General features: G+C 36.3%; 2 protein-coding genes and 2 long non-coding RNA genes across 4 annotated transcripts; 1 reads left to right on the top strand and 3 right to left on the bottom strand.

Moving 5' to 3' along the window:
- Window positions 1-25,916: 25,916 nt before the first annotated feature.
- Window positions 25,917-28,440, bottom strand: LOC115920754. The gene is made up of 2 exons (XR_004062520.1): window positions 28,337-28,440; window positions 25,917-28,072 (listed from the first exon to the last, which is right to left on the bottom strand). It is a non-coding gene; the product is annotated as an uncharacterized LOC115920754 (long non-coding RNA).
- Window positions 28,441-32,513: 4,073 nt separating this feature from the next.
- Window positions 32,514-40,351, bottom strand: LOC105444900. The gene is made up of 5 exons (XM_011679732.2): window positions 40,234-40,351; window positions 36,880-36,970; window positions 35,281-35,337; window positions 34,195-34,305; window positions 32,514-32,901 (listed from the first exon to the last, which is right to left on the bottom strand). Exons 2-5 carry the CDS (start codon window positions 36,968-36,970, stop codon window positions 32,846-32,848), a joined length of 315 nt encoding a protein of 104 aa, XP_011678034.1. The 5' UTR covers window positions 40,234-40,351; the 3' UTR covers window positions 32,514-32,845.
- A 5,470-nt stretch (window positions 40,352-45,821) lies between these two features.
- LOC115920554 lies at window positions 45,822-46,492 on the top strand. The gene is made up of 2 exons (XR_004062392.1): window positions 45,822-46,176; window positions 46,379-46,492. It is a non-coding gene; the product is annotated as an uncharacterized LOC115920554 (long non-coding RNA).
- Window positions 46,493-46,932: 440 nt separating this feature from the next.
- Window positions 46,933-71,422, bottom strand: LOC100894064 (degenerin mec-4). Its single transcript, XM_030976457.1, has 11 exons — window positions 69,893-71,422; window positions 58,565-58,740; window positions 57,901-58,004; window positions 56,997-57,160; window positions 56,556-56,660; window positions 54,763-54,868; window positions 54,029-54,101; window positions 53,149-53,206; window positions 52,475-52,557; window positions 51,759-51,834; window positions 46,933-48,788 (listed from the first exon to the last, which is right to left on the bottom strand). Exons 1-11 carry the CDS (start codon window positions 70,421-70,423, stop codon window positions 48,552-48,554), a joined length of 1,713 nt encoding a protein of 570 aa, XP_030832317.1. The 5' UTR covers window positions 70,424-71,422; the 3' UTR covers window positions 46,933-48,551.
- Window positions 71,423-72,089: the final 667 nt, after the last annotated feature.

The following is a 72,089-nucleotide window of genomic DNA, read 5'->3' as shown; positions in this document are numbered from 1 at the left end:
GAGAGAATACAGAAATTTAGAAAAAGATAATAAATAAATATTTTAATTTCTCATTAATGAAGAGAACCAATATTGACTACAGCTTAAATAGTAGAGAACCATTCTGTTCATTACATCAAAGAGAGGCGACAAATTTATTTTTTTCTTCGCAAGAAGGGCAGGGGATTTTTTTTTAATACCTAAGGGTTTGAAGGTTTTACATTGAATTAGGTACAGGGAAATTCAACCCTAAGAGCAATTAAATCCTAAGAGCAAACAACTATATATAAACATGCTAATAGAAAGCAGAAAAATCAGAGATTGGTGAAAGTTTGAACAAAATCGGACAAATATAAGAAAGTGAATGAATTTGCGAAAGTTATAATCACTAAACGTATGGGCACCCCAAATTGGCTAAATCTGTAATTTAGCTATGGCGAAATGCCTGACAACTTTCCTAATTGTTTCAACACACGAAACAATGACTAAAATGTCAATTTCTCAAAATAAATGTATATGATTTGGGAGTGTTTTTTTTTTCTTTCTAGAGAACCTTTAATGTTATGCTTTCCAGGATATATTTGGAGTAGTGACTCACGGGAGAAGACGCTAAGGAGAAGGAAAACAAAAGTTATGGTATTTTTTAACACGACAAGCGGGAGAATTATCCTCGACTACGTCACAATCTAGTAACCAAAACTCACATGGATATAATGATCTCATAATTCAAAAATTCATAATTCTATTATTAATGTTCAGATTCATTTCAAACTTTCTCATTACGGATTTCCTTATTATTCTTATATTTCATACAAATAAAGTTATTACAAGGGTTGGGTTGACCTTTAAAGGGACTCGGTAACATTGTTCAGACGAGAGAAAATGGTGCTAAGGAAGTGACTTCAATGCTAGATGTACAATTAAAGATAATCTGAAAATATGAGTGAAAACGGGCCATTATTAATGATATAAATTGGGAAAACTGACCGGATCGATTCCTTAATTCTCCCAACTGTATTATTACAATTCAATTACATTTTAGGTGAATGTAAATGGTCACAAAGCAATGAATGGGCCCTATATACTAATCCAGACATTTAAGTGTTGACAGATTTTTAAAAGTCTGTCTTGGGAGAATGTATTGTTAGAGAGTGTCGCACAGTGACGCTTTATAGAAAACCATAAATATCTTTGTGGTTTGAGATTTGTTCTGGATTTTTTTTGCATGTTAGAGGGTTAGTACAAGAAGGAATATTATAAGTAACACTGCTAAGGAAGTGACTTCAATGCTAGATGTACAATTAAAGATAATCTGAAAATATGAGTGAAAACGGGCCATTATTAATGATATAAATTGGGAAAACTGACCGGATCGATTCCTTAATTCTCCCAACTGTATTATTACAATTCAATTACATTTTAGGTGAATGTAAATGGTCACAAAGCAATGAATGGGCCCTATATACTAATCCAGACATTTAAGTGTTGACAGATTTTTAAAAGTCTGTCTTGGGAGAATGTATTGTTAGAGAGTGTCGCACAGTGACGCTTTATAGAAAACCATAAATGTCTTTGTGGTTTGAGATTTGTTCTGGATTTTTTTTGCATGTTAGAGGGTTAGTACATGAAGGAATATTATAAGTAACATTTCATTAAAAAATTACGCAGTTTTTTCATCAACCTTCAACAATGTTACCGAGTCACTTAAGAGTAATTTTTTTTAAATATAAATGATGACATGGTAGATAATATATTATCAAGGCTCTTTTTTTTAATTACCGACACGGTGTCCTGCAACCACAAATAACTTCCCGGTTGATATACCTCGCTGTAGCATTCCTCACGCAATCGTCTGAGGGAGAGAGAGAGAGAGAGAGGATATGATGATGGAGGTGATGATACAAAAATAAAAGGAGGAAGGAACCGTGAGGAATGGAGAGTGGAGATCGAGAGAAGGAGAACTGGAGAGGGGAGAAAGATGCGGAAAAGGGAGAGACGGAGAGAGAGAAAGAAGAGAAGATAGTACAAATTATGGAATCAATTTCATCCGCAACGGATTCGTCAAGCATTACCCCATTCCATTGTCGTTAAAGCCAGCCATCCCTTAACATCCTAAAAATAATTATATAAAATGAAGAAGAACAAAAAAGACATTTCCAACGCTGTTGGTGTACACACAATGAGTTGTGTGAAATTGTTTCAAAATGTTTCGAAAGTACTAATGTAAACATAATCTTTAAAAATTCTACGTCAAAATTTATGGCTTTAAAAATTTTTTACCTTCATTTAAGTCAAAGTCACACGTCTCTATTGTTTCATTGTATCTATAGCGGGCATCAGCACAGTTGCATTCCTGTTTTATATACTTAAAAAGACAATTCTTTTCACACGCCTGTTGGGAGAGAAGTAAAGGATATATTTAAATCAGTTCCAAAACGAGGATTTTCTCGACGATTGCATCAGTATGTATAGTAAACATGAAAAAACAAACACGTTTCATTAACAAAGATATTGACCAAAAATGTTTTTAAAATAGGTTTTCCTAAAAATTGGGGGCTGGATAGAAAATAATTTATTTATGAGTACCATGAGATATTCAAACACGTTCTCTTTTTTTCTCTCGAAACAATGAACATTACACCCCTTTACTAATGGCTAATTTATCTAAATCTTTCTTAATATAGGATTTCCCTGCCAAATTAGCGAGTTTGTCATTCAAATTAATTTGTCTTGCGTTCAAATTCGACGGTTTTAGTGCAGTCAGTTTTATCTCGGGTTTATATTCCCTTTTCTAGTTTTCAAATCTATGGAATTTTCGTTAGAATCTACGTATGTTTCATTCAAATTAATGAACAATGAGCTTCTTTCGCTATTTGGTCATTCGATTTGGCGCAACACGATTTTCGGACAACGCGATGGTGTACTTCTAGCATTCTAATTCATTTGTAGCATTCAAATTAGCACTTTGTGCACTTAAATTGATGGTCAATAATCAATATAGATTTCTCGTTTATTACACACTTTTTATAGCTCATTCTTTTTCTTTCAAGATTGTTTTTTCATGTGTATTTCACCATATATCATTTTCTTGCATTTATACACTTCTACTTATTAGATTTATCTGATATTCATCAGCATTTAAGTTTGATTGTTAAGAAGAAAAAAACGACTTGCATCTACGGACCTGATGGTCTCAGTATATTTGTAAATGTTCATGTAAGGAAGTTGTTTGTCTTATGTTTCATCATAAATTAATCATAATTTCATCATAATTTCATTATGGAAGAAGGGTACAATATTGTGACTGGGGTAGGGACTAGAGTCAACAATTTGAACATGATTCATTATTTAGCCATGTCTTTAGCCATCGATCTGTTGGCGGGCAAGTAAGCTATGAAACTCTTTAAAAAAACAGAGGGGTGTGCTGGGTATAAGAGACGATATGAATTACTTTTGTAAAATTCCGAGTCTGTAGTAAAAAGGGGCGATTGAGGGTACCCCCACCTTTCCCGGGTATATGAACATGTCCGTGCAGAAATGCCATATCCCTTGATTTCGCCCCTTCTCTACTTTATGTCTGACTACACCTATCTGCATTGTCCTGAAAATAAATAAATGGAATAACAGCTTAGACCCTAATGGCAAATCATGCATTTTAACTGCATTATTTAAATACTGTAAAAGTTTGTTGCAATTCTTCCCCCTAACATTCCTAACTTGAATAAAAATATTACGAATACGAATGACAGGTGTTAATTTGAATGATAAAAATTACGCTTCGACAAGTGAATATTAATTTGAATGCTAGTTGAGCAGTTTCTAAATTGAATGACAGATCTATGAAACCCTTCGACCAAAATCCTAAATTAAATACAAAAACTGGAAAATTGAATGATAATTGGCATGGCAAAGCCGATCTGCGCTAACTTAAAAGCAAAGTAAATGAATTCGAATGACAAACACGCGAATTTGGCCGGGAAATCCTATATTTGTCCGGTTTGTCTTACTGCCTTGTAAATTCATCACCTTTCAAATAAATTCATTATAGTTTACAAAACAGATCCAGATACGCAATAAAGATATTTTAATATGCCCAAAGGATTTTCGTTTCATATAGTTTCAATTGTTTTAAACAAAAAAATTAAACTAGCTTCAAATAGTTAACAGTTTATTTCAATAAAATATCTTGGAAAAATTTATTACAATTGAATCTGTCATGTATTTTCCTGAATTTATTATGATGTTTGAATTGAAAGTCATGAGATTCTTATTAATAAGAACAGAAACGATAGAAACAAATTAGAGAAAGGTTGTGCAATATCCGATTAAAAAATAGGAAAGTTGTGAATTTTTAAAGGTGTCATCATTGAAACACACAATTGGCAACAATGTGACGTATCTTGCGAGGTCCTCTCCCATGTGCTATGTACAGTCATGTCATAAACTTAATTTTTTTCTTAGTTATCGATGACGGAAAAGATTTGTTTCATAGAGGGGGTTGTATAGAAATATATTTGCAATGATGTTTAGGGTGCATGTATGATTAAACGTTTTCTTTAGTCAAAATAAACCATTCTGATTTTACTTTGAGAACAGGGCAAATGGGAGAGAACCTCACAAGAATCTACTTGCCAATTTGTGTTCGATTGATCGCAACTTCAAAATGTCATAACTTTATTATCTTTAATCGAATTTTGCTCAAACTTTCACTGACCTGTTCCTCTAACTTTTCTGCTTCTATTGACACCGAATTAATATCAGGGTGGACTACCCCTTTCAGTGGTATGAGACAAAAACATATTCTTCATTAAGAAATACCCCCCCCCCCCCAAAAAAAAAAAAAAAAAAAAAATGACCGTTCTTGTAGATAGACATGATGAGCACCTACTGTAGCATAAAACAGTAATTTTCCGAGTAAAAACTATGAAAACATTACCACTACATCGAATAGAGTTACAAGAGTGTTTGAATAAACTAAAGTGCTTATTTGTCTGTTTGTTTACTCGCTGCTTTTGTTCTGAAGGAAGTCGCTAAACATATATTTTTTTGTTTGTTTGTGATCCCAGATAGCACGTGAAAAAAATATACACCTCCTTTAAAGTAATTTGAAGAAAACTGAGACATCATTTGAAATGAATCATTAAACCTGAAATAAAGAGCGAATTTGAGAAACGAGAAATTATAATTCTATCCATTTTTGTGTTTGCATGCTCACCAGTACTGAGTAGATAGTATGGGGAAACCTTTCCTGGAATATGTTGTCGTTTGGAAAATCGTTTGTACAGGTAGTATATGGATAGTCTAGCTGGTGCACTGCAACCTGTGTGGAAGGAAAGGATTGATAAGAAGAATGTATTTAATTTTTATTTTTAAATTTTCAATATTATGTTTAAAAAGTACGCTATTCTTCGTATGATCGGCGCTAACAAAATTGAAAAGATTGGGAATATATTTAGTCTCATATTGCTCCGGCTGTCTCATGGACGTATATAGCAGACGACATGCGGCGGATTAGACGACACTTGGTAGTGAATTTGTATGTGATATTGCTTTGCTAAATATAAAATACAAGAACATTTTCCATATCTTTAAAGTATCATTGATATTTGATAATTAAACAGTTATTAAAATAAACCTACCAAACTACATAATACAATGAATTACTTGACTTAAAGTAGGGGAGTTTGATGTGGTGCACAATTGCACCCCTCTGTATATAATCGAATAGTCCATGGCGATCATGAATATTCATGTTTTTGCTTACCTCTGCAAAATGTTTGCCTTCTTTCAATGGAAAAATTACGGTGGGGGGGGGGGGGTGGATGAAATGGACATAATGAACTGATCAGAACTAACCTATTATAATTCATGCTTCTTATCCTTCGTGTGCTTGACCTAAAACCTTACAATCGCTTGGCAAACTGAGTCCGACTTGTTTCACATATGCTATATAGGCAATGGCGAGCTTGCAACCTATTTTGATCAAATTACGGTGGGTGAACTTTCAAAAGTCAATGGGACATGAGGGTTCCAATGAAAGAGCTAGTGAAAACGTACGTCGGGGTGGATGTGCTTTTCGTTTAAACAAAAAATTAATTTTTAACGATTTTTGGGGGGTAAAATTCCATAGGCTAACATGTGTGTGTGTGTGTGTGTATGGTTTTTACAGACGTGTATCAATCAGATATGATTATTTACGTCTGGGACCGACCTTTAAACGTCACCATCCGAAAGACGTGACTCAGTTTCGAACCTGCGTCCTCGGCTGAATCAGTTTGTAACTTCCACTTTAGAGCTGGATTACAGGCGCACGCCACTGTTAGGCTGCTGACTCTGACGATAGGGGGCGTTGTCAAATGAGACTAAACGGAGCTATATGTTTGTGATGTTAGTCTCTTAAAGCCCCACTGCACTATGTACAGCTAATTGCGCTCTCTATACAGCCAACAATGCCTAAGAGATACCCTTTGACCCCCCCCCCCCCATGATGCCCTTTTTCTTACATTAAAAAACATTTCAAAAAAAAAAAAGGAAGCGGACGGGGACGCTAAACATATATATATATATATATTTTGTAATGGCCTTACACGATCGTAAAATTTATTTTATTTATTTATTTTTACGGGGTAGCTCATTCAACATCAGTGGTCTCCCATGGGACCCCTTCTTTTCACGCCCCTTTTCCTTCTCTCTCTCTGCCCTTACTTTTTCCCTTTTTTGTTGTTGTTGACCATATAATTGGGGACACATGCCACCGTGCCCCCGCCTCAGTCCTAACCACTACTTCGGCGTTGACATTGATTTAGGAATTTAGGTACCGGAAACATAATAGTTCACAATATTTATGATAGAAAAACTAGAGCATGTTCTACTCCGATTTCATAAAAATCTGCCTAGCAATAGCATCGGCTCATTACGTAGAATAAATTGAATAGTGAGAAGATATTCGGAGAGAAGGAGGTTAGGGAAAGAGCAAGAGATAGAGAGAGAGGGAGAGAGAAGGAGAGAGAGAGGGGAGAGAGGGAGAGAGAGAGAGAGAGAGAGAGAGAGGGGCTGGGGGGGGGAGGGTGGGAGTGAGGAGGGAGTGAGGGGGAAATTTAACTCATTGAAAGTTCAGTATAGATTAAATCCCTGAAAGTCATAATGAAAATCGTTCCTATTAAACTAAAACCCCAATGTTCATGATTATTTAAGTCACATTAAATGAACAATTAGGAAGTCTCTGAAAATTGGTCATTAACTGTAATAATGGTAAGAATGGATCACGTGTGCGTGCATTAACTTACATTGTAGTGCATTACGACGATAACAACCGTCAATTTCTCGACTTCATATACTCGTATTGTAAATCCATCGTATAAAACAAATAATACATGTTTTAGCTCGTGCATTAGTGATAATGCACTACACTAACTTCATTAAGTCACCATGAGACGGACAATAGACTCGACAAGCCTGGTCCATTATTCTTCACTTGCGTGCAGTGTATGTTCACTAATTTACTCGCAAACATGTATTGTTTACTCAAATGACTGGTAACTAAGCAACATCAAGTCATCAGATATGAAATGGATGAGTATCCATGACGTACCATGTCACTGTTTGATGACAGACAGCGCACCTATCAAACAAACCCATAATTAAATCAAAACATCAAATGAGACAGATAAGGTGTAGTATTAAAAAAAAAACATGATAGATATTTAATAAAGATCATTATCTTGGCTGGGTAGGGATATAGAGAGGAGAAAAGGAGGAGGAGGAGACGTGATTGAGTGTGTGAGAGAGAGAGAGATAGAGAGAGAGAGAGAGAGAGAGAGGTGGGAGGGGAGGAAGACGGGGTGAGGTAAAGGAAAATTCTTAATTAACTACCTATTGCCAAGTAAAGGGGAAATGAAAGAGAAATAATTATGGGGAGGAGCAAATATATACCTGACTGCCTTTTCCGTAGACCTACAGCGATTTCAATTGATTTTGGAAAGGGGTTGGGGAGGGGTTTACACCGGCCCCTCCCTTTTCTGCTTACACCTCTGTAATGATGTTACAACTACTTAACACGACAATGTAGATGGCTGACTAGTAGTTCTCTTGTAGTAAATACGCTATCGTCATTGTGTAATCATAATTTTAAACGATAACATTGCATGTTTTGACTGTTCCTTTTTTAAATCGCAAGAGACGGCATTTCCTCACCTTGGTCAATCCGATTGACGTTTGTCGGCCTGGGGCCAGGGTGGAGCCCGAATCTTCAGGGAATGGCATCTCATTCGGATCATGGATGATAATTCGTATTCCAGCGGAGGATTGGAGGGTCGAGATGTACTCTTCCTGGTCTATGAAAAGCTCTATTGCAAGACCTGCAGAAGAGAGAGAGAGAGAAAATGAGCGTAATGATGTGATGTATTTATGAAATCACTTAATTGTGACGCAACGCTGTAACATGCCCAAACAAGGCGTGTAGAGCTGGAGAGAGAGAGAGAAAGAGAGGGAGGGGAGAGATGAGAGAGAGAGAGAGAGAGAGACAGAGAGAGAGAGACAGAGAGAGGCGAATACATTTTAGTTTTTGTTTTTTAATTGAAAAAAAAGAAAGCATTTTATTGTACTGATCTTACTTGCTTCCGCAAAATGACACATACAACAATTTCTATGTTCAGTCGGGGGGGGGGGGGTCGGGGGCAGGGAGGGATAAGAGGGTGTACTTTTCTTTCCTTCTTCAGTATATATTATATGTAAAATAAAAACACCAACAACAATTGACACTTTTTGATCGTTAATAACTCAAAGTCATAACTCGTATCAGACTAAGTTTTCACAGGGTAAGGGTGGAAGTTTTCGAATCTATTTAGGCTAAGTTTGACGACATTCTTTTATTTGTGAATGCCATCTTTAAAATAATGTTCTGAATATTTTATTACATAGTCACCTTAACAAAAAAAAATCAAGGCTACAGAATATGCGTGTTTCCATTATTAATTCAGAACACAATGGAAGTTGAAATTCCCGTCAGAGTATCTCTTTTAGCCCAGAGTAATGAATCAGAAATCATACTGGATAGCAAAAAAGGATGGCAGGTGTACAGGCCAAGATGTGCTAACGTGTCGACACATCATTGTTAATGTAACGTTCAGTGCATTCGCCAATTTAAAGACGCCATAGTCTCTTTAAAACAAAACGAAAATTATAGATTTTAATGTATTGTAATATTACATTTAAAATGTAATAAATCTCAACCTTGACACTATCTCCCACACTCCGCACTGTTATAATAAACAAACAAACAAACAAATCCAACATCGACAACAACAGAGTAGCAGCAAGATAGAGGCGGGGGAAAGGCAGATGAATTAACTTCTAGTGGATTTGAACAAACGAATATTAGCAATTCATTCACCCGTTTCAATATCTGCAAAACAATCATGTTCAGTACGTCAGACTTCATAAAGTGCAAACAAGTGCGATGGATGGTGCATCAAGGGATTCACTTGAAATATAAACTGTCTGTCAAAATTTGAGAAACACGTCCAATATGTAATTGAGCCACCGGTCAAAATTTTGCTTAGTTATTTGATTTTAAGTTATGGATATAGCGACATCTCTACAATGCTAACAGGCTGTGACACCTCTCTTCAATAATGGACTGATAGAAAAAGGAGAGTAAAAATAAATAAGGTTCATATTACATTTTCATTTTCTTTTGTTTCCGTATTGAAACAATGATATTTGGTCATAGATTGGCTCTTTTCAATGCGTTTTCATCCAAATTAAAGACGAAACGGATTCACTCGAATTAGAAACTGTCTGTTAAAACTTTGGAAACACGTTTAATATGTAATTGAGCCGTCATTCATAGATTTGCTTAGTTCTTTGATTTTTAAATGATGGATATAGCGACATCTCTACAATGCTAAGAGGCTGCGACACTTTTCTTCAATGGTGGACTGATATATTTTTTTAAAAAGAGAGTTAAAATAAATAAGGTTTATATTACATTTTCATTTTCTTTTGTTTTCGTATATTGGGACGATTTCGGTGATAAATTGGCTCTTTTCAATGTGTTTCCATCTAAGAGACGAAACGGATGGTCTCACATTATCATTGCAACCCTGACAGTCGGTGGCAAAGCTCCAGGGGGCACGGGGCATTTACCTCAGCATTGAAAGCCCCCAAGTAAATACAAAAAAGACGAATAAGAAAATGACAGGAATCCGTCTCTCACACCCTAACTCTAGCCATAACAAGTGCCCCTCATCCATGTTGACAGTGCCCCCCTCAATGGCTAAATATACGCTACACCACTGCCGGTGGTTAATGTATACATCAGGGCCCCGTTTCACAAAACTTGTCATCAGTGACAAATGACAGTTTTTGTTACAAGCTACTGAAATCCTTGCTTCTGATTGGTTATCAGCAGATTTGTCACTGATTTTTGTCATTTGCCATTGAAAAAAGGCTTTGTGAAACACCCTCCAGTACATGAAAGGTAGGGATTCATAAGAGATGTTCTTTATATCCTAAAATCAATGAAACGAGGTGATGCTTCTTCAAGCCACATCACGGGCGCCACTTAAAATGCAATCAATCGTTATACAATGTCAATCAAAAAAGAAAAAAGTAGCCGCATTTTGGGTAGCTTTTTATGAAATGTATATTACCTCTGTGACTTTGAAATCAATTTCATGTCGAGGAGTTACTAGTAGTATGTCTGCCGACACTTTACTTTAAAAAAACTAATGTGTTTTTTAAGCGAAGTGTCTCCTTTGTAGCCTTTAGCCAAATAAGTGCCTAAAAGTATTTAACTGAATTTGTCATATCAACAAATAGTTGATGAACTTATAGTACAATATTCTAAATGCCATGAATTTGCTTCATCCTTCGGTAGAGTAGTGAAAAAGAAAATCAAAAGTAGAAATTACAAATCTTTCCAGTCTGTCTGTCTGTGTCCGTCGGTCTTTCTTTTGGCTTGTCTCTCGGTCTTTCTCTCACTCTCTCTCTCTCTCTCTCTTTCTCTTTTTAACGATTTAATGTACTTAACGGATAAAGATAAGGTAAGATAAGATAATATATTATAAGGTAAGATGATGTTATTAGATAAAATGAAATAAGGTAAGATAAGATAAAATATGGTAATATTAGATTAAATGAGGTAAAATAATATTAAAAAGATATAAAGTTAAAATAAGATAAGATAAGATAAAATAAGGTAACATTAGATGAGATAAGATAAGATAAGGTAATATGAGGTATTCAAAGATAAGATAAAAGTGTTTTCCCCACCATTCCTCTCCCTCCCTCTCTTTCACCTCCGATACCACTCTCGATCTACACTCCCCTATCTACTTCTTGTATCTCTCTTCCATTTAACTTAATTCCTCTCAAGTAATTTCCCTTGTAACATTTCCATCTTCTTCGTCAACCAACATCACAACAAATCATGCCAACACTCGCTCTCAGGAAAAGGGCACTTACCATATATTGGACCTATTTCAGTTGACCTTAATGGTACCTTGGTGTACCCGGAATTGAAGGTGTAGCAGCTTCCATACAAGTAGTTGAAGAACCACGTAAAATTTCTGGAAAATACATTGGAAATATTGCTCAAAATGCGTATTTTTTATGTCATCGAGTTACACTCCAGGGAGGTAATTATCTACAAGGAAGTTTACATCTCATTGATGACTTTGCCTGAAATTAAAGTAATATGTGGAGAGTTGTTATACGCTGAGCGGGGGGGGGGGGGGGGGGGGGGTAGTTGACAAGCATGCCAAATTTCTGGTAAAAATAGAATGGAAGCAGTGCCCGAAATGCGTATATGTTGTGTCATCAGTTATTTTGGACAGCCTTTGTTCTTCATTTTGAGGAAAAGTAATCGTAAAAAGAAACATTACTACCAAGAAGGAATTTGCCTTGATGTATATATATCACTATTTTTCATCATAGTTTTGTTTATGAGTCAAGAAAGTTAATGGAACTATCAACCAGCTTTTAAATCAAATCAAATTGTACGTAATTTGATTATTATCTCCGACAGCGTTTACAAAACGCACTGCGGAATCCTAGATATTAAAAAGAGGTAAAACTTACTCCTTTACCACAGCGATTGGTATTTTGCCTTGAACTTCACAATGCATTCTTATTCTATGGGGGGGGGGGTCGGTTGGGGGCACCGCATAGGTCAATTCACAAAATGCAACCTCTAACGTTTCTTACTGACTACTTACTATGGACTAGATACTTCTTAATTGTCTGAACAACAATATCTACGGGAAAGGGGCACTTTCCATCACGGCCTTTTATCCCGTGTACCTGCGTTTAGTTGTTAATCTGGCAGATTAACCTCCTAATTCAGTCCCTTATTATTCACCCATGAAGATCAAAACGTCATCTCATTGAAATGCGCGAATATCTGGCACCAGTATTGTAAGTAGAGAGTAATGATCTGACAAAATATTACGGAGTTCCAGCCTCAATAACGCCTCATGGTGCGCAGTTGATTTAAAGGCCACTCTAACCAAAACGGGCTAAAAAAAAAGAAAAGAAGATAATCCCAGTACGCTTTTGGCAATTTCGTAATTCCTAATGTAAGATCCTTAGTTGTAGGACAAATCGAACATGCCCGCAATGACGTCAAATGCGTCATCAAGGCCACGTGACCGTATTACCTTTTTTCGAGGGGCGTAGACCAGCAAGCGTGAGAACTGTGAAAATGGATGGTTATTATCATCTTTTGGTCAATTTAGAGATTTTCCGAAAAATCAGAGGCTGGAATATTAATATGGAGAGGTGTATTCATGGTTTGAAAGGCTATGTTAGTTTGGTTTGAGTGGCCCTTTAATATATCAATGAACACGTGTTGATATGACTATAAGAACTATAAAAACATGATGAATGAAATAGAAGGAATTTTTGCTAAGAGCACATACAATAAAGGCTCATCTGCATCAAACGGCATCTCAAGATAAGTACAATACTCCAGATTACATTACCTATAAATTATATGGACAGAATGTGAAGCAGCACTTACGGGTTATTCAAGTTAGAAGACAACTATGCGCTTTCTTTATATACATCCAGAACATGTTTGGCTGCTAAAGCCGAAGGCTATGGCATGGCTAATTACAACCTTTTTGTCAATTACAAGGTAAAAAGAGTCGGATCTTATGGGTTAATTAATGGAGTGAGTCTGTCGAGACAGCTAGGCTCCGGACTAATTGTTGTTTCTAGTTACGCCATTTAATCCTATTTTGTTTAAAAATTCAGCGGCAAAAAAATCTAGAGATATCTCAGGGGCATATCTACAAAGGGGAAACGTTTCAAAATTTACTTTCTTTTCCGAGGAAGGTCCTTAACTGAGCAGCGAATGCTTGCGAACGTTGCGAATTTGGATTCGCCAACTTTTCTGACGAATGTTGGCGAAAATCAGCGACATTAAGTGACGTTTAGCGACAATTAGCAACATTTGAGCGAATGTCTCCGAAAGTGTTTGCGAAAGGCAGTTGGCGACTATTAGCGACTGTAAACAAATGTTAGCGACAACTTTTGCGAAGATTACCAACTATTTGCCAATCCTTTGCCACTATTTGTGAACGTTTGAGACCAGCCTTTTGCTAACTACTGGTACTCAATGGGTCGATTTTATAAAGGAACCATATGGTAACGTGGTCGCTAGCTTTGGCGAAACACAGAGAACTGACGAAAACAAAGAGCAAAACCGTTTAACAACCGTTTGCAAAGGCTTACGACTGTTTTGCAAACGCTAACGACTGTTTTGCAAACGCCTGCAACTGTTTGCGGAAAAATAAATTCGCAAAGAAATTTTGAACATGTTCAAAATTTCTTTGCGACAAGAAAAACTGTTTACAACAAAGAAAACTGTTTGCGATCTTTCTTGCAACCTTTTACAACATTTTACAAACTCTGGCGAAACCCCAAATTCGCTACGTTCGCAAGCATTCGCCGCTTAGTGAGATATAGGGCCTATCTCACTTAATGTCGCTGATTTTCGCCAACATTCGTCAGAAGAGTTGGCGAATCCAAATTCGCAACGTTCGCAAGCATTCGCTGCTCAGTGAGATAGGCCCTAGATTTTGTCTTATCTATAAGCTCTCTCCGTGACTGGGGGTTCTTTTAATCCTTTTTTTTTCAATAGGGAGAGAACAAGATTGCACAAGTGCATTTAAAATTGATTACAATTACGAAAATGGTCTATTATATATTTACTAGTACTCAATAGGTATAACCTTCTCATAAAGATAATTACTTACGCTGGAGCACACGGTAGACCATGGAACGAACAACTGAGTAACATATCACCGAGATCATGCCCGATGTCAAACCGTTGTTCGTAAGACATGTTGCCAACGACCTGGATTGCCGATATGAGGATCTCAGTTGGAGCATCGAGCGATGAAAATTCGAGGTTCTCCCAGTCTCCATACTGGAAAAAATTATGGAATAAATAAAGTTTCCAATTTAGTCACGCGCTGTCAAAAATTGTTGGGTAACGATTATTAAACATGACGAGAACTATGTGTCCGATCATTTTTTACCCGGATTATTTTGGCTGAATTCATAACTTAATCTGCTTTATTTGATATGGTAAACATTTCTTTAAGGCCCACAAATTGCATTTAATTCATCTCACATATATAAAGCACGATCGCAAAAGTTTCGAGAAAAAAAATAATGGGGAGTTTCAATGCCCTACCGTATTTTCCATATCGTGATATTCAGATGGAACAACAGTAGGTCAATGTAATGTTCACAAAATTAATGTTCATAGGTGATTGCCCTCTGCTAATTTTTCGATAGGTTTTCGCAATTGTGTTATTAATTAGTCTTGTGTTGGGCATTTTTTTACTTAACATTATTTACAATATGTCTGTTATTTTTTAAATTCGTTCTATCCAGGGTTGGGTGGTAAATACCGGTGGCGGTAATTACCGGCGGTAAATACCGGTAAATGTCGTCCGGTAAATAAGATGGGCGTCCGGTAAATATGTAAAAAACGGGAAATATGATTTCAATTATCTTTTTATTAATGATTTTACTTGTTTTTAGCCTCAACAACTGAAAATATTGTTCTGAAATAATTAGCAGCACAACACTCATAGTAGAAACACACAAACAGATTTATAAAAATCCACACTGCATACATGTACACACCCAAACACACGCACATGTAAAACACACATACACAAATTCAAATTCATTTCTCCAGGGGTTAAACTTTATACATGTTTTTGTAGCACATGGCATTTTGTTCATATGCTAATTATATTAAATGGTAATTAGCAACTGACTTAATGAAGTACATCATATCTAGATTAGGTGTATATTTGGGATCTCTTTCCTGTATTTTTTCCAGCATTTCATAATAACAAACACAGACACCCACACACACAAATAGTACACACCAGAGCAACCATACTCACCCCCATTGTTATTATGAACAAAATTGGACAATCCCTATTAATAAGTCAGTGGAAAAATATATTTCCCGGTATTTTCCGGTAAAAAGCGGTAAATACCGGTAAACACCGCGTATTTCCCGGCGTCCGGGAAATAGCCTTCGAAGCGGGAAATATGCCAACCCTGGCTCTATCACCGTTAAAAACAAAATGAGTTTTGCTTTGTTGTTGTTTTTGTTGTTGTTGTCAATTGGGCACCAACTATTCGATCTTGGGAAACTACTGATTGCAATCTGATAAATTACAGACACGCAAAAACACACACACACACACACACGCACACTCATACACCCACATCCCGCCACACTCACCCACACATAGAAAGACTAATCTTCGGAATACAGACACGAAATAAATTGTTATTTAATGACAATGAGTTATTACAAAAAAAGAACGGATAGTAAACCCACAAAAGAAGAATAATGTGTTATTATCCATGGTAGATAATATATAATTGAAGGAACCAGCAACGAGTGGTAGATTTATGGGCGGGTTCGGGGCACAACGGCCAATGCCTCCTTTGAACACATAATTGTGCATTCCTCGACTATACTACATTAAATATGCCCTCAGTTCTATTTTTATGCCCAATTTAAAATGTGAGATGCAAACATGCACCTGAAAACGTGATTTTGTTTACTTTATAAGTCTTTTTTTTTCTTCTCGCAAACGTTTGCCTCCCCCTTCACAAATTCCTGTATCAGCCCCGGCATGCGACTGTAACAATTCTTTGTAAGAGAATATTGAACACGATAGCAACTACTTTCGAACAATCAACCTAATGAATAGCCTGTACGTCACCTATTAATATGTGAAAACACCGCAATGACCTATTTCGCAATCCGAACATGGTTCTATGAGACATATAATAAGGTATTCAAATTGCTTTTTTGAGTTTTTAGCTGAAATCGTATTTTGGCAATTAAATTAGCGATAAAGAATAAAGGAAATTTTTAGAAAAATATAGTTGAAAAAGTCACAAATTGAGGGAGGAACATAAAACTAATAACTTATCAATCATTAATGTATAAACACTTACACGGTATGAAAATGAATATTGATTCCATTAGGAAGAAACTAAGGGCGTAAATCCAAGATGGATGGGGTATTCATTGCCCCCCCCCCCCATCCCCACCCCACTATTTAAAGAAGTTGATTGTCTGTACAAAATCACCCACACTTATCAAGGAAACAATAATTCAAACATAAATCGGTTGTTGAAAATGATGACAATTATTATAAGTAATTATTATCAAAGTAGTGAAAAAATCTCTTTCAAATGCTTCAAAATTGCCCCCCAAAATATTATTTACACATACATGGAAAACAAAAAGTGAAAAAGGTCACAATTATTAAATTCTCCTTTACCAGAACCTAACAAATTTCCCTTTAAGCGTGTAGTCTGCAGGTCCTAGTTCCATTCATTCGTAAAACTTTCATTTCAAGCTGTTAAATCGTTGCCTTGAAGCTGAACACAGTTATGACAATGATCCCATGCCTTCTCATTAACATTTTTTGTTTAATCTTCGCCGAATGGATAGGACGGTTCCAAAATTACATCACACAGCGATGAGGAGAAATCCCCAATGATTCCGGTTTAATGTGGTTTTATATTTTGTTCAGATGTTAATCATTTTATTCTGCTAACTACAACCCCTAAAACAAACACACACGCGCGCACGCACGCACACACACAAACACACACACAAACCTTTCTTGGTGTCTGATCAGAATATTGCTGATAGCCTCTTATTAGCATTATGATAGAAAGGGAAATGTACATTTGTATGTTAGATGTATGAACAGAGAATCAATCTAAATCCCAAAATAATTTGTAGAGAAATGAAAAGTCTACAATTTTTTTTCTTCTCCAATACCAATGCGTTCGTTGACGATTTCCAATACAGTGTATGAACATAAACTCAGGTAAAAGTTGCCAAATATATTTATGGAAATGGGATATGGGCTTAAGAAAAATTTAAATGAAAACAAAAATTGCTACATTCCATTTATAACGTATGAACACAAGCTAAAGGTGAATCGCAATACAGAGGAATTTGGATAACGAAAAAATCGCAACGGGGAAAAAACCAATGCGTTCGGTGACAAATTCCATTTACGGTGTATGGTCCCAAGTTCAAACTAAAAATGCGAAATAGAGATTATAATTACTGAAATTTGGAGGTTAGGGTTATTGATACGAATCAAATACATTTAACAAACCAATGCATTTGTGTTGACGAATTCCATATATAGGAACACAAGCTTACGCTTTTAATTTAAGTTGCAAAAAAAGACTAGTTGAGAAAATGATGTTAAGAAAAAATAAGAAAACAAGAACGTACCAGCGCGTTCGTTGACGAATTCCATTTCGACATCGGGTCGTTCTCTAATCCCAAGATCTCGGTGAGCTCGAGGGAGGCATTGACGACACTCGACTGCCGAAACGGATTCATGTTGCACAGCGTAACGGCTGGGAAGTTGATCGAGGGTTCGAAAAGGACCTCCACATTGACATTAAAGTCGAAGCTGTAGTATTTTCTGATAAGATTCCCGCTGAGTCCGATGAAACAGCAGAGAGCTACCACGAAGAGAAACGACCAGGCAACGCGCCTTGGGGTGGACTCCGCACGGACGATGTTGGGGATACCGTGGGCTGCGGTGTTCTCTAGCATCGGTTTGACCATGGCGTACACCTCGCTCTTGGGTGGTCTTCCGTCCATGGTTGAGTTCGTTGTCGTGTGTCGCACGGAAGTGGCATTCATTCGCTCGTCATAAGCCATTTAATAGTCGCCGCCCGCGTCGTTCCCGAAGGTCCGCTCAAACATAAACTCTCATCAGTTACAGTCGCTGTCCGGTTGATTTGTTGAAGCTGCGTTTCATTTAGATAGTATAAAAAATATCATGTTTGAAACCGAGTCACGTTACTTTCTCGAACGGTCCCCAGATGTAAATCGTAATTGTTCCATATTTTATTTTAAAAAAAAACAGAATTGCTTCGTGGGAGTCTTTTACTCTAAGGCAGTAATGAACTAATGAAATCATTTTTTTTTTGTAATTCACGCTACAAACTTTGTTCATCTTTTAAATTCGGAATATGAAAGGACCCTTTCGTTGATGGAACTCAGCTTAGCTATGTAGCTTAGCTTAGCTAATGAGTTACAAAACTAACTGAAGAGCAGAAAGTCATAGCTTAATCCTGTGTGTCCTGGAATTAATGGTCGATTGACTAATGGTTTCAATTGGCTTGTTTTGTAAATAATTCGCCTCCTCCCCCGCCTGCCTTATCACCCATTCATGAATTAAACCACATTTGGAAGGACCATTTTAATTGGTAGAACTTAGCTACTTATTTATGTATGTTAATTTATGAATAGGGTGATAAAGGCTTTGACTTTATATTTTGACAGCCGATAACGTATCTACCTGTAATGTTTTCTCATGACAAGGGAAAACTGGTTTTGATAATGGTTTCAATTGGTTTTAATACTGGTTATAATTCATTTGCAAGGCACGTATTACCATAAAGGGATTCGCCCGTCGGTTTCCAAGAAATTTCTTTGTTTATGCACATTTAAAAGAAATAAACTGAAACGCTAAGTTTTTTTTCCAAATTAGGTTTGACATTTGAATTGGAGTTTTCCGTCTGGCTGGAAAATTGATTTTCCCTGTTTAAGTAGGCTATTTTATGTGGGGATTTCCATGTGTTTTACTTTATAAATGAAACTTGACTTGCGATTTCTAGAAACAAAGTAATTCTTTGCTTAGAGACAGTTTGTTGTACATCAAATTGAAGTTTAGAAAAGTAAATTTGAGAGGCACCAGTGAGATGTGTCAGATCACACTTTTTGCTTGCTATATTTTCTCTTTAAAAAAAGAGAGTGAATTTTCACTCTATTTTCACTTTCTTGGGAGTGACGTCCGTGATCACTTGTGTAGGAGTGAAAATCGATTGATTTTAGAGTGCTCTCTAAGAAGAAAAGAGTGAATGTTCACTCTATTTTCACTACATTTTCACTCTCCAGAGGAGTGACGTCCGTGATCACTCGATTTTTTTTAGAGAGTAATGCTTAGTAAATATGACTGTGTTTTGAAAGTATTAAATGTCATGTGTACTTGCTAAGCTTACGGATGGGGAGTGGGGACAAGAGAGGGAAGGAGAGATGGCGTGAGAAAGATAGAGAGCGAGCTAAAGATGGAGAAAGAGAAAGGGGACAGAGAGAGAAAGAAAGAGAGAGAGAGAGAGAGAGAGAGGGGGGAGGGGAAGAAAGAGAAGGAGAAGAAGAAACAATTTAAAAACTACGAATCCCCCAAGGAAAACGTCAAAATCTACGCCACCGATAAGAACATTGGCAACTCCGATTTTATTGCATCTGGCATGCTATTAAACTACACGAACACGTGGCGTAAAATTCCTACCCTGGAGTTTTACGATGTTACATGACATATTTAGAATATGAAGGTATTTGAAGAGCCATGCTTTTCAGGGAACATGTCTTCAAGATTCAAGATTCAAGATTCAAGATTCAAGATTATTTTATTGGTCCATGCATGCAAACATTACATAGAAATTTTGCTTCCAATGGCTTTTTTGACAGTGAAAATACAAATGATAGAAAATACAATATAACATTTAACAATAGAAAACTATGTACATAAATATGGATAACTGTTTATAGTGTGCATATGCCCCACAATTTCCTATTGCCTAGATTTAACATGCGTCATAAATTAAAATGTCTCCTAATATAATATAGTATTTCTCGTCACCACCCCCCCCCCTCCCCCATCCACTAGCTCCCGATCCACAGATGGTTTGGATTTGCAGAAAAATAACAGTAATAAATACATTTACATTCAGATTTCATAATTATAAATGCGTGATATAATTACGCAACACTTCTACAGTAAAATGAACTCTTAACGATTGAAAAAATTAAGTTAACAATTTACCGGCACAGTCGTATGAATAAATAACATGCGTCATAAATTAAAATGTTTCATAATATGATATTTCATTTCCCGTCAGCTCCCCCCCCCCCCCCATCCGCTAGCTCCCGATCCACAGTCTCCAGCTATCCGTTTAACTGCACTTCAATATCAGCTATTGAAGTGCAATCAAACGGACAGCTTTCAAAATCAACAATAGCAATTATCTGATGTTCTTCCACACTTGCATAATAAGAATGATAACGCTCACAAATTATTTTTCACCTCTCCCCAGAACTCAACCTTCTCTTTAATGTGAGGTTTGGGAATCATCAAAATGAAATTGAATTTGACACAGTCTTGCTTAAGGTCACATGCTGTGCAAACACAAATGTGTGCATGGGACTACACACACAAACGGTAAGAATATTTGGATAACATTATTATTTCAGCTATTTCTTGTCATGTTTCGAACACGAGGGTGTTTGAAGAGCATATTTTTTAAAGCTATGGTACATTTCTTGTATCATTCTCTTCCTCACTGACATAAAACTGAACAATAAAAAAGCTTATACATTTTTTATTATCTATACCTCTCCTCTACTTTTGTTACCAATTTGGCTCAATTAATCGCATACAAGTTAGAAAAACCACTTAGTGAGTTTTTAAGGAAACCTGACAAAGGATAAGAAAGTCAAACCATTAAAAGTTTACATTAATCAAACTTAAAATTCTGTTTTCACCGAATAAACTTTTTTTTAATAGTTTTTTTTTAATACTATATTCGCACCTTCAATATTTGATTGGATTCATATTCGTACAAATCCCTCTAAAATGGTGACCTATTCATAAATGATTAACGGATGAAAATCAAATCGAAATTTAATTAAATTTTTAAAATGAGAAATAAATGTCTGAATCTCCTCAAGGTGGAGCGCAGAGCTGCCCATTCTCGTTTGATCAAGTATTACTTTCAAATTAGTGTTGCTCACTACCCCCCCCCCCCTGCTTATTCACCGGCTGGCTGTTTCGCCGCTAAAAATATTTTCTCACGAATTGGGCCCCCTCTTTGGCCCCCTGCCCAATTCAATTCAATTCAATCAAGGTTATTTAAGACATGAATGGCAGTCATAGACTGAATCGTACATGCTTTCACAGTGCAAGTAAAATACAATGCAAGTATAGAATAACAACAAGAGATCAGGAAAGTGAAATTAAATATAATGTGTACAAGCATAATTTAAAATTGCATAGGTAGTAAAATATATACGGAATTAAAAATGACTGATATTGCCCCACTGTTAAAAATAACATAACATTGCACATTTCTTAAGGCAATTATGAGCTTTGATTTGCATAGTGAAAGTTTAACATACGTGTGAGATTGGGAAGAGCACTGTTCTGGAATCGCTTAGTTTTACAAGAAAACCCTTGATACTTATTGACGTTTCGTAAATTGTATTTATGGGTTTTTCTGTGGCGGTAACCATGATTTGCACAACAAATTTGTTTCTAATGCAATAGCCAGATCTATGGTGATTTTTCTCTTCGAGTTGCAAGGGTTGGCAATTTCAGTCTCTCAAGAGCATTATCATATTAAGTATAATTTGATCCTAATATTATCTTTCAGGCTCTTTTTTGTATACTTTCTATAACAACAATCTGTTTATTATGAAATACCAGAAAATAGAGGTACACAGTACTTACATACCCTATATACACTGTCAACAAATCACATTCGGGTAGGTTATAAGCTTTCAATCTGCGTAGCATAAATAATTTTCTATTACTTTTCTTCATCAATTCAGTAACATGAACATTCCATTTGAGGTCGTTTTGAATTATAACACCAAAGATTTTCACAGTATTTACACAAGGTAGTGGTGTGTTATTAATACATAACAAAGGGGGTTGTAGGGGCGGTTTGGAAAATGAGACAGACATCGTACAACATTTTGATGCATTCAGCTTCATATCATTACTAGAAGTCCACGATTCAAGTAATTCAATTTGGTGTTGTAATTGAGAAGTTTGGGTATTATTCATTCTGCATTCAACTATTGCTAAATCATCTACATATTTGAAATATGACAACAAAATATCCCTGCAGGCATCATTAATAATTATCAAAAATAAAATTGGGCCAAGTTTGGTACCTTGAGGCACGCCTACACCATTGTATTTTTATTCTGATAACTGACCTCTATACTTGACGGTTTGTTGACGATCACTAAGCAAATCTATTACTAATGGAATTACACAAGGACGAACATACATTTCACATAATTTAGCAATGATAATATTATGGTGAATCCGATCGAATTGCCTTGGAAAAGTCAGTCAAAATTAGTGTTGACAGTGACTTAGGTTTGTCAGCATTACTATACAAGGCATGCAACAGCCCAATCAGATAGTGACATGTAGACATGTTCTATCTATTTCCAAATTGATTTGGATCAATTTTGGTTGAAATATCATTCCCACAGCCATATTGCAATATATGACTCTGCAATCTTCGCAAAATATGAAGTTAGTGCAATTGGTCTTAACTCATTGATTGTAGGTGGATAAGACTTTTGAACAGGTATGATCTCTGCATATTTCCACAACTGAGGAAAAATACCGAAGTCAAAAGATGAATTCAGTATATTAGTTCAATTGCAAACTCCCGAATTATGCGAACTGGTAAATCATTGGAGGTACTTGTTTTTTGTAACTTTAGTTTACACAACAATTTGTAAATTTCATATGGTTGGACAATTGGACATTTGGTGGGTGATGGTGAATAAGAAGGTAGCTTGCCCTTATTAAGCTTAAGTAAGTCTGATGCTATCTGCAAAAAATGATCATATATACGATTAGCAGCCCGCTCCTGGGGGTGGGGTCATGGGGGATTCGAAATATGTAAAACTGGTGGGAGATCTGGGCCCCATTTCACAAATCTCATCATCAGTTACAAATATAAGCTAGTGAAATCCTTGCTTCTGATTGATTATCAGCAAATGCGTCACCGATTTTTGTCATTTGGCATTGAAAAAAGGCTTTGCAGTGAAACAGGTCCCTGATCTCTTTACTAGTAGCACTTTAAGAACGGAAATGAAGGGTTTAGAGAAGGAGTCAGCCAATGTACTATTCTTATATCAAAATAGACATATGAGAATAGAACGGGTTTGCTTTTATCTCACCAAGTTTAAAGTTTAATGAAATAGACATTGGTATCTCAATTGGAAAAGGCGCGGTTCCATTTGTTTAAATGTGTGAATATCTATAGCTTTATTAAGCACATCTAAATAATAAAATTACGTGTTTAATCTATAGGACATTAGACACAAAATGATTTTGTATTTTTACGTAATGGAACGGACCATACACGAGAAGAAAAACACAACAGTGTGTTATAATGTAATAAAGCCCACCACCGACAACAATTGCTTTCACGACACATTCTTTAGACAAAGCGATATTCCATATGTCAGTATAACTATAAAGTATATTCAATATCAATAGTAAAAGCTGTATTAGTATTCAAAACAGTCAATTGGCAACAAATATCTTTAATGGTCAATTGCATGAAAGGCATGTGCTAAATACAAAGTGGATAAAACAGTCATATTACGACGTTGAGCTCCGTTTAATAGGGACTTATAGATTGAGTGGACGAGAACGGCGTGAACGTCCTCAGGTCATGCGTGTCCATTTATTCATATTTCTAGATATCAAAAATTAAATTCTTGATATCAAAAAAATGATATTCTGTTGTAAAGCAACGGTAATTTTTAATATCAAGAAATAGGAATAAATGTTAAAAACGGCTTGCCACAGACACGCAAGATCAATGGACGTTCACACCGTTCTCATCCACTCATCTAAAAGTCCCTAATCAATGGGGCGAAAAGGTTCAGCATCAATAATTAACCGAGATATAATAGGCCTATGACAAAAGTGTAAACGTAGATTCAGATCACGCGGTGACATAGAAGACGTGCTGAAAATCCAAAATATGTTACACAACAACAATATAATGCTTACCTATGTCACTTTTACTTGTCCGCTTGTTAAATGTGCAGAGCGTATAAAAAGGTTGGTCGATATACATTGTCTGAAATCCCAACTTGTCATTCGTTGTCGCTACTTCAAAAGACACAGCGCATTAGCGCCTGGAGAAGGGGAGGGGTTGGGGTGGGGAGGAAGAAAGGTTTTTTTTTTCCTAATGTGTTTTTGATCTTTTTGTTAATTTCCCCTGGGCCACGTCTTAATTTATAAAGAGTTGCGGTCGATTTAGTACAACTAATTAATTGCAGGTTTGGTTGTCTCCTATCTTAAGCAGGTTTCCCACTTTAATATCCGAGTTGGAGCCTCGAGTTGTGGCGAGCTTGCATATGAACTCGCCTAAACTCGCGTGATTTCGCTTGAAATTTACTAAATATTATGATATTTCCATGAGTCAGTGATCTACGACGCAACTTCGAGTTTCCTACGATGGATATGCGAGTAAACCGAGCGCGATACGAGTCACACGAGCCCGGTATGAGTGGCAATGAGATGTGTACGACTTTTACGGATCTACCAACGAGTTTTCAAGATCTTCTAACGAGTGATAAGAGTTTTCTACGAGTCATATGCGATCAAGGGACTAATCTTTGGACAAGATATAGGTCAATATATTAGCTTCAAATTATAAAGCTGGAGTTTCACCACGATCAAGAAGTTATTAGGTATACATTTATCCCCCCCCCCTTGGCATATCCCCCCCCCCCTCTCTCTCTCTCTCTCTCTCTTTCTCTCTCTCTCTCTCTCTCCCTCTCTCAAAATGAACAATATAAAGCTTATTTGGCTATAACCAACATAGAATATTATGTTTAGAACAAATCAAAAGGACACATTACAGTACTCTAATAATGGATTGCTTTGATGAAATCCGAGCGCAGAAAAAAATGAAACCCCAACCTTGTCTACCCGTTTGTGAAGCCGGATATATTCTCAAAGTCGCGCGCTTTGGCATTGATCGATGATTATATCAGGCATTGATCAATATTTCAGGCCAAGTCCGAGGAAAGATCGTATGCGGGTAGTTTGTTGATTGATGGCTGGCGCCGTGGTAAAGGAAGATTTAAACAAAAAATAGCCATGATTTTGTAGAGGTGATAAGTGTATCCATTATTATTTTGATAATCTATGATCTACAATTTCCAACACACATGCACCCAGGTTACTAATACCAAATTTCTTGGTATTATAATTAATGACCGTCTGACATGGAAATCCCATGCGACTTAATTATGTAAGAAGGTATCACGTAACACCGGTGTCATTAATAAAATTAGACATTTTTTCCCACAGCCCACCCTCTATGTATTGTACTGTACTCTTGTCCTATCCATTTTGACTTATGGAATACTCGCATGGGGCCACTCTACTAAACAAAACCTCAATATACTCACTCTACAACAAAAAAGTCCAATGAGAATTATCTGCAACAAAAGTTATCGTTCTCACGTTAACACTCTCTTTTATAATAATAAGGCCTTACAAATTTATGAATTATATTTGTATAAACTCGGTTGTTTTATGTACCATTTGGACACAAATCAGTTACCAGAAGATTGTTACAATTATTTTTTAAACACACTGAAGTACACAAGTACCCCATTAGACAATCATCAGTTTCATCTACCACAGACCAGAACCGTCACTGCTCAAAAGACTTATAGTATACCGGACCACAGATATGGAATTTATTAAAGGATAACATTAAATCAGCTCCTACTATTTTTTCATTTAAACGTAGACTTAAACAATTCCTTCTAGATAGATGCAATTGTTGAAACGACGACATGTATAGCAGCCTTCTCAACTAGTTATTAGAAGTGCCAAAACGAAAAGAATTTGTATTTGAAGTGCTAACCTGTATGTTTGACTGTGCTGCGAGGGAGCCAAAGCCAACAAGGGGCGGGGTCAAGGGGCGAAGCCCCATCGGGGGTGCAGGGGGCGGAGCCCTCTAAAGCTGGTGGATTTTAGGGCTTTCTAAAGGCCCATATGTGGCATGTTTAACACCTTTCTTTTCAACAAATATATCAATCATAATTTCATATTGATGTGGACAAATTAGTACAATTTTGGGGTACAATTACACTGGAGGTAGATTTTATATGTATAATTTGGTGCAATAAACACGGGAAATGTCAAAATTAAGTGAAAATCAAACAAACAAAAACAAGATGTTTCCAGAGATCGGTAATGTAAACATTGGTAGCACATTTTAAGCTTATTGTTATTTAGAGCTCAGGTTTAGAGTCGTATATTAAAATTGAGAACAAACCCATTAAATTCCCCTTTCTTCCTGTTTGTTAAGCAGACATTTTGGGCTCAACTTTGACTGCGGCTTCTTGATTTTGCTGTGTTTTTAATTCTAAATATATCTATATATATATTTGCAACAGTCGCGCACCACTCCAACTGACCGCAAGGGCCGCCAGTTGAGAAGGCCTCATTTAGCCTGGATAATATATAAAGTTTGTACGCAATGGGTGAAGTTTTAGGTTATGCTTAAAGTCTAAGTCTACTCCAAACATAATTTGCTTTTAATAGATGCAGAAATACAAGAGAAACAGAGCCACCAAAATTGAGTAAAATTGGATAACTAATAAGGAAGTTATGATTTATATCTTTTAGAGTATGGAAAACTATAGAACTTTGAAAATTACTACACAAATTGCAAAATTGGTCATCAATTTGAAACGTCATTGACTCACTATTTATCAGTTGTTTATATATTTGTATCCCATTCATTTCCCTTTATATCCCCCACTAAAAAAAAACTTGATTTCCTTATGCCTTTGCCCAGGTTATATGATTTGTATCATATTGCGTGCATGATATTTTACAAAATCTTTAATGAAATTTGAAGAATTGATACTATTTTCTCAATATTCATAATCATTGATTTTTATATAAGTAGTCAAGGTCATTAACCACGTTGGCCTTGAACCAATTTAACTTTATATAAGTACAAGTAATGAAATTCAACATTATACAAGCCTTCTTGACAACAAAATCTTCTTCAAAATGTGACTCCTTAATACATTTACTTTTCATTATCTTCAAACCAACCTAATTCATTTAATTTGGTTGGTTTGAAGATTATGATGATGGGATCATGTTTTTAATAAATTGCAGATTACTAAAGACACAGAAACATCACACAGAAACTACCATTGCATAAGTACCGTTATTGTTATGTTCCTTTAAATCGTGTGAAAGACATTCATGAGAGATGTATCGTACAAAAAAACAAAAAAACTAAAAATTGTACATGCAATGTCTTTGAGATACGACTAAAATGTTAATGTTTTTATCATAACGAAATTCTGGAAGTATGTACGTTAAAAATATTGATAAGCTGTATTGGACAAGATATTGACAGGCATCCAAATTCATTTTTTTTCTATTTCTTTGACTTTTTCTGAGGCCGCCCCCGTCCAGTAGTTTTAGACTTTCGTCTTTTTGGTGCTATGGCTTTAGGATGTTTCTTTTGTGTTGATTTGGGCTTTACCGGTGTCGTTGGCTTCTTCTTCTTAGGATTTTGGTTTGTTTTTGGCACCTTCTTCTTGGGCTTTTTCGCTGTCTTTGGCGCCTTCTTCTTGAGTACCTTTGAAGCACTGTTAGTTTTCGACGCCTTTTTCCCGCACTCGATACACCTATTGGGAAAAGGAAACAAATAAAGGGGAAACAAGATTGTATAACGGTTATGATAAGTATTGGCATTATGTTAAAAAAAAATGTTTTAACATCAGTTTGAAACTTATAATAAGATATAGCTACAATACCCTTAATGCCAATATAGAAAACCTTTGCTTTTAGAAAACCACTCTGTTTGAAATGAACATAACGTGAATGGAAGCATTCGTCATGAAAGGTGACGTTATAAAAAACAATTGAAGTACATGTAGTGAGTTCTATACCTTTTGTAAAATTTGTTCTGTTCACCAACCATGGTGTTCCCTGCTACAGTACTGTCACCCGAGGCATTAATGGAGTTAGTGCCGCCACTCTGAGTCTGTGTACGCGGTCGCTCTGTTGTTGACAAAAGTGTTAGAAAATCATAAACATTCATATTATCTTATTGTATCATATTAAATTTTAAATGTATTTACATGATAACATTATCTCATTTGTAAAACTAGAAATTAAAAAAGAAATTAAAAAGAAATTGATATATGTATGAAGCTCAAATCTCGATATCAAATGTCCTATGCATATCTAATTTTCTTTAAAACTACGATAAATCCATTTAAAGTGCAACATGAACAGTAACATCGTGGAGAACTGCTTGAAGGTAAACGCTGCAGGTTTGTCAATGTGCCTATAGTTTGTAAAATGTGCGCGAAACAAAAGAGGAATACAAATCTTGAATAAAATACTAAATGATAATGCTTGGCTTGAAACGTCCTAAATGACTCATAAAAATTAACATTCTGAAATCATAAAGAATGATTTGAATATTTTTATAATCAGTTATCATAACATTTAATCATGTGATTGAAAAAAAATACCTTGGGCTGTTGATGGTACTATGAAAAGCGCTGAAAATTAGTCCAGACTGAGATATTATTGCAAGAATAAATTGATTTAACTAAATTAATGAATTCAAAACAATATTTGCCTAATCACCTTCATTAGATTCCTCCTCTTCTTTGTCAGATTCATCTACAGGGTGAATTGAATGAATTAAATCGAAAAGAAATTGATATATGCATAAAGCTTAAATCACAACAGCAAATATCCTATGCATATGTAATTTTTCTGTTAAAATGACAATAGATCAATTCAAAAGTGCATCTTTAACAGTAACATCGTGCAGGTTTGTCTATGTGCATCTATTTTGTAAAATGAGCGCGAAACCAAAAAGAATAGAAAATTTTTGAATAAGATACCAAATAATAAATGCTTGGCTTTAAACGTTCTTACTGACTCATAAAAATGACAATTCTAAAATCATAAAGAATGATATGAATATATTTATGAACATTTAGCATATCATTTACAATTGTGATTTGAAATAATACCTTGGCGGTTGATGATATTATATTTGGCGCTGAAAATCAGTCCAGACCGAGATATTATAATAATAATAATAATATGGATATTTATATAGCGCCGGTATCCGCCAGGCTCTGACGCTCATGGCGCTGTACATACATGTATTACTATCACAAAAATATAACTTCTTAACTAAAATAAAGTAAACTAAAACAACATAAATTATAACGCTACATTGACATGATTAGATAGCACTGTTTAGAAAGAGATGGGTTTTTAGAGCAACTTTGAGGCATGAAGGGTAGTTAAATTACGAATACTAACTGGCAGCTTATTCCAAAGGGACGGACCAGAATGAGAAAATGCTCTATCCCCCCCCCCCCCCCAGGAACTGCGCGTCTTAGGGACAACTAATAAGGAGGATTGAGATGAACGAAGATGTCTTGTAGGCTTATACTTAACAATCAACTTGATATTGTAGGAAGGAGCAGAGTCATACAAGGAATGGAAAACTAGCAACAACAACTTAAAAATAATTCGGTCACATACCGGGAGCCAGTGAAGAGTTTTGAGAATGGGGGTGATGTGGGTTCTACGAGAAGAAAGTGTGACAATACGTGCAGCAGTATTTTGCAGTTTCTGGAGTCGAGAAAGTTGTGTGTTAGGGAGCAGATAGAGAATAGAATTACAGAAATCTAAGCGTGATGAAATAAGAGCATGTACAAGTTTCTCTGTGGTTGAACGACTTAAGTATTTCCTAATAAAACCTAGATTTCTCAGTTGATATCTGACTGACTTACAAATACTAGAAACGTGAGTTGACAATGACATAGACGAGTTTAACATGACACCAAGGTTACGACATTGCGAGGAAGGACTAATTACAGAATCTGATATGGATATATTGAACGACTGCATCTTAGCAAGATTTGATTTGGAACCCAATAAAATTAATTCAGTTTTACTATCATTCAGTTTGAGTGAGTTCGAGTTCATCCAAGTTTGCACATCTTTGACGCAAGCTTCGAGTAGTTTGACAGTCCGACTTGCGTCATTTTGATTGGGAAGGAACGATGCGTAGATCTGGATGTCATCTGCATAGCAGTGATATCAAGAAATTAATTGATTTTATAACTAAATTACTGAATTCAAAACAATATTTTCCTAATCACCTTCATCAAATTCCTCCTCTTCTTCGTCAGATTCATCTACAGGGTGAATTGAATGAATTAAATTGAACAGAAATTTATGTATGCATAAGGCTTAAATCGCGACAGCAAATATCCTATGCATATCTAATTCTCTGTTAAAATGACGATAGATCAATTCAAAGTGCATCTTGAACAGTAATATCGTGGAGAACTGATTATAGGTAATAAGTGCTGCATACTCGTCAATGTGCATAATTATATTTTGTTAAATGAGCGCAAAACAAAAATGAATAAAAATCTTGAATACGATACTAAAGGATATATGCTTTGCTTAAAACGTTCTAACTTACTCATAAAAATGGCAATTTTAAAATCATAAAGAATGATATGAATATATTTATGAACAACCATTATTTCAATTACACTTGTGATTTGAAATAATACCTTGGATGGTTGATGATATTATATTTGGCGCTGAAAATCAGTCTAGACTTAGATATAATTGCAGAAATAAATTGATTTAACTGATTTACTAAATTCAAAACAAATATTTGCTTATCACCTTCATCAGATTTCTCCTTTTCTTCATCAGTTTCATCTACAGGGTGAAATGAATGAATTTAATTGAAAAGAAATTGATATATGCATAAAAAGCTTAAATTACGACAGCAAATTATATATGCATATTTTATTTTCTGTAATAACTGAAAATAACGATAAAATCAATTCAAAGTGCGTCATGAACAGTAAAATCGTGAAGAACTAATAGGTAAGAGCTGCCGGTTTGTGAATGTGCATATATTTTTGAAAATGGGTGCAAAACAAAAATGAATAAAAATCATGATTTAAATACTGAATGATAAATGCTTGACTCGAAACGATCTACCTGAATGCTGAAATTGACAACTCTAAAATCATAAAGAATAATATGAATATATTTACGACCAATTATCATTCATGTACACTTTTGATTTTAAATAATACCTTGAGTGGTTGATATTATATTTGACGCTGAAAATCAGTCCAGACTGAGATATTATTGCAAGAAATAAATTGATTGAATTGCATTACTGAATTCGAAACAAATATTTGTCTAATCACCTTCATCAGATTCCTCCTCCTCTTCATGAGATTCATCTACAGGGTGAATTGAATGAATTAAAGTGAAAAGAAATTGAAATCATGTATAAGGCTTAAATCACGATATGAAATGTCCTATGCATATCTAATTTACTATGAAAATGACGATACTCAATTAAAAGTGCATCATGAACAAGAAAATCGTGGAGAATGTTTATATGACAAGTCATGGAATCGTGCTTGTTTTGATCTGTTGAGAAAATGATTTTGTTAATTATTAATAAAGGAACCTTGTGGAAGGGTAAATACGAGAAAACAAATTGTGGTTTGCGCTGCAGGTTTGTCAATGTGCTTATATATTTTGTAAAATGGGTGCAAAACAAAAATTGATACAAATCTTAATTAAAATACTTAATGATAAATGCTTGGCTTGAAACGTTTTAACTGACACATACTAATGACAATTTTAAAATCATAAACATATGAATATATAATTACAAACAGTCATTATTTCATTTACACTTGTGATTTGAAAAAAATCCTTGGGTGTTGATATTAAAGTTGGTATTGAAAGTTAGTCTTCTTTTACATATTATTGCGAGAGATTAATTGATTTATCTGAATTACTGAATGAAAAAATGATACATGTGTACTAGGACTAGGACAGCTAGAGACAGAAGAGAATGGAAATGTTATGAGGAGGGCTTTGTCCAACGTCTGGATGAACTATAGCCTGATAGATAGATAGATAGATACAGCTTTAAGTCGCGATATTAAATGTCCTAGGCATATTTATTATCTAATTTTCTGTGTAAATGACGATAAATCAATTTAAAGTGCGCCATGAACAATTACATCGTGAAAAACTGAGTGTGGGTAAGTGCTGCAAGTTTGACAATGTATAATTTATTTTGTCGACGTATTTCCTTGTCTGCAGGCCCAATACGTTGAAAAGGGAAACAGATTCTTTCTAAGTATGGGCATTTGTGGTACGTTATACATTATTTGTCTTTCACATGCAGGATGAAAATAATTTTTCCCCTCATGCTTTCTGCTAAATTACCCTTATGAGAATCACCACATCGAATGATTAATATCTAACACAAGATCATGAAATGAATGAGGTTTATGAAGACTCGCTTTAAATGATGTATTTCATGTTGATGATGGTCTTTTATTCTAAAAATTATTATTACCCATTTAAAGAAAATAATACTTACTGCGCCTTCTTTTAGTACGACTACCCGACGGTGCATCTGTGAATTAAAGCATAATAAACCATTAGCTGTCATGCCGAGTATGGATTACAAAGTTTTTTTTTTTTAGGACTTAGAAATATACATTTCGTAACAGTATATCGCCATATACCCCAAGCTTTATGTTTTACAAATTCTTAAAATGTTTCATCATAATCACTCGTTATTCACTAGTTTGTATATAAATTAATTTATTCTGGAATCTTATCATCAGATTAGGAAAAACAATGCGAAAATATTGTTTTTACTATTCATGAACATAATTTTTTTTTTTCTACATTTAAATCTTCTTTTATCTTTTGCATTGGATATTATTGCAAGAGAATAATTGATTTAATTAACGAATTAAAAAAAAATGCCTGTTCCCCTTAATCAGATTCCTCCTCTTCAGCATCAGATTCATCTAAAGAGTAAAATTGAATGAATTGATATCATAAAGATATGAATATATTTTAGAACAAATATTTTTTATTTACACTTTTGATTTGAAGAAAATACCTTGGGTGGTTGATATTAAAGTTGGCGTTAAAAATCAGTCTACAATTAGATATATTTGCAAAAGATTAATTGATTTATCCTAACTACTGAATTAAAAACAAATATTTGCCTAATTAACTTCATCATATTCCTCCTCTTCTTCATCAGATTCATCTACGGGGAGAATTGATTTAATTGAATTAATTAAATTGAAAAGAAAATGATATATGTATTCAGCCCGGCCCGACCAAAATGTCCGGTAAAGGGGTACTTTTCATGCACCAAAGTCCGGCTCGTAGTACACAAAATTGACTTTTACACACTGGACTTAGGGGGTGTTTTCAAAAGGAGGGAACATGCATATGCGTACCCTAAATAACACTGAGTGGGGGGGGGGGGCGTGGTATTCAGCTTAATTCGCGAAATAAAATGTCCTCTGCATATCTAATTTTCTGTGAATGACGATAAATCAATCTAAAATGCACCATGTACAGTAACATCGTGGAAAACTGAGTGTAGGTAAGTGCTGCAAATTTGTCAATGTGTATTTTCTTTGTCGATGCATTTCCTTTTCTGCAGGCCCAATACGTTGAAAAAGGAAAAATATTCTTTCCAAGTATTGGCATTAGGTGGTAAGTTTTAAACTATTTGTCTTTCACAGGATAAATTTTTTTTTTTCTCATGCTTTCTGAAATAATTAACCCTTATCACCACAACAAATGATAAATGTCTAACACAAGATCCTGATGTTTGTCATGTTGATGGTCTTATATTTTAAAAATTAATATTACCCATTCCAAGAAAAACAATACTTACTGCGCCCTCTTTTTCTCTGTTTACCAACCATGGTGTTCCCTCTTACAGTACTGGTATCCGAAGCAACAATCTTGTTAGTGCCGTCAGTCGGAGTCTGTGTACGCGGTTGCTCTATTGTTGACAAAAATGTTAACAAATCAGAAACATTCATATTATCTAATTGTATCATCTTAAACTTGAAATACATTTGCATGATTACATTATCTCATCTGTAGATCTAGAAATCCCTATTATCTTTACGACTAATTTAACACCCAAATACCGCCGAGTAAAATTCCAAAAGGCATCGACTTCGTGTTTACTAGGTTATACTATATATTAAATATTATTGTACGAGATTAATTGATTTAACTAAATTACTGAATTCAAAACAAGTAGTTGCTAATCTCCATCATCAGATTCTTCATTTTCTTCATTAAATTCATTAACAGAGTGAATTGAATGAATTTAATAGTGAAGAAAATGATATACATGTATGTTTAAAGCTTAAATCATGACATCAAATGTCCTATGCATATCTAATTTTCTGTGCAAATGACTATAGATTAAGTGCAACATGAACAGTAACATCGCGGATAACCGATTGTAGGTAAGCGCTGCAGTTTTGTCAATGAGCATATATTTTGTACAATGAACGCGAAACAAAAATGAATGAAAATCTTGAATAAGACACTACATGATAAATGCTTGGCTTGAAATGTCTAACTGACTTATAGAAATGAAAATTCTAAAATCATAAAGAATGATATGAATATATTTATGAACAGTTATCATATCATTTACACTTGTGATTTGAAATTATTACATAATGTTGTTTTTTACAGAGAGTTTGAAAATAATGATCATTTCAACGTTCCTGTAGGGTATAATAATTACCGATTAACCATCATGACAATCAATATACATTTTTCGAATATATAAGCAAATTCATCATCAGAAGGAATCATTGTATAATGTTGTCATTTTCATGGTATTGACACAGAATGGTTACTAATCTGTTTCGCTTTCAATCTATATCGTTTCAGAGGGAAATTATCAATGCATATTCTTTTCTTTTTTTCTTTTTCTTTTTCTTTTTCTATTTACCGGAGACTGGTGGAGTTTCACTTCTGCCAGCTTGCCCCGTGCTTGTAGACGCTCCCCCTGTAGTATATACAAATTAAATGATTGATTGAGTGTAGTACAAAAAAATAGTCATGATACTTCTCTATTAAATATCCTAAAATGTCAATTACAATGATGTGTATATTGTAGACCTAAATTATACCAGAACGTTTGGTTTCTTCTTCTCTCTCCTATTTTGTCCAGATAGGTTCATCTCAGATGTCCAATCTCCAATCACCTTCATCAGATTCCTCCACTTCTTCACGAACTTCGTTTATAGGGTGAATTGAATTGAATTGAAACATAAATCTTGATTCACACACTAAAGGATAAATGCTTGGCTTGAAACGTTTTAACTGAACTATATAAAAAAAAAAAGATCATATAAGATATGAATATATTTACGAAGGGTATCATTTCATTTAGACTTGTGATTTGAAGTAATACCTTGGGTCATTAAAGATAGAGATCAGTCCTGGTCATGCGATTGCATTGTGAAAGAAACGTTGTGGAATCGATCAAAAAAGGTTGATCATCTAGCATATAAGTATTGGTGTGTACTGCATGGTTCTGGAATCATCAAAACTGTACGAAATTTGGCCCAGTCTTGGTAAAGTAACAAGCACTGTACACAGAAAGATGTATATGCGACTACGCGACAGTGCGTGACACGTGCGCGATATCTAATGGGTCCAAATAGATATAAAAATTACCAAATATATCAATTAGTAGGCGGTTTCCCGGCAAAATTTGTATCATCACGTATTAGTCAAAACATATTCTTTCACATGATTGGTAATAAGAGCTTCCATTTCGTTTTTTGAGAGGGGGCGTTTCCAAAGCTGGTCTTTAGTAGATGCTGAAAATCAGTCTACACTGAGCGCTTATTTCGAATGATTTCAAAACAATAGTATACAAATCTACAATGATATAGCTTAAATATTCGAGTATTCCTCTCATAGCAGTCATTATATCTATACTATTCGTATCGAAGGAAGATCAAATAGTCCTATTGATGTTCCTGAGAGCGAATAGTTTTAGCTTGTTCCGAGAATGAGTTATTGTATATCTGTTTGATATCCTTTTCACCTGTATCATTCCTTGGACACTTCTGTAATAATATATACCGTACTCACATTCACATCACATACAAAAAAAAAATAGCAAGGCTCAAATGAAACATTGAAGAATGTAAATATGTTTAGCTGCATGGCGCTATATACAGGTACTGCAGTAGTGTAGTGTAGTTACTGCATAACGTAAATTGCATGGCGCCGTGACATCGGAGGAGTTGCCCGCTGGAGGCATTTGAAATCCCATACGCTCGCTGAATTTTGACAGCTTTTTTTATTTTAGGGGGGGGGGCGAATAGCTCACTTTTCCCGGAAGAAAGGAGAACTATTCGGCAGGAAACTTCTTTTCTAGCAAACTTTTCTTTTTCTTGTTGTGTACAGTCCTAATGCAGCAATCTTACGATACGGGATATAATGTTACATAATGTTTATGAATAGTTCCCCTTTTCAATAAGGGTGTGTTGTCCTTACATTATTTAATCTTCACACGTTAGAAATTAAGATTTACCCGTTGCAAGGTGCTGCACTTCGGTCTTCACAGTTCTTGTTAGCACTTGCGAAGCATAGCCTGCTGCTTTTCCGAGATAATTCATTGCCATCTAAAGGGAAAAGGAGAGAAACAGTGTTAATATACAAATATACAATGACACTCGATGATCTAGCTGCAACTACTCGTATCGAAGGAACATCAAATAGTACTAATCTTCGGAGGGCCGGGATCGAGACTATTGTTGTTCTTGAGAGCAAATAGTTTTAGCTTGTTCCGAGAATGAGTTATTGTATATTTGTTTGATATCCCTTCCACCCGTATTCATTCCTTGGACATTTCTGTAATAACATGTACTGTTCTCACATTCACATCACATACAAAAAAGAAATTAAAGAAAATTGCACGGCTCAAATGAAACATCGAATTAGGATGTAATAAGCTGGCCATAGAAAGGTACTGCAGTAGTATAGTACAGTTACTGCACAGCGTAAATTGCATGACGTGAGCCCCGTGACACCGAGGGAGTTCCCCGCTGAAGGCATTTGAAATCCCATACGCTAGCTGAGTTTTGCCAGTTCTTTTTTTTTTGTGGGGGGGGGGGACGAATAGTTAGCTTTTTTCCAGGGAAAAGATGAACTATTGGTGACGTCAGCAATACAACATGAACTATTCGGCAGTAAACGCCTTTTCTAGTAAAACTATACTTTTTCTTGTTGTTGTTGTGTACACTCCTAATGCAACAATATTACGCTAAGGGATATAATAATCGACCACAAGCTTATGGCAAGCCGTTTTACCATTAAAACATATTTCTTGATATCAAGAAATAATTTTACGTTGTAAAGCAATGGTAATTCTTGATATCAAGAATTCGATTTCGTGATATTAAGAATTGAATTCTTGATATCAAGAAATATGTTTTAATGATAAAACGGCTAGCCATAAGCTTGCGCCAACTCGCCACAACTCGAGGCTCCAACTCGGCCAAGTGGGAGCTCTGCTTAAATCTCAACATAATACATACTGTAGGCATCACTTTGGCGCAAGTCGATTTGTGCACTCTTGCAAACAATGCCTCCTGTTCATCCAAGCGTCAACACTTACCACACAAAAATGATACCAAAAGATTTGGGATAAAACACTCTTTCATAAGATGTATAATAATTTACTGTTCATAGATGATTTTTTAATAATAAGCAATTTTCTAGGTGTAAACTTTTTTGACTCACACGGTATGTAAACGTGTACAATTGAATAGAACCATTCGTCAGCCTTATGTTTGGAATTCTTGACTTCTATCTATGGGTTTCCGGTAGGATACAAAAAAAATCGTTGCAGTTTGCTCAGCAGTGTGAGCGTCTGTAAAATGGTGCCTGGTTGGAATGTTCCCCAGGGAGTAGAGAATGTGCATAAATTGTGTGCTGGCAAGCCCGAACCCCCCGATGAGCGCTTAGAGACACCATCAATGAATTAAGCGCAATATAAAACCAGAATATTATTATTATCATTATTTAAGCAGCACAGTAGCAGTCTTTGCTCAGTAATTAAATTCTCTATCGTCATGAAACAAATTCAAGAGTGTTTACTTGTGGTTTATAACGAGGAATATTACTGGTATTGCTAATTATCAGGTTTCGCCATTTGTATCTGAGATTACAATCATGGCTACGAGTCTTTTTGTTAAATAGAACTGTGAATATGAAAGCGGTTGAAAGAAAAAACGGAAAATATGTTAAAGATGACATTTAATACTTTTTAGGTAACACAATTTAACAAGGTGGACAGAATGAGGTTACAGTTTACTTCAAGTATAACATCTACCCAAACACAATTCTTGTCTACTTTAAATCTCAGATGATTCACTTTAATATGGATGCAATAGACAATAATAATAATAATAAAATAATTTTTATACAGCACATAATAATGAATTCTCTATACGCTTTACAACAATCAATTATACAATATACTACATGATTAATCTAAAGATTTAAAGATAAAGACCAGTTATTTTCATGCGATTGCATTGTGAAAGAAACGTTGTGGAATCGATCAGAAAAGGTTGATCATCTAGCATATCAGTATTGGAGTGTACTGCAAGGTTCTTGAATCATCAAAATGATAAGAAATTTTGCCCCAGTCTTGGTAAAGTTACAAGCACTGTACGCATAAAGATGTATATGGGACCACTCGACACATGCGCGACACGTGTGCGATGTCTATCAGGTCCAAACAGATATAATAATTTACCGAATATATCAATAGTAGGCGGTTTATCTGCAAAATTTGTATCATCACGTATTAGTCAAAACGTATTCTTTCACATGATTGGTAATAGGAGCTTCAATTTCATTTTTGAGAGGAGGGAGGGGGGGGGGCGTTTCCAAAACTGGTATTTACTTTTAAATATGCATGAATTAACAGAAATACATATCGTATACAATGATGAAAAAATATAATATAATATTAAGTATATGAATTTGAAAAAATGAATACCAGACCGATAACAGACCGAACATTCAAGCAATTGAATTTGATAACCGAGAATCGTTCGATTTGAATCGGTTTAGATTCGGGTAAGCGGTGTCACTTAGGTATAAACATTTGTTTTACGTCCATGCTCTATAGCCCCCCCCCCCCCACACCAACTAAAATCAAATGCCTAATCATTTCAGACTTTCTATACATGTTCTACAACACACATTTACTCCTAAAAGGCGGCACAATAGGTGACTACTACATAGTAACAATAAATACTGATAATTTCATGAATTTTCTATACTGCTATATCTCATAAAATCTCGAAGAATATAGCAATTCAATGCACGACCACTGGCGTGTTGTAAAATGCTTGAAATATGAACTTTAGAAGACAAGTCTGGACTTTGATCTTATTTATTTGGTTGCGGTAACATTGAACACAACATTGTCTGTTCTCTCTGTCTTTCAGGTGTTATGTGTAGATGAGATTTTAAAATCGGCTATAGCTACTCGCCCCCTTCTTACTCTCTCCCTCTCCCTCTTTCTCTCTCTCTCTCTCTCTCTCTCTATCTATCTCTCTCTTTCCCTCTTTCTCTCCCTTTTCCCTGTATTTTGTTTGTAAATTGTGAACACCAAAACTGATTATGCTTTATATGCTCGTAATACAAGGAGTGACATTCTCATCTTGCTGGTATTAAACATACACGTCACTGGAATCATGCCGATTCCTAGCAAAGGAAAACGAATTGCATTATATAATGTACTGCATCCGCCACTACCACCACCAACAGCGATAGCACGGTGCACTATTTTCGAATATCATTCACATTTTCGCCAATTTTGCAAAAAAAGATTACAACAGTTGTAATGAATTGATCTTATTCCACTTACCTTAGACGATAAGTTAGGTAGATAAAGTAGGAAACTGAAAAGGTTGCGATGTTCTTAGAGTACGCCGTTTTCAAGACCATGAAAATGGAATGGTTCATAGATCACCTGATAACTTACAACGCGGGAAACAGTTCTATTTATTGCTCTGGGGAAAACCCAATAGAAGCGTGGGAATTATATAAATACATATGAATTGGATTCTCAAATCAACATTATGGTACCTAATTAATTTTGATCTACGGTATAGCTCATTCCTAGTATATAATAATGAAAATATAAAGGATTTATAAGGCGCCAAATTCACTTAAAAATCAAATGCTCAAGGCACACTAGTGCAGAAACATAAAAATACATAAACATACTTGTACACAAAAAGGAAGAAAAATCATATCAACCATTGAGAGTAAACTGGAAAAGATACATTTTAAGGACGCTTTTGAAAGATTCTACTGTAGGAATATAATTATCTCTGATCCCTCGAGGTAAACAATTCCAGAGTGATGGCCTGGCACAGTAGCGTACGCAGGATTTTTTTCAAGGGGGGGGGGGGGGGGGGGGGGGGGGGTAAGCGGACACTTTTTTTTTGGGGAGTCCAAAAAAAATCGCAACGACTCAACCAGGGGGGGGGGGGGGGGTCTCGAAATTTGAAAAAATGACATTTAGTTCCGTTGGGGGGGGGGGGTAAGGTCACCTTTTTTAGGTAAGCCATTGGCATAAATTTTTAAAATCAAAAGGGGGGGTTTCACAAACAACATACACAAGACATACACATAAAAAAAACTCAAGGGGGGGGGGGGTTAACCTCAAAACCACCCCCCCCCCCCTCAGCCCCCCCCCCCACCTGCGTACGCGCTTGGCCTGGAATGAGGAAAGACTCCCTTCCCCCGCCCCACTTTGTATTAAGAGTACGCCGTTAAATATATAATATTACCACAAAAGTAATTCAACTCATTCGCATTCCATTCATTTTCTCGACCATGAAAAAGGATTGGGTCAAAGATCACGTGATAACATCGCAGGAAACACTTCTATTTATTGCTCTGGGGAAAACCCAAGAGTAGTGTAACAAATTTAGTAAGCGGTACATGTTTACAAATGAATTGATATCTCATATTTCAGTTCAGTTCAGTTTCATTTTTATTTTATCTCATTTCAAACAGAACAGTAATTATGACAAGAAATCAGTTATACAATTCACCATTCAATAAAATAATACAATTTATATGGTTTAAAGTTGTGAAATAGAAAGTATACATAATTATCCAATATAATGGGTTTTTTCATTCTTAAATAAAGATAAACCTGTGGAAATAGAGGAAACCACTGAAAAGTAGAGCTGTAAAATGTGGATCCCTCAAAATAATGACAAACATAATTTTTGTAACATGTAAATATATCGACTTGAAAAATATATATATACATAGAAAACCAAAAAGTGGCAAAATAATAATGCAATTATAAATCCGTAATTTAAAAACTTGTTACGATAGCGTATAGTGAGCAATGGAAAGGTCGAAAGAGACAATGACGATTGGCAGATAAGTCATACATATTAGTAATTAAAAAAGAATATATAAGACAACAAAAATAAAGCAAGAAAAAAGAGAAATGGAAGAATAGAAAATGTTGCTGCATATGTTTTGAGTAAAGAAAAAGAGAGGAGAGGTGGAGAAGAGAAGAGAGAGAGAGAGAGAGCACGATGTACATAAGGCAGCGGTAGTGACCTAGTAAGACACATACAGAGCGTTAACAAAAAAAGATGTGACGGGAAGGAAGGGAAGGCAAGAAATGATTTGACAATGCACTGATATTAATTTGTATTGTAAGGAATTATAAGAAACAATTTCAATTTCCTCTTAAATGAATTCAGAGAGGGGGCAAGTTGAATGTCAATATGAATAGAGTTCCAAAATTTGGGGGCTGTATAAATAAACGTGTTTTGAGCTAGAAGGGTTCTCAGCAAAGGTAAATGAAAATCATTACAATGCCGAGTTTGGTACTTATGAGAGGATTAATTTAGGGTGAACATATCATCAAAACGAAAGGGAGCATGTTGTTATTATAAGAATACATAAACTGGCCCAACTGAAAGACATAAAGATCTTTAACTTTCAATATTTTATTTGTAAAGAAAAGAGGATCCGTTTGAGAGCGAAATGAGAAAGACAAATGATACGAAGAGCTTTCTTTTGTAATAATAAGATTCTGTTTAACAAAGTAAGGTGTGTATTGCCCCACACCAGGAGTCCATAATTTAGATATAGTAAGACCAGCGAGGAATAAAGCGTAAGTAAGGAAGATAGAGGGAGATGAGTTTTTAATCTATTCATGACACCAATATTACGAGAAATAGTTTTACAGATGTTGTCAATATGGTACTTCCAGGAGAGTTTATTGTCGACTGTTACGCCTACAAATTTAGTGAAAGGAACTCTCTACAACGGGACGTCGTCGAATACAATGTTGCTTGGCAGTGAATCTATAGTATTACTGAACAACATATAATTAGTTTTTTGGAGATTAAGTGAAAGTTTGTTGGCTCCAATCCATTGTAGAATCTTTTATAGTTCAAAATTAACCGTTTGCATAAGAGTGTGTGGATTGTTGTGGGAAAAGAACAGATTCGTGTCGTCAGCAAAAAATAAAACGATAAAATATGAGATGACCTGCTGAAATCATTTATATACAGAATAAATAAAAGTGGACCTAGTAGGCTCCCCTGTGGAACGCCACAGCTAACATTACATAAATCCAAAGAACAATCGTTGAAAAAGACATTTTGCTTTATGTTAGAAAGATAGTTCCTGAACCACTCCAAAGCATTTCCACGTACACCGTAATGGGAAAGTTTATAAAGTAATATATCGTGGTTTATTGTGTCAAAGGCCTTGGAGAAGTCCAGGAAAATACCAACCATGTGAGAAGATTTGCCAAAAGCATGAGCTACTTTCTCCACAAAAGATAATAAAGCATGAATGGTACTATGTTTTTCCCTGAAACCAAATTGAAAATTGGAGAAAACATTATGATTTTTTAGGAAGGCAACTGTTCTAATATATATGATTTTCTCCAAGATCTTAGAGAAAGAAGATTACAAGGAGATTTTGCAAGTCATTTTTGCTATTTCGTATTCTATTTCATATTCTTTTACTGAAAAGGCTACATTTGTTTCCACTAAAAGGTTAACGAATCAATCTAATTCGATTCAATAATAATATTGTTTTGTTTTTTCAAAAATGTTTGGTAGAAAAATTGGCTTAAATGTGCATGTTTACATAATTTCTCTATTTTTTTCTTCACATTACATCGAACAACAAAATGTGCATTCAAATGACACAGTATTTTTAGTACTGGAAATTACAGTGATTGTGAGATATGAAACATCTGATTTTCTTGTGCATTACGTGTATACAAAAACAGAAAGCAGAGTGGAAGCGTGACGAAGAGGCCTCGATCCCTTCAGCAGAGGAGCAAAATAGGCCAAGATAGAATTCATTTGTGAACTATGAAAATACATGTAAATTGCTGTCCATATATCAAATTCAAGGAAGGGATCAATATACCCAGGGAATTTGTTTTCACAAAATGCCTACCTGGTGACAACAAATATATTTAAATATGCACTGTATATATACTTTTAAAAGCACATGTAAAATGAGAAATGCACTATATCTAATGGTGTTAAGTTTGATATTTTTTCATTTTATTAATTTATTTATTTAGAGCTACAGCTGCAAAAAAAAAAACGTTCTGATGTTCGGACAGTTGTTTCAGTACAAATCAGGCTCGGTGATAAAGTGAAATCTCATCGTCAATACATAATAATCTGAACTGTATCGTTGGGGAGAGAGAAATCTTGTGGGGTAGCATCTCATGAAAACGCTTGTAATTGTTGAGGTAGTTCCACTGCAGAGTGACATAAGATCCTGGTACTTACAAACAGAGATCTTTGGTGGACCATTCTTGTACACTTGTTTGGGTTTTGCATCTGACAGGGTTGGTTACCAGTGACTGGTTACGCTACTGAAAATCATTTTGCAAGATGATTGGAGAAAAATGATAGGAAAGTACATCTCTAATGGCTTAATTATGCATAATTAAGATGTTATGTCTTGTGTGGTTATAGATTACGTAAGTATAGTCAAAATATGTATTTAACTAACATTTGTAAAAACATTTATTTTTGGCCTCTCCGTTCGGTTCGTGACAAGAGCGATGATTTGTCTATCTCTAATAATTAATGTTACAAAATACATAATTCTTTCACAATAAGAAATTGATTTAAACTCAAAAAGGTACAATAGCAGAATTTGTTCATATTTTAAAAAGTTCAAAAGCTGCACTCTTGACAAAGCCTGATGGATAAATCCCCCCCCCCCCCACACACACTCAGTGTTATTTGGGGTACGCGTATGCATGTTCCCTCCTTTAGAAAACACTCCCTATGTCCGGTGCGTAAAGTCAATACGGGCCGATTTTTGTTGTGTGTTACGAGCTGGACTTTGCTGCGTGAAAAGTACCCCTTTACTGGACGTTTGGGAACATGAATGCGGTCCCGTTCCTGGAGTGGGGGGGGGGGGGGGGGGTAAATGAATAGCAAATGGGGAAATACTGAACATAAAGGAGTGCAAGGTGTGCCCCTAAAGGGTGCAGGTTTAATTATGTGACTCATCTCTCCACTTCAGGAACTGTTTGGGTGCGATATCAAACCTCAAGATTTGATTTGATTTGATTTGATTTTTTTTTTTCTGTTTGATTTTCATTTTCTTTTGGATTTTTACAAATATATAACAAACAAACATTGCAAATTTACACATAAGGGTGGAGACTGTTAAGGCTCGTTTAGAATAATGACGCGTTTTTAAATAAAAAAAGATTACGTAAAGTGTAATATGCTTCACTCTTCTGTAAGACTCGGAGCTCAGTGAATTACCGCAAGTACTTTTTTTGCGCAGTTCGTTGCTATTCCACACGTTAAATAAAAACCGCGGCGGTTTACCGTATCTGTACAAGCCTTAAGAGTTGAGATATGACGCGGTATGAACCACAGCAAAAACTGCGCACAACAGAAGTCAAACGCTCATTCACTTAGCTCTGAGATTTAAGATACCTTGTTGTACCAGTTAGGGTGCAAAATTTGAACCTTAATATCTTTAATGTCTATAGAGAGTCTTAATCATTATCTTAAACGTAGCTCATTAATGTTGTCTGTTCTGTATTAAAAGTTGATATTCAGCTTCTGATTACTATACTTCATATTCACATATCACTTGATGAAATATCATACAAAAGAAACGTGGAATAGAACAAATCAACAATATTATATTTGGTTGTTTTATTATGATATATATATATTTGTCTATTGCTATCAAGAACATAGATAATTTCTCACAAAATTTGACAGTTCACAACAAATGAACTGCTATCAGATCCACCATATCACAAATAGGAATTTTTAATCACTCATTTTATGACGATTTTCACGAAGTGACGGTAGTGAGGAAAATCGTAACGCAAAGTGAATGCAATTTTTTTTCACTACCGTCACTTCGTGAAAACAGCGACGGATTGATGAGATCAGACTTAATTTGTCAATTTAAAAATATGTATATATTTAATTATTCATTGGCTACCAGTATGCACTTATTTGTAGTTGAAAAATAAAAGAAGTATGAGGTCAATTTGATACATCCCGATGTGAAACGTACATGATGCTAGTTGAATCCGTGTAAAAACCAGTGAGTAATATAAATTTGGAAACGGTCAACTGTGAACGTTTCTTAATTAAAAAACTGTTAAGAATGCAGGATTTGTAGCTTTGATTCTTGAAGAACACAGATGTAGGAAATAATATTTCAATAAGCTCAGTATATTTTCCACCGCAATAATAATTTTAAAGTACTAGTGATATCTAAACAATTCTTTTACGTGGTCTCTTTCGAGGTTAAAGCTTATCTGCCATAGTTTACAGGAGGGATTAGACCGCTCTGCAAGGTCACTGGACAGGTGGTTATCTCATCAACTCAGCTCTCAGTTAACATAAGAAAAAGAGGATCATGGGGGACCAATGGTCACCGATTAGGCATTGTTTGTTATATAGAGGGCGCAAGTAGCTACCAGTAGTGCAGTGGGCCTTTAATACAAGTAATTAATCAAAGTGTTTTACATTATTTTATTGCTCCAATCAATAGCCTCAATCTTCTTCCACTGTCAATCTAGCAAAATAATCGTCCTCTTAACCTTTTATATTTGTTCGCAAGAAGTGCAGAAAAAAAATCACACATAGTTCTTAACAAATACATCGTAGATGTCGCTATAAAGCTCAAGCACCACTGTCAGAATGGGGGCTCCTTTGAAAGAAAAACGTACAACATCTCACATACAATTGCTAAACGATATTTAGGTTGAATCTTGTAGTACGTGTGCTACCATTTTCGCACAAGCATAAATTGTTAATTACATAATAATGGCTAGCTTGGATGTCCAACGCCCATTTTTATGCAATGTACTGCTATGTACTTTCTGAATTACCCGAGAAATGTAGGTCTATCACATTTTATAATCAGCTATTCCTACATTATACTTCATAATTCATTATTCAAGATAAAAATTCAGTAAAATATTCAACATGACATTCAATTAGTTGCGTTATCATAAACATATTAAAAAACTGAAAGACACCCTGCCGACGAAAAGAAATAACAGGAAATATTTCATCTTCATTTTATTGATAAACGAAAAATACGAAAGACAAAAAAACATGAACAATAATTGTTACGGCATTCTGAAATCATTGCACTTTTAGTTTTAGACTTTAGACATGATTAAAAGACTTCCGAGTTGAAAGAGGAATGATGATAATCACTTTTAAGATGCTAATAACTTAAGATTATTGCCAAAGTGATAGTTTGTATAACTATTAAACTAATTTCTACGGCTGTCTTAAATGCTTGAAATATAACTTTTGAGCAAAAGCATGTTAAAAAGTACTTGAAAATGCCCCAAAGTTTCGGGTAAAATGTCATGGTCAATAATTGTGTTAAAAGAGAGATTGGCGTTTCTTCTTTTTTTTTTATTTTCGCAAGCGCGAAATGCAAAACTTACCTAAAACAGTAAGGTTTTGAAAGAAAATTATTGACGTCCGAAAAACTTTGGACTTGTGTGAAATATATAGCTTTAGATTGATATAACGCTTGAGTAAATTGTCATGTTATATTAAAAGTAATAACATTTGCGAAAACTTGTGCTGAACTCAGCAAATCCATATCACGACAATACTAACACGATTGAAACATGCAAATACGTTTGCACAAATATGAAATGGATAAATACAATAAATATTCATATCATTATATCTGTAGCAATTCTCTTGACCCGATGTGTTCTGACGCACCATGAAATGTGTGCACCATCTCTAATCGAGATGGTCTTAATTGCCTTCTCTATGCTCAGCTATTTTAAGCGTCATTGGTCCAACATTTTTGCTCGTTTTTAGGCTCCTTAAACACGGGGTGTCATCCGGCTGCGCCACTACCTGCGCCAATCACCGGTGAAGTCAATTAGTGCATACGTCAGCCATTTAACGCATTATTGTCACAGTTCATTTTTTTAAAGATGTCACTCTCATACGGTGCGTCAGTCCTTGACGCAGTTTCACGTCAACAAACTGATCATCGTATGCAGTGTGCACTCTACGAGCTACGTTATGATGCATCAATTCCTTTGCGTCAGTCAATAAAATTCAGCCATATGAATATACAGGACAAGTTCAGACATATATCATTGAATCTATACAAAATAGATGGATGCATTGAGATTTCTTCTCGAATGATTGTCTATGTGTAGCCATCATTATCTGTATTATTCGTTGTTTAGTTTGGCATCATTCTTTTTTTAATCGAAAGAATCAACTATCGTATGGGAATACATCACAGCTTGCATCTTCCAGTGACCGTTGTAAACTATTCGTTATTACTTGTGCTAATCAAGCCCGTGACGGTTATTAGTCCAAACGCCAATCTTTGTAGGCAACGTTTGCACTTATCATCTTTCAATCAGTTTTTGTGTGATGCCACTTTCACATGGCATGTCATAGAATGTGGTAGTAAATGACGCATTCCCAAGTCAGTAAAACGGCGCATGTATGCAACGACTATAAATGACGCTACCTTACGTCAACAAGGTGTGGACCTAGTGAATGGCTTAACTGTGAAAACATATCCGCTTCTATCACACTGTTCGATAAATCATATTATGACAACCTGCATGCTAGTTAACGAAGGAAAATCCTCCATTTTGTCCGTCATCATATGCTTGCGTCAGCGGTCCGCGAAAAGGGAATTGGTGCGTCCCTGCTGTCCGTCAAGGGCCATGACGTTACTCTGTTTCGTTTGACTCTGTGAGCTTCTCTTCTTCTTCATGCGCGGGTCCATCAGCTTGAGGCAGATGAGTTTGATGAGATCGTAGATGAGTTCAATGAACTCGAAGATAGTCAGGATGGAGACGCCGATCCACAGACCGATCTGCCCACCGAGATCGCTGATCAAGGAGTATATCTGGAGGAGGAGGAGAACAACAAATAGGCAGTGTTTTTTTTAATTCGAAGAACCACCGACATGGTTAGAAAAAAGACGTCGCTCTTGACGACACTAAGTCAATAACAATGATGATACAAATCTGGATTGGCCTAATATGATACTAAATAACGTCTGTATAAAAGCGGGTTCTAGGACAATTACCCCCTGGGCAATCACCCCCCGGAAAGTTACCCCCCGGAAAACTACCCCCCAAGGACAATTACCCCCCGGAGAATTACCCCCCGGAGAATTACCCCCCGAGGACAATAACCCCGTAAGGACAATTACCCCCCGGAAAATTACCCCCCGGAGAATTACCCCCCGAGGACAATTACCCCCAAGGACAATTACCCCCCGGAAAATTACCCCCCGGAGAATTACCCCCCGAGGACAATTACCCCCCAAGGATAATTACCCCCCGAAAAACTACCCCCGGAAAATTACCCCCCGAGGACAACTACCCCCGAGGACAATTACCCCCCCCCCCCCCGGGGGACAATCAGGATTCAATAGCAAAAGACGATTTGTCACGTTGAGAGATGCTGTGAAGGCTACGAGCCCATAAAATCCCGTGCATGAACCCACCAGGCGCGGATCTACGGGGGGGTTTAGGGGGTTCAAACCCCCCCCCCCTTGGGCGGCCCCAAAAAAAAAAAAAAAAAAAAAAAAAAAGAAGAAAAAAAAAAGAAAGAAAAAAGAACGCACGCTGGAGAGAAACCCTTTCAAGTGCAAATATTGTGAGAAGATATTCAACTCATCTGGTAACTTAACCAAACACATGATAAAAAGGCTGGATATAACTGTGTATTAAGCTGTTACTTGATTTAAAAAGATGTTATCATGCACTGCTTTTTATGGTCTCCATTGTGTTAATAGATGCCAGGAAAACATCACTTACGGGGTTCAAATAAACACCCCAAAAAAAATCGGCTCGCCGCTACGCGGCTCGTGGACGATGCTCTGCATCGTCATTATTTTGGTCAAACCCCCCCCTTAGCAAAAAGCTAGATCCGCCCCTGCCCACATTCGTTCAAATACTTGCGCGTGATCTTCCTCATTACTACACATTTTTCTTTAACTATAATCTATGCAACAACACTGTGGTTGCTGTTTTCTACGAAGGATTTCTCTTGTGCAGCGTTATTTCAACTTTTTGTTCGACACGATGCCCTCTTAAGAAATGAAAAGTTTCGCCCAATCTTAAATTCTTCACAAACTATTTATTTTGCATCACTCTGGCACTCGTCAAGTGCTATGTACACACGTATGGGCACATTTGTTTCTTGATTAAGTGAACGAGCAAGAAAAACAAGGACAAGACATTTTCAAAATGGTAAAACATAATGTTGTAATCAACACACTAGCACATATTTAAGGTATGCGGGCGCCTCACCGCCGAATGTACACGAATATAAAGTGAAATATTCGGTCATGACCTTGATACACGAATATGAGGATATTCGGGCCTCTCGTTGCCTTGATTCACCATGTTTATAATTGTGATGAGTGTGGTAACAATGTGATGTCGAAATAAGAGATATATATTCGCAAAATATTGTCAGTGAGCAAGGAAGAAAGACATTTTATTATTTGTTTACATTTTATTTTCTCATGAAAATAAATACTCTACCCGTTTCTGATATTTGTTTTTCACAAAATCAACGTTTGCCAAAAAAAATTGTCATGTAACTAACATTCTCTTTCGGCACCCCAGTTGAAAAAACGCTGCTCTGGAATTACAAAATCATTGAGATGAATGTACCCAAGTGCAGATACTTATTTTCTTTTAATATGGCACCGTACATACCTTATATTTAACTTGAAGGCAATTTTTATTTCAAAATAAATTACAGTACAAGAAAACATATTTTAGTTCACCATGACAACAGAAATATATATATATATATATATATATATATATATATATATATTACATTACATTTATAAACATGAAGAGAACCTTAATTTTGGAATAGATCATGGATGAGGGCCCATTATACATACAAAGACAAATATACGATCAGCTGATTAGAAAAGTTACAGATGATGCATAAATAATGATATCTTACATCCTAATTTCTTTGTTGGGCCATTTTGGGGGAGACTAGCTGTATTAACGCGTACTCATCTGCGCGCAATGTATTGTTAAATTTCTAAGAAATGTAAATTCCGTACTTTGATTTGATACATGCGTCTTCTGGCAATTGAATTCGATTTTATACATGCGTCTTCTGGCAATTGAATTTGATTCAATACACGTGGCATATTAAGTCAAACTTCACAAAGGTGGAATGGATACAGAGCGAGAGGGGTGGGTGAAATCTCCTCCTAGGAGGATACATGTACGTCAAGCAAAAAGATTTGGCAGATGGGTACGAGGGCTTTGAATGTGAGCTACGAATATAAATATAATTTATACACAACCCTTGTACGAAACAAATCTATTCCGTCATAAATAACTAAGAAAATGAAAGTTCATGACATTTTCTCTAAATAGCAATTTGAAGAGGAGCTCGCATTATACGTCACAGTGTTACAAATTCCCTGGGTGTGATTGTCCTCGGGCCGCGGTAATGGTGTTTCGAGGGGGGGGGGGTAATTGTCCTCGGGGGGTAGTTGTCCTCGGGTGGTAATTGTCCTCGGGGGTAGTTGTCCTCGGGGGTAATTGTCCTCGGGGGGTAATTGTCCTCGGGGGTAGTTGTCCTCGGGGGGTAATTTTCCGGGGGGTAATTTTCCGGGGGGTAATTGTCCTTGGGGGGTAATTGCCCTCGGGGGGTAATTCTCCGGGGGGTAATTTTCCGGGGGGTAATTGTCCTTGGGGGGTAATTGTCCTCGGGGGGTAATTCTCCGGGGGGTGATTGCCCAGGGGGTAATTGTCCTGATACGATAAAAGCGCTTTACAGATAATTATCCAGGCCATCGGAATCATTAACACACAAATACACTTACTGTGTATGCTGCTGTCTGGTAGATGTACTCGTACTGGAGATTCTCGTAGAATATCGTTACTTTCACAACGTTGTTACTGAGCAGGAGAATAAAAGTTGAAAGGGAAATGAAAGAAAATGATTACATGTTACGCCTGGAGTGGTGGAGGGAATCTGTTTTAAACGAGCATTTATCACACATAGTATAGTGTTAGAATTCAGTACTGCAAAAACTCGGCAAATTCGCCAATGAACATAGAGCACTGCTTACGTTGGCTCGTTTCCAGCTGTATACGGTATGGAGAATTCTTGCATACTTTGTAAAAGTTCATCATTATCCAAACTAATAAAACACTGTTCTTTTATATAAGGGAAATGCTACCATAATTGCAATAAATGGGGTAGTGAGAATTCTAAATACTAAACGTTAATTTTACAATGTGCAAAATGTAATATAACTTCCGAATGATTTTTGTGTGTAATAAATAGGCGTCTCTCACAGATAAAGGACAATTTTCAACAATTGTTTGTTAATCTTGTTCTTACTTGAAATGTTAGAAGGAAAACAGCCGGAGAAGCTTTACGGTAAACTATTAAAGTTTGGTGTGACAAAAGAGAAAATTCATAAGCTAAATGCTGTTCATAAAGCTAATGTATATCGTAAACTAACCCTTTAATTAGATAACTTGTTGACTGACTAGTTAATTTAACCAAAAAAACTCCTGCACGTATACTAACTTGATAAAATTCGCGGGACCATCATCACTGAGTTTCTGCATTAAGTCATCTGATATCGATTCGATGTTTTGTTGAACGGTAGACTGAGGATTTTAAATAAAAATATTATTCTACTGTTATTTGCATAAAAATGATAAAACGATTGAGAAAAGTGATATGGCCTATATGATAAAAAAAATATTTCCCATTTAGTCAATAAAGTACTGAACTACCACAAAAAAGTATACTCAAAGAAAGCGGTAGATTTTCAAAAATGTTATTAAACGTATAATGTGGAAGGGCCATAAATCGGCTTGATATTACATTTTAAAACTTTGCGTGAGTAAATCTTCGGTGAATAGTGAAGTTGGATATTCAAATTCTCATTGAAAATATGATAGGCTTATACAGTTGTCGATGTTTTCTGTCTCTTTATGTTAATTACCTTTATTTGCCTGTATTTCTCTGCGTATCTGCCCCCTTCATGGTATGTCTCTAAATCTTTTGCTCTCTTTGTTTTTTTAACATTTCTTCGGGTAACGTAACGTATAAAGAAAACAGGCAAGTAAACATACTCTCAGCTTGGTGGCGCTAAAATTAACCTAAAGTCTAGACACCATTAACAATATGATAAATTTTCTCACTCAATAAAAATGGAAATAATTATGTAAGATTTTAATCATAAACCAACTTACCGCGTACCCGTCGTTTGGCCAAGATGCTTCTGAGACTGTGATCTCAAAAATATGTTGTCTGAAGGGATAATTTCATAATAAAAATCATGATTGATATAACCTTAATTCTACGACATTTATTTGCAGTATCTTGTTCACAATAAAAACATATATCTCTCTCTATCTTTCTCTCTCTCGCTCTCTCTCTCTCTCTCTCTCTCTTTCCCCTCCATATGCTTCCCTCCCTTTCCTTCAAACGTTTTGTTTTATTTGTTCCTGTTTTCAGTTTCCCATTAATAATCATCGAACATTTCCCCCTCTTTATTGATGAAGGGTCATGCAACTTCTTTAATCAAAGTTACGAATACTACGCTACTATTTATAATAACCAACGAATTAACATATGGTCTCCCTAATGGTAACTAATGATATGGAGGTACTCATTTCAATATGGTTGCGAAACATTAAGTTACGATATTATTTTTCTTGCAAAACGGTGTGATGTGATCATGTCGTTTCAATAACACATTTGTGTTTTATATATTAATCAGGTAGCTCGTAGATATTCAAGCGGCGCATGGGCAGATAAAGGTCATTTGAACCAAAATTGTAATAAATATTGAAAGAACATCAAGAAGAAAACTGGATTAGTGCTCTTGAAAGTTATATTATCATTATCCATTTCTTATTCACCGACGGCACATTTTCTTAATACTCAAGAGGGCAAACAGAAGGCATCCATGAAGCATCACTGTCACTTATTCTAAAAATGATTATTCTAAAATGCACAAAAGTGGTACGTCGCCGCGTGTAAAGATTTGTGGATATTTGGGGTCATTTTGTACCAAGGCTACGAACTGGTCTATTACACTGTAATGAAGTAGTTGCAAATACTACTCACTTGCAAGGCATAGTACAACCGCACTTAAGATCACCACGGGTGTAATTTGCTTCTACGTCATCGACACATACCTCTGTTAATGAAAACAAATTAAGCAAAATACATTTAACGAATTATCAAAGAAAACTGTCTGAGATACATAACAATTGAACCTATTTTACCTAAACCGACACAGACTGAACATCTGGCATATTGTAACGATTCGGTATAAGCAATAGTACAATGGTATCGTTTAATTCCTTTTGATTTTGATTACGTTTGCAGCTGTTCTAACTTTTTGAAGGGTCAAGGGTCACTTTGCCCCCTCCCCTCAACAAATTACCCCCTTCCCCCAATTTTTTTTGGACTTTAATGAGATATTAATTTGTAGGTAAAATAGTCAACAAATTACTGTTAAAGCCACACAAATTACGAACATTTCTACCCCGCCCCAACAAAAAATAATGACAATAACATACAAAAATGGTGAAGTATAATTTATGAATAATTACTTATAAAAAGAAGGAAACACAAATGAAAGGGTTCTTAAGTATAACATATTAGACAAACAATGATTGTGCTTCATTCTAGTTTAAATTATCATTGACGCTCCATTCCAAAAACGGTAATTTACAAAACATATGTCCGTAACACGGACGTTGGCAAGTGGCCCATGCCGGCCCTACGTCAATATTATTATCATTACTATACAATTTTATGTGTATGCTCATCAAATGTTATTTTCCAGATCTTACCATCGGAGCTGTTACACGCGGTAGCAGAATTATTGTATCTATATTTGACATCAGCACAGCCACATACTTTCATTACTTCGGTGAAAAAGCAGTGTTTCTCGCACGCCTGTTATGAAATGAAATTTATGATCGAATTATGATGGAAATATCAGGTTTTGATTATAGAAATACAGTTATGGTCCCTTTTAATGGGTCAAATCTTAAACAGCAGGAAGTATGCATATATAAAACTGGCATTTTTGAAAGTTTTTTTCCTACAAATATCAAACTCTAATGGTGTTCAAGAAAGTGTAATGGGGCGTTGCAAGAAAATTGCAATCGATTGCAAATCCCCCAAATCAAGCGTAAGTCTTGCGAATAGTGTCAAATTTATAATAAATTAATTTAATTCCTAGGAAATTTAGGAGACTAGTGGGGCGTTGCAAGAAAGTTGAGCTGCAATCGATTGCAAATATCAGTTGCAAATTTGCAACTTGCAAACAATCGCATCTTTCTTGCAACGCCCCGGAAGTGTTTGGAATGAGTATAATGATTCTTGGACACCATTTACTCGTCGGCATCCATCCCGATGACAACTTATCCCGGGCAACTGAGGCCCGGATATTTACTTTCCACGGAAAATTATCCCAGGACGAATATCACTAGGAAATTTTCCGTACCACCCCAGAGCAAGAAACATTTATTTACTTTTACCTTATTGGCTATGAATTGAATTGATATAATTTATTTAATATCAGTCACATGTTTTGTTTTAACAAGACAAAAAGAAGAGAATAAGGAATAACAACTCATTTACATTTGGAATAAGAGATATTTAAAAATACAAACATAAAATAATATCTTCCTTTTGGCGATCTATCTCATTTCAAATTTTTCCTCCCAACGGTATGATTTCTTTTATGAAATTTGCAAGGTTGAGTACGATATCTCCACTATATAGTTTCATTATGAAAATACACTTTTCTTATATGACATTGGGAGATGTAAAATAAGTAAATGGCGAAGGTGATATAATTAAGATGTTTTCTCTTTGTTTATCGATTTTCGATTTTCAGTAGGTGTATTCCGTCCAAAATCTTTTTTTTCTTCAACAGTCAGTGTCTATTCTAAACCATATCGCACACTATACATTCTGATAACGATCCTATTTTTAAAGAATTGTCAAAAGCATTTGAAATGAACATTCAAACATATAGAATATCAATAACTGAGTACCTGAGTAGTCATTTGATATTAAACATAAATCGAATTTGCAAAGGATTTATCTGAGCTAAATCTGCTCAGAATTGCAGTGACGTCACCCCGACTAAGATCGACTCAACTATGGCAGGCTGTAGATGCCACTGGTTGCTCTCACAATTGGTCTATCAATTATCATCTTTAGATAATATTCTTTCCTTCAATAATGAACTATCAAAGAAGGTAAATTCTGTAGATTTGTGACCACGATGTGTACGACCCTTTAGAAACTTATGCCAGGAACTAGTGGCATATTATAATGTCTGCCATAGTTAAGTTCAACTTAAAGTCGATCTTAGTCTTTGTGAAACACTCCCCAGGAGTGCGACTTTCTACGATTTGAAATCCGATTCGGCTTTTATGTTGACTAGAAATATTAAATCACTAAATGGACTAAATTCCAGTTGTTAGTTCTTATCTTTATACAGAATCTAAAACAGGGATATGATGTTTGTTTAGATTTCTATATATCTAATATAATTGCCGTTTCTTCGAAAGTCGGATCAAAGGAGGCTAGTATAGTGTGTGATTTAAGTTTTTTAATGCATACTTACTGATCGGGAATATTCAAGGTGATCAAACTGCTCTTTAAATACGTTTCCAGGCTTGAATTCCAAAGAACAGTTCGTGTACGGTGATTCTTTTCTTTCCAGATAAACCTATGAAGCAAGAAATAGTAACGTATACAAAGGAACTTACGTCAAGGGCGTTGACCTAATATAATTGTTTTGAGGAGGGAGCAAAAACCACCGATCACTATTGTTTGCAGTGATATTTGTGGTACATTTTGCAAGGTTGGGTGAGTCAATATTAAATGCCTCAAGTCACCTAAGAAAAAGAAAATCCACAGAAACTGAAGATCAATGAATGTTGTTCAAAAACAGCTTATGAATGGGAAAAATGTATGAATTTTGTTGGCAGGCACAGTTTAGATTGATTTTGCATGAAGATCCTAACATTCTGTCAAGTATTATACCCTCAATAGAGATTCTTACCAATGACAATCCAACGGAGGTATGGGCCCCTGGAGCGAGATTAATGCCCCGGTCTTCGGGGAAGGGCATCTCATTCTGGTCATGTACAAGTAGTCGTAGCCCCGCCGAGGGCTGCAGGTCTGATATATATTCAGACTGCTGGATGTACAGCTCGAGCGAAAGGCCTTTAATGTTGAAGAAAGACAAAAACAGTTAAAAAAAAAAAAAAAAATAGGCCTATCCGAATTTTTTAAATAAATAAATTACTAGTGGTCAGTTGGTCCAGTTGGTAATCTGCAATACAAAAACGAAAATCATTAATATATCTTATTGAAATCCTTATACTAGGCGGATTAGGCGGATCAGAGGAGGAAGAGTAACCACCTCACCCCTTCTTGATATAAAGGGGCAGGGAAATTGGGGAAAGTGAAAGAAATAAACATGAATAAGAATGTCGGGAACTTGTCTACCCTACCCAATCCAGTCTGGGAAGAGCGGCGGGAATTCCGAAATCATGTTCCAAAAAATACATAATCCAAAATTGCGGATTCCATTTCAAGAAAATAAAAAGAATGAGTATTTGTTCTCGCATTCCATCTCTGTATCGGTCCAATTTTTTAAAAAGTAGGTGTGTTGCTGAAGCCAAGCACACACACACGCACTCACACACGCACACACACATGCGCCCACACGCTTCCCTCCATTGTACTTAAGTAGAGTCAAGTTTTGCCCTCTGTTCCGTCAAAAATAAATACTTGGTATAGGGAGCAATGAAAAGATCTCATTAGTTTTCGTCGAATACTACATCTTGTCTTATTTCAAGATATTTTACTATACAATGGTCCTTCTGTGGAGACCCGGATAGGGTTTCCAAATTGCCCTGAGTTGAATGTGTAGCAGTTATTATTATTTCAATATATATTACCATACAAGGGTCCCACTGTAGAGACCTCGAGAGGTTTTCCCGTTTGCCCCGAGTTGAATGTGTAGCAGTTGCCGTACATGTAGTTATAGAAGTGCGTAAAATTGCTGCAAATGAAAAGAAAAAAACGAAGACAAATTTAGGTTCATTTTATTTCCATCCTCAAATCGTCAACCATTCATAAACAGAAGTTATTAACAGTAATCTTATATGAATTTGGATCTAGTAAGTAGTAAATATATTTTTTCTCTGCCAATTTACACGTGAAATGATTTATGATAGTGTATTTTCGGATAGAATTAAGTAATACAAATTAGTTAATGACTGATGTGTATAAGTGCTTTCAAACAACATCTCGATTTTAGCAGCGAGAAAAAATTCAGATCAGTCATAAAAGAACAAAATTCAGTAATCACTTTAGAAGCAAGTTCATGCAAATTACTGAGACGTATCAACTAAACCCTCTTCTCGAGGATTCTCGGTCCCTTTTTATCAATATCTTGATATGCCCCCAACCAATGTACACAAATATTCTTATCTTATACATTAATAATAAGTTAGACTTAATATTTAAAGTTACTGTATAAACATCATCATCATCAACGTTATTATGTTCATCATCATCAACATTAACATTTGTTATTATAGGACATTTAGTAATTCTTACTCTGGGGCGCATGGGTAGTTCTCAAAGTTACAGTCAAGCAGCATATCATCGAGGTCGTGCCCGGTTTCACTCCGGTTTTCATACGCTGTGCTTCCGATGATACTCTGCGCGACCTCCAAATTACTCACACGGGTATTCAACTGGTTAAAGTCTACGTTAACCCAGTCCTGGTATCCCTGGAGACAAAAACATAAAGGAAGACAAAACACGAAAGTAAAAAATTAGTTGCTTATGTAAGTATTTCGCGATTATCCAATATCAAACTTCTGATGCGAACTTATGATAGACGCATGCTCTAAATAAGGTATTAGTACACTATGTATTGAAGTTGTTGTTCCGTATGAGGAATGCTTTAATGCTTTAATCGAACTCTTATGATATATCGGGAAAACGATTTATTGAAACTATAGGGGGTAAGCAACTGCTCCTTGTCCATCCCTTCCATTAAGGGGATAGTTGAATTCTTGTTTCAGACCGCAAATGCCTTCAGAGTGCATGGTTATTGCTCTTATTCCTATTTTTGACATTTCTAGTGCCCTTTTAGGACCTAAAATTGCTATGAAGGTAATTTTAGACCCCAAAATGTGTGAAATTTAGCCAATACGATCATACCAATTCAGCTCTACTTTTAAAAAAAATACAGTAACCGTTAATTAATTAATTAATTAATAATAACAATATATGGGCCGGCTGGTTGTGCGTATTAACTATTATAACCAACACGAAAAATCCAACAAAAAGCCAACATCGGCATTGGCTGGAATAAGACGTATGAGGCGCTATTTCGTTTTTTTCAACGGCTGGTTCATATTATCTAATAGGCCACTTGTGCTGGTATACACAAATATTAGAAATGGTTATATTTATGGATATTTCAGCCTTCTCTGAACCGATTTTGACCAAACAAAGATGATTTTGTCATTTAAATTGCATGTTCTTTCAAATTTGACACTCAGTTTTTCATTATCTCGCAATTTTTTTTTATAACGACTCTCCTAACGCCCCTGCAGGTATTCGCACATGGCTGGTACGCTGATTTCAGGGAAGGTAACCTGAGGTTAATTTCTATATATCTCAGATGAAATCAGAAATAAATCTATATCTCAGTGAGATAAATTTTCCTTAAAATCAACCTTATAAAGCGGAGTTCTGGGAATCCTTTTGTATTATTCGTTTTTTACTATTATACACGATGGAGATCAATTGGCTTGTTCACCACTTGCCAAACGTAGCAATATCCGATTTACAGCCTTGCATGGCGAATTTGAATGCTGTCATAAGGGTACTTGGAGGGAAATTTGGAAACAATGTTTGTAAGGAATAGTCTTCATTATTGAGCTTATTAAAGAGGGACATGAAGTAAGAAAGCTGGCAAAAAAAAGAAAAGGGGAAATCAAGCGTGAGCAGATCATAGATTTCCTAAATCCTCCCTATACTGATCGATCATTTTGCTTCTTTACATCTCGTCCACCCACTAAGACCAGTGGCCCCGAAAACTTGACCTACGTTGCACTTCTTTTCCTACATGCAGAAGTTCATTTAACTACCACTTTATTGTCTGAATATACTTTTTATGCACTATATTTATTGTGACCAAGGTTCGAAGTAATCTTGTATCGTCGCTTTATACAAGAATAACAAAGAGAGCTCTTAGTAAATTAATATGCTTTACAATGCATGGACGAGATCTAATTCGAATATCGATCTAGCGCGGATTATATTATCGGTGACGTAATGATGAAACTGAATCCCTGGCAGTATGATACATGATATCCATTCATCGTTCCGTCGTATCATGACGTTCGTTTGCCAAAGAAATCTGGGTCGCTCATGAAAAGATGATGCCGTCATTCTATTCATCAACGTAAATTGATTTCCAATCATTCTTTTTGATTAAATCTTAGATCAAGTAGAGGCTTTAGATACAAAGAGCATCGAGAACACGAATAAAGATCATGATTACAGATATAGAGTGATGGATATATCAATAAGCGGCGTCGGCCCGGTCATCTTTCGGGATGACGAGGACGGGGGGGGGGGTTCATGTAGACTGCTGCATGGGTTAAAAAAACACACAGGTAATCCCGTAAATATTGAATCAGAGACCCTGATATACCATAAAAGAGTAGGCATGACAAAGTGAGACGGGCTTTGTTAAAGCTGATAGCGAGTGTTGCGCAAAGTGTCCTTAAATAGATGTATATCGTGTCAATCGACCATATCCATTCATCGTTCCGTCGTATCATGACGTTCGTTTGCCAAAGAAATCTGGGTCGCTCATGAAAAGATGATGCCGTCATTCTATTCATCAACGTAAATTGATTTCCAATCATTCTTTTTGATTAAATCTTAGATCAAGTAGAGGCTTTAGATACAAAGAACATCGAGAACACAAATAAAGATCATGATTACAGATATAGAGTGATGGATATATTAATAAGCGGCGTCGGCCCGGTCATCTTTCGGGATGACGAGGACGGGGGGGGGGGGGGGGGTTCATGTAGACTGCTGCATGGGTTAAAAAAAAACACAGGTAATCCCGTAAATATTGAATCAGAGACACTAATATACCATAGAAGAGTAGGCATGACAAAGTGAGACGGGCTTTGTTAAAGCTGATAGCGAGTGTTGCGCAAAGTGTCCTTAAATAGATGTATATCGTGTCAATCGACCATGCGATCTCCTTACACAGCATCAAGAGAATGGGATTCCAATATACCATGTTTCCATACATTCGCCGAGATTTGCCTATCGCATCACGTTTCCATGGCAACAAAAAGCAAGAAACGCATCCCGCGTTGTTTCCGCTGGACCAATAGTAACTAATTGCCATCACAGAACGGAAATCTTAACTGCGTTGACGTGGGATCGATGCATCACTCCACATGGATGCTAATTATATATTCGAAGAGTCCGGATCAGTGTTTAATTATCTTCATTATTTCATAATAAAACATATATGTATATCGTGGCGATGGGCGGATTGAGAGCTACAATGGGAGGTTTGTCATTATCTATTGCGGCCCAGGGTCACGCCATTTTATGGACACGAAAAAAAAATCACGATCCCACTCAGGTTCGTTATATTAGTCATGTACAGGCGCGGATCCACGGGCCGATTCTACCGGCCCGCCCCCCCCCCCCTTAGCCTCCCAAACAGGTTATAAAAAAATAGGATAGTAACGTAAATTTTACCTTTAAAATTTTTTAAAAAAAGTAAAACGCCACCCCACCCCCCACCCCCCCCCCCCTGACCTGCCAGTGACACAAGTGCGGCATCAAAATGTTTGTGCTTTTCTGACCGTAATTAAATGCCTAAAACCCATGAGCTTCCTGGGGCTCCGCCCCCTGAACCCCCACACCAATTTACGCTCGCTACCCTCTACCTGATCGTAAATACTTTAGCCCCCCCCCCCCACTTTGATAAACGTTCCGCGGGGCCTGTGTATATAATATATATGCATACAACACTGATCTTTATGATGTCTTTAACGTGACATATCTTCTTCTCCCCTTGCAAACGAGAAAGAAAACAAGGTCATTAAAAGGGATTAAGCGACAAAAACTGATTGTGATTCAAATTGATGCGAACAACTTTTACAAATCTCAGCCATGCTTACTGAGTTGAGACGTTCCATTCATTTTAAAGTACTCATTAAAGAATACACTTCTCCTAATTTGAAAGTGATCCTACAACACAGTGGCAGAATTGCATGGCTGAGATTTGTAAAAGTCGTTTTTACAAAGAAGTTTCTGGTAAAAGGCATTGCTTATTCAAAAAAATCCTCGCACAATTTGAATCACAGTGATCATTTTGTCGAATGATACTTTTATTAAATAACCTTGTTTTCTTTTTCATTTGCAGGGGAGAAGAAACTGTCACGTTAAGAAATTATAAAGATCAGTTGTGTTATGCGTATATACATTATGATAACAGAACAGGCGCGAAGCCAGGGGGCGGGGGCCGGCCAAAAACAAAAACAAAAAAAAGAAGAAGAAAGGAAGAGGACGTAGGAAGAAAAAGGATTAAGAGTCGAGAACGGTACAACGAATCGTCTTCTTTCTCTAATAATTTAATGAAACGTCAAAGCTTCTGCGCTTCGCGCGGGAGGGGGGGGGGGAACTGAATTCAGATAAGGATTAACAGTCGAGAACGGTACAACGAATCGTCTTCTTTGTTAAATAATCTAATGAAACGTCAGAGCTTCCGCGCTACGCGTGGTGGAAGGGGAACTTGATTCAAACCAGGTTTAAGAGTGGAGGACGGTAAAACAAATCGTCTTCTTTCTCTAATGAAACGTCAAAAGAAACTGAATTAAGATAAGGATTAAGAGTCGAGAACGGTCCAACGAATCGTCTTCTTTCTCTACTAATTTAATGAAACTTCAAAGCTTCCGCGCTTTGCGGGGGAGTGGGGAAACTCCCCCTCCCTGCATGATCTGCATCCACCCCCTAGGGAGCGCGCTACACGCGCTCTGTAAGTGATTCGCACGCTTCGCGTGCTCACTACCGCCCCCCTAAAATGAAATTCTGGCTACGCGCTTGTAAAAGAACAAAATGTTGATTATTAGAATGCCATTTTGGAATACCTCTACACAAATACCCGATCTTACTGTGCCGATACCACATTTCTTAGCCCGTATCAGTTATTAGTATGAGCCAATATAAAGTTATTATTCTTTATTCAGTTTAGTATAATGCCTTTCCTCAAAAATAGTTTCGCTATTTTTTTTAGGGTTGAGACGCTAAAAAATGGTTTCAAATGTACATTACACAAACCCTGAACCATTGCATAATGATGGTGGTTCTCTCTCTCTCTCTCTCTCTCTCTCTCTATTTAATTTAATCATGCATTATCAACTACGTATAAAGTAGCAACAAAAACAATTATGGTTATGTGGGATAGGTGAAAGTGAGAGTTAAACAGAAAGTCATGCTAAAACGACGCTTCACCTCCCCTCACCCCCTCGAAGAAAAAAAAGGAGAAGAAATTAGTGGTCCTCCTCTCCAGCCTCCCCCCCGCTTTAATATTCACCGGCCGGCTGAGTCGGCGCAAAAATGTTCCCTAAAAACTGGACCCCCAAAACAAATATATGTTCTCTAATCCACCCCCACCCCCCCCCCCCCGCCCATTCGCCGTTCGCCGGCTGGCTGATTCGCCGCTAAATATTTTCTCAAGATTTGGCCCCCCCCCCCCCTCTTCCCGCCGGCTGGATCCGCCCCTGGTCATGTATGTGTGACAAATACTGAAACTGGAAGTGACGCTAATGGTGTTTACCAGATTATAAGCACTGCGACCAATGCCACAGGCTGAAAGTGAATTTCTGATTACATTTAACATTAATCTGGATATATTGGACTTAATGTCCTTTATTTAACAGGAAAGTTTGTAACAATAATGATACTATTGTAATATGGACACTGAATACCCCTACGACTCAGGATTATCAGTCCTGTTTGCATGACAAATACTGAACTGGAAAGAATGACAATAGCCGCCCAAATAACAAGCAATGCAATCAATGCAACAATCTGAAAGTGAATTTCTGATTATATTTCGGAGCATGGAACTTCAAAGCCAAGTGGAGTGTTACACATCCCATTGTTGACGCTTTAGAACTCACGAATGCGTTTGAATAAATTACAAGATTGTCCACTCCTTTCTTTCACCTCCCTGCTCAGGATTATCAGTCCTGTTTGCATGCCGAATACTGAACTGGAAATGATTACAATAACCGCCCAGATAATAAGCACTGCAACCAATTGTTACAACCTGAAAGTGAATTTCTGATTCTATTTTACATTAATCCGAATAAAGTGGATTGAATATCTTTTATTCAACAGGAAAATTTGTAACAACAGCGATGATACTGTCACTATGAACATGGCGGACAAAGAAAGCGGACAAAATATACAGTTCCTCAGGTATTATGTAAAAATTTGTAAAACAGGTGTCACGTGCATATTCACCTGTTCTACACATTTTCACATAATAGCAGTGAAGGGATGTTCCTTTGTCTACCTGAGGAACTGTATATTTTGTCCGCTGCCTTTGTCCATCATATTCATAGTGTGTCGGGAGAAAGGGGATCATTATTAATATGATTGGTACTTTATCACCACGTACAGATTATGTCAATCGTACATGAATAATGCATGTATTGCAATTCATGAATTTCGTATATGCCCATGACGTTAACGGGATTCTGAATTAATAAATGCCAATCATGCTGTGAGAGTATTTCAGTGTAATCCAGGTATGATGATCGAGTGGCAATGCAAGAGTCTTATTATTCCCTGGTCCCCCCCCCCCCCCCCCACTTGAAAATAAGAAGATAATCAGCATTACTATACTTCCAGCTGATTAGGCTTGGGCCACACTCGTCCACTTCCAAGATCTCAAACACGAAGTCTAACGAGATATGAAGCTCCTGCGAAATCATGTTAAAAAGCTCAACACTATCTAAACTTGTTGATTTGTTGCGGTCAGGCCTATCACAGACTTTCACCATCGCAAAAATGTCATATACGCGATGAAACACAATTATTTATGGCTCAGTAGTAGAACAATGGCCTCGTAACCGGAAGGTCCCTGGTTCGAAACCAAGTCAATGCGCTCATGCCCTTTGCATGGCTATACGTCCGTATGCTCTTAAAACTATGGGGAGAAACCTTTCCCAGCACGAGGTTGATTTTGTATTCAACCAACTTTGGTTATTTTCTTTACCCAACATGATAATATATCGTCCAATTATGGTCAAAATATAGAATATTTACTAAGTTGCTATTAGAGAAAGTCGTCGATCTCTTGGCTGCTAACATACATGTTTTCTTAGCAGTCAAGAAAAAAAAAAATCATCTCTCCATATACGATATTCAAGTTATTGGAAGTTCCTTTGGTTTCGCAAAAAAAAAAAAAAAAAAAAAAAATTGTTTTACAGGTCTTGATTGTTGGCGGTCGCCCGAAATATTTTTATTATGTCAAACATTTTGGATAAATCGACTTTGACGAAATTTCATGTATGATGATTATGCCAATTACATGTTGTTGGTGACATTCTTAGCTCGTGTTGTTTATAAAGTGCCCATATATACGTGCTCAACATTATATCTCACGTCCAAGTTACGCTGATACAAGACACGTCTCTCAAAATACTAAATAGATTAAGGGAGCGCTATCAAAAACAACAAAACAAAACAAAAACGTGAAAGGGAAATGTCCGGCGTACGAGGTTCGAAGCCCGCATGATGTTTGGGATACCGTGGGCTCCTGTGGTTGCCAGCCGGCTGTTGATCAAGGCACTGATGGCAACATCATGGGTTACGGGATGTTGTCTCTGTTTAGGAACTCCTCTCCCGAGATGTTTTTCTCCGAATATCGTTGAAACCATCCCCGGTGATGTCGCATCGAAAGGGTCTTCAGCTTGTGGATCAGTCGGTCCATCCATTGAAACAAGATTGTATGCAAAATTTCATCAAAATGTTGAGAAGTTATTCTGCAGAATCCTCTTGGCTAGTGCGTTCATCGAGGAAAGAAAACAACGTAAAGAACCCTTCGTTTGAATTGTTTCCATCCAGGAATGCTAGATGGCAGAAACAATCATACAATCGAGTCAGGAGTTTTTAAAAAGCTTTTCTCGAAATCTTTTTTTATCAATCCGAGAACCTACTTTCTAGGCAATATGACGCATTAAGACAAATTAATGCACATCCTCTTTTTGGCTATATTATTGATTCTTAACATCATCTTCCCAAGACTTCATACAGCATCTTGAAAGAAACTATATCAGGCAACTTCTCGACGAGACATCGTTTGATGAGAAAGGGGAGACAGTCATTTTGCAAAGTAAGAAACTATTGGAGACTACCTGACCAGGTTACGTAGTTCAGAATTGACATGATTGGCAAAAATCACTGTTTTGCTCCATGACGACATCCAATGCAACCCAATTTTACAAAATATCCCCGACGTCGAACGCACCATCAAAGTTATCAAGCTCGTAAATCCTCCTATGACAGGGACCAAATGTTGATTCGGACATCATGATGGTAGAATATTTAGACGTTATGTAAGAATTTGAGACCTGTCACGTAACATGTCGCATTCCATTTGCTTCACTATGATTAAGATTGATGATTAAAGGCATTTCTATAGCGCCGTCTATCTAGAAATTCTATTCCGAGGCGCATTAATTATTACTATGTGAATTAGATGCCAACCATAACCGTTTCATAACGAGAGACCCTGATTTATTATTGACATGGAGGTACTTGAACTTCGGAGGACAATAGGGATCATTATCGTGACAAGCCAATGATCGATATTTTATGTAGAGTGGCTATTTTGCATGCATAACTATAAGTGATTGGGCAATTAATTAGATTTTCCCCATGTCGCGGGCTGCTTTTGAATGTAGTGAAATCTGTTACACGGCTTTGAAAGTAAAGGTTAACACAGATCATCACGGTCTTATTTTCCGTTATTTTTAAGAGTATTACATTAATCTTCGTTAAAATATACATCTTGAGTTGAGCAAATAGAGTAAATAAGGGTTTGTGTAACGCACAAGAAAGTTCTTAGATAATTTGCATTCAAACGCTATAAAGATGATGGCGCATTGTAGCATTGTAGGCCACATCTTGCTTCGGTGCACTGTCAAATTTTGTCAACTTGTTAAACATTTCCTTGGAATGGCTCAAACTAACTGCTGTTTGTGATACAAAAATAACATGGATATGATATTAATTATAAGGACATCGATAAGGGCCCATTAAATCTGATAGTACATCCCACGTTGTCATCAAAGCACTAAATTCCACCACCCTGCGTAGAGATGCGAGGCTTGACTGCATCGTTGCTCTATCGCGAAATCTCTTGCTGGGTGGGTCTGTAAATTTCCTCTTTTGAAAGAAGAAGTCAAATGAAATGAAGTCAGAAAATCTGCATACATTCCCAGTCCGGCTGAATGATGACTTGATTGTGCATACATGAGATTTCTATTTTAACTCATTCATAATTTATTGATATTAGAACATTCGAAAATTATTCCAATATTATTTCCAAATTGGCAGCCATGTAAGATATTCCCTTGTATAATACAGAAAAAGAAAAGCGATATATATATTCATACGTAATGATAATTGGAAATGCAAATAAGAGAATAATGGTACGTAGATCTATTATAGCCCACCCCTCTCCTTTGCTGTCCCCCCTTTTAAATTTTCTCAAAGGTTGAACAAAATTCTCGGCCGGGAATTAGACCCGGGACCTGGCTTAGAACGTCACGGAGAAAGGCCAAGAGTATCGGCGAGACAATATTCAAATGACCGTCATTTTGGCAAAGCTTCAACCTTTATTAATCCATTAACTAATATTTTGTTAATTCTTAAACATTTTAAATGAGTAATAGCCACTTTAAAATGAAACAAAACTTGTTTACTCCTTACTCGGGTAATACTTTTTTTCTTCAAGTAGAAGCCTATAACAACCTATTTATTCAAGAAATGTGGCAACCAACATCCTTCTTTTGCCTAACTATTTGGAAAATAGATCAACAGTAGGACCCATATAGAATACTCAATTTATACTCTTCCCACTGGAGATATCGTCCGACATCATGGTATTAATTCTCATCTTTATGCTGATGACATACAGTTATATGTTTCCTGTGATCATAAGACAAAGGGTGTTTCACAAATCTCCTTAGTCGAACTTAAAAATTATGGAGAGCCATCTGTAGCCTTAAAATTAAATATTTCCAAAAGCAAATATTGAAGTATTTTAGACTTTTCATAAATTCCTAATCAAGAACATAAAATCTCCTTGATAATAGAAAATATGAATGATTTGAATCAACATTTTATGCCTTTTGAAATAACTTTTACAAACAATTTTCAATGATGCTAACGGCTTTTCATAATTTTTAAGTCCAACTTACAGATAAGTTCAACTTATCTTTTTGAAACACCCCCTGGAGCTCTCGATAATGCACTTATCAAACTTCAACGTTTTATTTCAGATCAAGAAGTTACCAGATATAAGGCAATGGATGATAGTAATTAAGCAAAAAGTAAATGATGCAAAGACTACAATCTGCGCAGTCTTCCAAATGTTCAGTTTGATGTTGGTGGCACACTCATTAACCCTCAATACAATAAGAACCCTTGGCGTTGTATTTGATTATTGCATGTCGATACATCACCATAATCCTCACATCTGTAGTATGGTTACGTTTTATTTAAGGAATATTACTAGAACCAGAAGGTTCATTGACCAGCCAGTCTGCCTGTCATAATGATGTGCGTTCTTTAGTCCTATCCCGTATTGGTTATTGTAAAGGGCTTCTCTCTACAATTCCCTCGACTAAATTGGATCGTGTGCAACGGCTAAAGAAAAGGGCAGCCAGATTGGTATTTTATGTATCTAGGGACCATCTATCTCAGCCACTCTTGAGATAATTACACTGGCTTCCTTTGAAACAAAGAGCAATTTTTAAATTACTCTTGTTGTCTAAAAAAATACTCAATAATAATAATGATAATAATAATATATATATATATAGCTTCTACTATGTTATGAGGATTAATGTATATCCGTTTTGTTTAAAAGTGTAAAACACGTAATAATGATGCTCTGAACGTGAGCTTTACCGCTGATAATAAAAAACATAGACTGTTTCGTAATGTAGCATGTCTACAGGGGGATATGCTCAAAATGTAATAGCGAAAAGATTGAGAGAGGAAAAGAAAAAGAGAGAAAGATATAGGGAGGGAGGGAGATTAGAAGGGAAAGTTGATCACGTTGATGGGACCCTTCCCATCAACGTGATCAAGTTCCCCTAAATGGTGTTGGTAAACAGTCATCGTATTCTGGGAGTGAATTTCCTGAGGATTTAAAAAAAGGTTCTACCACAATCTTTGGCGACGATAGCTTGGTGGTCAGTCGCATGCACTAAGCCGAAAGCTTCAATTTTGTATAACGCTGGTTGTTTAACCGAGACCACTTCTTGCTCTGGACTACTGACTGGTTATATACAGAAGGTTGACAAATGTAAGTTTTATGAGAACAAAATAACGGTTATTTCTGATTACCTTAGGCTAAGCCCTATATCTCATCCTAACCATTAACCTAATCCTAACCTAAAAACATATATATTTTACGAAATAGATCCGTGATTAAAATGGCGCCGAGTGAATATCAGGTCGCCTTAAAATGAAGTAACGGAATTAAGTTGTCTAAAACAGTATCTGGTAATGACAGGGTTATGATAAAGTCTCTTTAACATTTGGAAAGATGAAACTTTATATGAAAATAAGAGAAAAAATCACCCTCATGGACGCTCCTGCATCATTTTGGTTTTGCGTCGCATTCATCACACCGGAGGGTTTCTGTGCCGGTAGAAAATCCCTGAGTGAAGTCGCATCTTCCTCGTTCGAAGCAATATTCCAGAGAACATCAGCCTTTGACAAAGGGACAGGGTTGAGGTTGCAGACGGTGATGGCAGGAAACTTGATGGCACGCTGTCGGACGAAGTCTATGTTGACGTCGACTTCGTAAGCGAAGAAGTTATTGATGATGGTTGTTAACTGCCAGACGACCACGGTCACGCCACCAGTGAAGAGCAATAGCCAGATAAGTCGGCGCCAGATGTTCGAGGCACGCTGGATGTTCGGGATGCCGTGGGCACCGGTGCTGGCCATGCGATTCCCGACGAGAAAGAGAACGCTGTTTTCCTCTTCTTTCGACATATTGAAGCTGGGCTGTTCAATGGGTGTTGCGCTTTCCTTGTCTAGTGATTTGAAAGCTGTCACAGGTTTGCTTGGTGCATCGTACCAAGCTTCCTTGGCTTGTTGGGCCATCCTTGGTATTTGGTTTCACGAAATCAGAAACAAAATCCTGACAATGAAGGCGAGGCCTCTTCAGTACTTCGTATCGATGGTATAATTTCTCAAATTACCGAAATATGATGTCAATTAGTTTGTTGACATGTTACTAAGCTTTCTGATACCGCAGCCTTCACACAACTTGAACTTGATCCCTGAGGAAAATGTATTTAATCCTTGTTCTGTTCATACAACAGTAGAATGGGTCTAGCCTGTATGAGTCTGAAAAAGAGTTACATATTGAAGACATCAAACTCTATGAATAATATGCAAATCGAATATTGGTCTTTAAAACGTCTTGCGATGTACCGTTACAGTTACAATCGTAATAAGATGAGTAGCTCGGATAATGAACTCCTTGTTCTGCCTCCTCAAGAAAAGCGATGATCCAATAAATTTGATGATTATTTCTTCTCTACGAACAATATCAAAATATGTGTGGAGTTCCTTTAAAACAGTCTGAACAATTCGAGTATTTGAATAATATCCTGGAGTATTTCAGATGACAACATTTAAAAACGACGATTTCCTTATCTCCATTTGAAATAATGGCATCACCTATAACTAAACAGTATCAGTCGCGAGCTTCGGGTTAAGATTTCTTTCAAAAGGTATACAACTCACAAGCATTTCTGATTTTGGAATGGGAGAATACGACGTCTGGATTGCACGTCATAAAATTTCAATTTTTGATTTGTGTCACGAACTTGTTGGACGTTCGGCGGACCGCGCGAATACTTGCGTATAGACCCCGTTACTATCAATCATGGATGACAGTAGTTATATATAATGCCGTGATAATCCTCATAAAAAGATATACCCCACTCTCTCTCAACTGACTGTTTGTACAACGTGCAGCGTAGGTCTAACCGCTTTCTACGATTCGCTTTTTTGAGATTATCTGCTCGCCCAACCGCTAAATTAAGCTCTAAAATCTCATATAATTTGAGTACCCTTGTTCAATGAGCCGTAATGAATTGCAATTAAACGGTGATTTTGGAGTGGGTTCCAAATAGATGAGAGATTGAGAGAGAGAGAGAGAGAGAGAGAGAGAGAGAGTAGGGGAGGGAGAGAGAGAGAGAGAGAGAGAAGGGGGGGGGGGTCGAGACTGAAATAAGAGTGAAAATGCCTTGATTGGGCTCCGAACAAAAAGCACTGTAAATATTGAGTGATTATATGACCCATAGTATAATTGCCATTCAGAACCCGTCTAACACTCTTAGCTTAATTGCTGAACGAGTTCCTATGGTAACGTTACTTCCGATACACGGATTATCTGATCTGATTCCGATTTTATTCGGATTTTCGGATTTTCCGAGTCAAGTCAGTACGTAATATGTATAGCATTTAGATGCGGATCATTAAGTGACCAAAACTTTCAAGTATTCCATAAATAACACTTAGGGGCATGCACCTGCCGTACATGATCCTCGGTTTCAATGTATACAACCAGGTTTTAAATGTTACGTTATACATTTAAACTAATAATATATAAACAGAAAACGCATGCTAACTCATCAAAACTCATCTAACCCAAGCGATGCTGTGCAGGCAACAACTGCATGATGGTGTGCACGTCGTTAGCCAATTTGGGGCGTTTTTGTGTAGCATTTTCAAGACAAGACGGAAAAAATCAAATCAA

Source organism: Strongylocentrotus purpuratus, unplaced genomic scaffold (genome assembly GCF_000002235.5).
Source record: "Strongylocentrotus purpuratus isolate Spur 01 unplaced genomic scaffold, Spur_5.0 spur5_scaffold_9, whole genome shotgun sequence".
Lineage (NCBI taxonomy): Eukaryota > Metazoa > Echinodermata > Echinoidea > Camarodonta > Strongylocentrotidae > Strongylocentrotus > Strongylocentrotus purpuratus.
The sequence above is the reverse complement of the archived record's forward strand: the minus strand, read 5'-3'. Positions and strand labels throughout refer to the sequence as shown.

Coding starts and splice junctions, on each gene's coding strand:
- LOC100894064 (XM_030976457.1), bottom strand. CDS start 70,423: ATGGCCCAACAAGCCAAGGAAGCTTGGTACGATGCACCAAGCAAACCT. Junction 58,005..58,564: donor AACTACCCATGCGCCCCAGA/GTAAGAATTACT, acceptor TTTCATTTGCAG/CAATTTTACGCACTTCTATA. Junction 54,102..54,762: donor CGCGTGTAACAGCTCCGATG/GTAAGATCTGGA, acceptor TTTCATTAACAG/AGGTATGTGTCGATGACGTA.
- LOC105444900 (XM_011679732.2), bottom strand. CDS start 36,970: ATGGCAATGAATTATCTCGGAAAAGCAGCAGGCTATGCTTCGCAAGTG. Junction 35,338..36,879: donor AGTGCAGCACCTTGCAACGG/GTAAATCTTAAT, acceptor TATATACTACAG/GGGGAGCGTCTACAAGCACG. Junction 32,902..34,194: donor ACAGAGAAAAAGAGGGCGCA/GTAAGTATTGTT, acceptor TTTAATTCACAG/ATGCACCGTCGGGTAGTCGT.